Below are 72,089 nucleotides of genomic sequence, written 5' to 3' on the forward strand. Positions count from 1 at the left end.
CGAACCATGGGAAGAAAAAATCGAATGCTTCAAACGAAAACACTTCTCAGGCTGTATCTAATTCCGGAAATACTTTCGAGGTCAACGTCGTCCAGTCCACCACGATGGACAAGGTCTCGAAAAGAAAGAAGAAGGGGAAAGCAAAAGATAATTCTGAACAACCCAGACAGGACCCCCCTAAACCTCCACCCAAGGAAGGAGCCAAACGTAAACCAAAGTATCCTTGTCTTATCTGTGACAAGGATCACTATACCAAAGACTGCCCAAGGTGGTCTGAAGTTAGTCGATTGTTGAAAGGTGCTCCTGGGATTCCTGCGGTTCTGAAAGAACCTTTCCCCTCACAACAAACACAAATGGTGGCTGACCCATCCTCATCTTCTTCTCCCTTTGGTTCCCAAGTGTTCATGGCTGGAACGATTCCTGTTCATATTACGACTCAAGCAAAGGAATATCTGTCATCCACTGGGAAGGAGCCTGAGGTCCCCTCAAGCACTCCTTCGTCCAGTTCTGGTCTGCTCCATATCCAGAGACCTAACACTGAGACACCTATTCGACCCCCTCCTAAAGGTGTACTCTGGAGATCATCTTACAACCCTAATGCTTGTGTTGCCCAACACTACAACATCGTTGAGGACTTAGCTCAGGCTCCGTCAGCTATGTCCGCTTTAGAAGTTCTCCAGAACTGGCCCCCCCAGAGGAAGTCCTTGCTATCAGCCATCGATGGAATCGACTCGGCCGACTCGGATTTGATCACGTTTGATCTTGAGAGCCATGTACCGAGATTGCCTCACCAGATTGCCTTCCTCATTCAGGTCATCATCAATTCGAAAACGATTCATCGCACAGTAATTGATGAAGGCACATCAACTTGCATTATGTTTGTTTCTTGTTGGAAGGCTATTGGGTCTTCGACTTTGAGTCAGTCTCCAACGACACTGGAAGCCTTTGACAGGAGAGAATCTCGCCCTTACGGTATCCTCCAACGATTGCCGATTAGTTTGGAAGGGAAGACCGTTGAATTGGAAGTTGAAGTTTTCGATGCTAACCTTACTTACAACCTCCTTCTAGGCCAGAGCCAGACATATGCCATGTGTGCCGTGGCTTCCTCCCTCTTTCATGTCATTCATTTCCCTCATCAGGGGAAAATTATCACAGTAGACTAGCTCTCCTTCTTCGCTTCCTCTTCCAAAGGTAACGTGCCTTTTGTGGAGCATACCTCCATTCCCGTAGAGAGTGTGGGAGCTTGGCTCTTTAAAGACCCTACCCTCATGGGTGTCTTCTCACTCCCACCTCCAAATCTTGCCTCGATCGGTTTGATTTTCGCTCGTTCTGATTCCCCATTGCACACTGTCGCTACCCTCAGCCCCTTTGAAATGGGGGCATTGATTATCTAGCTGGTAACCCTCGCTCGGCGGGGGGCATGGGCAGATCATCGGTGTCGTTTATCATTTTACAAAACAGGCAGAGACGACGCCTACACTATCTAGGCCGGTCACACAACGATGCAATAGGGTAAGTCCTGAAATGGGCTTGACTTGAACAAGTATCATGCGTGCACTCTATTTTTGTACATACGTGTGCTTCTAGCAGGTGTGTTGTGTGTGTGTTCTTTTAAGCTTGCATAAAAATAAAATCCATTTCCAAGCATAGTTTGCATATGTGTTGTCATGTGTGCTTTTAAGCTTGCGTAAAAATAAAATATGTGACTAAATACATTTCGCATTGGATCGTTTGTTATGCAACTGATACATTAGATTATATTTGTGTTAGACATCTGCATAGCATATAAAAACATCATCACATGTAAAAGATCCATCCAAAATAGGCATATATATATATATATATATATGTGTGTGTGTGTGTGTGTGTCGAAATGTTTGCACAACGTGCATCACATAGCTCAAAAAATATACATGTTCGTCTTAATACATCCGGAGACGACATGTCTCTCAAAAAATATGCATGAAAATAAACCCTAGATGTCTAATCCGTGTGGTTCTCATGATAGCACGTCACCCCACGCACTAGGTGCTTCAAGAGATAGTGGATGCGAGTGGGCACTCCCACTATATATCTCTGGTATGCCGGTGGGACATCTGCCAGCCGGGTATAGTCTAGAATCCCCCGGGCAAGCCCCTCAAGGTTCTGGATCAACTCTCCTCCCTCGACACCCTCTAGCTGAGGGACGACTGTAGGCTGTTTTCTCCGCGCAATAGGAGACATGCCAGCTAGGCGTTCTGGGCCAACATCTGCATACACAAATAACCGTTGTTAGAATGAACATGTATTAACAAAAAAAAATCATAAAACACAAAATCAAAATGAGGTCATACCTATCTCCTCATCCCAGTCCTCTCCCTCTGGCAGTGGAAGGTCAGGGTCACTAATGAAGTTTGTCCCTGCATATGGCCAGTCCTCCACCATGATCAGTTGGTGGCGAAACCACACAAAAAACTCGGGTCTGAATGACATATATTGACCGACCCCCCTCTCGGCATCAGTGCCACCCAACGAGCCAACCTCGGCTCTCGAGGTGCCAGGTCAGGATCAAGGGTCCCTTGGCCCTAGAAGAGTGGCACACGTTCCAAGAAGAACGACACCAAGATGGAGTCATACCCGAACTGTTGCAGCTTGTCGCACTTGGCTTTGTTAGCTGCCTCTTCATATTGGTCGTCACAGCTGACGCCCAATTGAAGACCGTCGGACTAAGGCACTTTGTCGCCAAGATCAGGTGGTTCTTCATAGATTCGTGGGGCGCCTGTGCCCCCGCAGCTCATGTAATGGTGAATAGTAAAGCTCTGAGTGTCAGGTCCTCAACAGTGGGGATATCCACTTTCACGCTGCCCAACCCATATCTTGCATTTGGGCAAATTTGGGCCTTCACCTCTTCCATCTTCTCTCCAGATGGCCTGCTACCAGTCAATCAGGGCACCGGCCCTCGTCGCGACAATCCAGTAAGGAAGTATACATCAGATACATCTAATTCCAATGTTTGGTCCTGTATTCGGAACACCTATTCCTGTTCGTCCCATAAGTTAATCAAATACTGCAAGAGCTCTAGCTGAGCTCGTAAATAGGACAGTAGGAAAAATTTCTTGAGCCCACAAGCTCTAAGAGCTTCCATGCAGCCCTCATCTACTAAATCCAATTCGTCTACCCGGTCATGCTCCCTTTCCTTCCACTGGATTACCATTTTGATCGTTTCTCTGCATTCACAAGGTTAAAAGATTGAATTAGATCCTTGGAAAAATTAAAAATGCAGTGAAAAGTGCTTTAAATCATTAAAATTTGAGCAAAAAACCTGCGCGGCCATTTGCGCGACTGTTTCTAAAATAGTCGCGCCAATGGGCGCGTGCCTTTTAGGAAAGTTTCCCCATTGGCGCGGATCCGTGCCCAGAACCCGCGCTAATGGGCGCAACCCTCATTTTTTAAATCCATCCCATAAAGGATGAAAATGCAATTTAAAACAAATTTGAAATAGACAAAAATGGAGCAAAGGGAGAGACCTCTTACCTGTCACTGGCGGCGCTCCAAATGGTCAACTGGATCTGTCGCAATCAATGCTTGAAGATCGCACACTAAAAGCCCTAATGTTGCTCTCCAAAGGTAAAAGTGAAAAGTAATTTTTTGTTTTACCATTTTCACCCATTTTATAACTTTTTGACCCTCAAATAGGTTTTAAAAGTCATTTTATGAATATTTTAATATATATTTGTGTGGAAAATGGATTTTACACTGGTTTCTTGTGCAGCGACAGGTGTTTGTATGGCTTAGGCGATGAAACGAGTTGTATTTTATACTTTTTCGGACTCGGTAAATACACGAAAAAGTCACTTTGGAGTCACCTTTTTGCTCTTTTCTGACTCTCTAAACGTGAAAAGAATGTCGAGTTATTCCTCTCGACTCATTAAATGTGAATGAGAGGCGGTCGTCTTTAAACTCTTTTCCGATCGTGTAAAGACGAAAAGATCGTCGGACCCTTCAGGTTCGTTAATGGTTACAAAGCGACGTGGTTTCGATCGCTTTTTTGCTTTTTCAGGTCAAAATCACTACTCATGAAAAGTACCCCTCGATCGTAATGATCGGGCGATTCTTTCGAGCATTGTTTTATACTTTTTCAGGCTTCGAGAGACATAACTTTATGAAAAAGGACACCCCTGGAGTTTCCTTTTCAGCTGTCTTTTCAAACTCTCTAAACATGAAAAGACGTCGAGTTTTTCCTTTGTCAGACTTGTTAAAACTTGATGACATTGGATTCCGTTGAAATGACGCTTTACAAGCATATGCTATCCCCGTCAAGCTTGTTGATAAAAATAACTGGGGTACTCGCCAGAAATGGTGGGGAAAAAATGGAACCACAATTATTGTCGTGTCGGTAGTATGTCGCTCTTGAACATGGCACTTGTCTGCATTTGTGTATGGGTGGGGACATCTCATCTTGTTTTTAAACTTGCCTCTGTGGGTTTGGGTTATCCTGTTTGACTTCTCATCTGCTCATTGCTCTGTCACCATGACCCCTGATCATTTGATGTCAAATACTGCCAAGTCCACTATCGTGCCGCCAATATGTTCAAGAGAAGTTGACCTCTGCAAAATAATCAACCTCCCTCTGATACCTCACACAAAACATCTTATCCTTCTCTGTCTTGTGTCGATGATGTGGGAAACATTATGGCCCACCTTCGATCAAGGTCACTTCCTGTCAACTTCAGCTCATTATCCAAGAAGTTGACCTAGAGACTCTCTTCAAGTGCCTTGGAACCTGCATACCTAAATGGCAGGTTCTTCGTGTTCAACGCGAGGATTTCATCATTGGCCTCCGATCGAATGATTCTACGGGTGTTCGACGCCGGCTCACTGATTCGCACACCGTAGATTGTGCCTATATTACCCTGAGGACCATTGTCATTATTGGTGGTACCTCTCGCGTCTATTAACAGTTTTCATCATTGACTGGTAATCAGATGATGTTCTTGCATGTTCGACTTCGACTCCCATATTCGCATGCTTGAACTTGTACTTTGTTTGGGTCGAGATGAAGCGCAAGACCCTGGATTTTGTCTGTTGAGATCCAGGTTGCAATTTTGTGGATTATTATGATCATTACATGACTCATTCACTATATGGATGCGACCATGCCTGAGTCTACTTATCGATCTTTACTAGATGGCTGCGCCCATACCTTGGATCTAGATTTTTATGTACTCTACTATGGATGGTTGCGCCCATACCACATACGTCATGTACTTGAGATATCAGTTGTACTTCTTCATGCAGGTTCTCCAGCGGCAGTGTTTTCAGTTGGCCATGTTCTTGTAAATCATTTCACCCCTATCTCTCTCTCAGGCTTCATGCTTTAGGGGGCATCCGTTACACAGTAATTTGTCACCGTCCCTGTTACCCCTTCTCCCGTACATTGGAGGACTTATTCTGGGACCTGTGAGAAGTGACATAACCTGAAAAAACTTTCATTGTATCCCCTTGAGTATGTACTTCATATGCCCTGAAGAACCCTTCTGCAAAATACCCATAAAAATAGCCCTTTTTCCATTGGCGCGGTTCCACTATGTATCACTCGCGCCAATGGGGGAAATCCTCCAAAGAGGGCGCACCAGCTGGCGCTCTGTCTCAGAGTCGCACTCGCGCCAGCCCGATTGGGTAAAGTTTTTAACAAACCAGCTTACAAAGGTTCTTCCTAACCCACTCATGAACTGAATCTATATTGAATTGGGTCAATTTGGCTTCGAATCTCCATAGAAGGGAAGTAGTTCTCCACCTCTCATGGAAGCTTCTTAGTGATAAAGCCAATCCCATGAATCTTGTGGATGACCCTAACTCCTTCTCCTCTTTGACAAGTTAGAGTCTCCAAGTTCCAAATTCTAAGTCTCAAAGTCTGAGAATTGCCAAGCTCATGCTGCAAGGAGCCTTATTCATTCCCATGAGGCTAAATCTTAAGTGAGGAGATTCTTATCCAAGTGACCAAGGAGAGAGAGGCTTGTTCCCCATTCCCAACAAGCTTTGCAAGGCATGTGTTGCTGATCACCCAGCCAAAGGAGGATTTGACGTCAGAACTATGGTTGTATTCTTCTTTGTTTATCAATAATAGACGACTATCATTATGGTTCCAATCTTATTGTCTTTGTAATGATGATTGAGTTATATCCTTTCTAACTGATATATAGTTGTATCTATTGGATTTTATGCTTGTGTTTGTGTCGTTCTTTGCATGTGCAGGTGTCTGTTCATGAGGATCGTGGGGATTGTGACCAACCGTAGCAAAGGAACAGGAGAGACGACTCTTCTACAAGTACTAGCATTGGAATCCAGGTAGGCCCTCATCATCGGTCTTTGATTTGCAATTAGGAACCTGCGTGTTAGCTTTGTTTGATTGTTGCTAGACCCCATTTGGGCTAGTAGGGATTGCCTCTGTCCGCAGAGGGGATTTACCTCCACAACAGGGTTACAAAATTTCCTTATTTCCCAAAGTTAGAAAAATTAACTTTGGATATCACCATCACATCCATCTTGACAACATCTTTCTAGTGATATCAATTTCATCTCAATCTAACCGATAAATTGAAATTTTTTCTCTCTTGAAGATTGACTACTTACGTAATGCCATGTGGCACCCATGTAGCTAGTTGTTAAACACCTTGTAGCTCAGGGCCATGGAACTACTATTTAGATTTGATCAATGACCTATATTCATTGTGGTAAAGGTCTATAATTTTTCCCTTCTAGATTTAAAACCCTCCTAGTTTCCCCTATTTCGATCTACTCTACATGGCCTCCCCATTAGATGGACAACATGTTGTTGGGCTCCAAAAATGTCATACAAATATCACTCATTACCATACATTTTTCACCTATGCTTCCATTATATCACTCACTATTCACCACCTTGTCACTCCATCTTCCCTATTATTCACCATTAATGAGTCTCATTTATATTTTCCAAATATTATTTATTTTTAAGCATTTTTGAGAGAAATTCTTGATTAAATATTAGAAAATAATATATTTTACTTTATATATGGAAAGTGGGTTGTTTTTGTGACATGTGTAGGTGCCAAGGAAGCTTCCAGGACACCTTTATGTGGCCTTGAAGGATCAAATTCAAATTTGAAGAGATAGACCTCATGAAGAAGATGATGATCTCATGGAGAAGATCAAGGACAAAAGGGGGTTATGTGTCTAGATGGTTGAGAGATTTATGGAACTAAATGAGAGATTAGTGGATGATCATTATGAGTTTGTTACTCATCCCATTGTATAAATAGGAGTACAATCTCCTCCATTTGTAATCTTAGAATGTTGAAGTTTTGTAATCTTAGAATTTTGGAGTATGTAATCTTAGTAGAGTTGTAATCTTAGAGTTGGTCTGTAATGGAGATTTTGGAATAAAGGATCATACTTCAATTTTGATTCTACATTTGAGTCTCCATTGAAGTGGTGTGCTTGTGGAGTTATGGAGGGCCCCCATGGCCTCACTTGCATGCTTATTTGCTTATTTTAGGTATAATTTATTTTATGTTTTTGTTTGATTTCAGCTTTCAAGTTTTATTAAATGTTCTAATATTGGAAGGATCTTATTTGAAAGTGTTTTTGTAAAAGAACCATAAGATCTCCTACAATTATTAGATCTAGTTTTATTTCATTTCAGCTTTTAATTTCTTATTAGATGTTCTAATGTTGGAATAGATCTTGTAGAATATGTTCTTGTAAGAGAATCATAGATCTCAAACAATTGTTAGATCTAAGTTTGATTAGTTATTGAAAGAGATCTTAATGAATCTGTTCTTGTAAGGGGACTTTAAGATCTTGGACAAATTAGGAATCTTTCTAGATCTATATATTTTAGATAGGTACTTCTAAGTTTACCTTCCCGGGTTGACATTAAATTAAACTCTAATTTGCATCCGCATTTTAGACCAAACATTTTGGCGCCATTGCCGGGGAAGTGAAACTAGAAGGATTTAGTATTTATTTTATGCATTTGTTTTTATGGACTAATTTGTGGAACTTGGTGACAGCAGGTTCATAAAGGAGTTCAAAGTTTGGAGCATTTTTATTTTCACATCTAGTTAATTTAAATTCAGTTTTTATTTTAAACCACCCCATTTCTCACTAATCCATATACGGATGAGGGATTTAACAATGTTGAACAGGTACTTCTTAGAGAGCAAGGACAATCACCTTGAGCCAACTCCAAGACAGGATACTAACGTACTAGTAAAACATAACGTAGAATTTTTAAATCTTGATGTGAGCATGTTCAAACTTTTAATCCATAGATGGCTTCACTGGAAGCATGTTTTTACTTAGAAAATAAAACAACTTTCAAGTTAATGTAGAATATATTAAAAATAAAAATAAAACGAGATCTCGTAGAATTTTGTCATAGAATTTCATCATAGAATTTCATCGTAGAATTTCCTTGAAGAATTTTCTTTTAGTCTTGAATAAAAAGAGTTGCTTCATCTTTTCATTTCTATGTCTTGTTTCTGTATCACGAGTGAGCCAGGAGCCTGATTATCAGAAAGATTTGTCTTCCAAGAGTCTAAATGCCCCCGCGACATTGCAGAAAGAGTATAGATAATGCAAGGTTTTGTCGCAGATCTTAATTGTGTTTTATCCATCCATGCTAACCTGCATAAATAAAAATAAACCAAGAGATTAGTATGCTCTCTTCCTGCGCTTCGTACGATCAGGAAGATCAGAAAATCTATTGATTTATTCTCATAAAAATACTTTTTCTGGAAAATTGATCTGCATGAGCGAAAAATCATCTTAAATTTTTAGATTTTTGTTAAAAAAAAATCAAAAATAAAAAAAATTTCCACATAATAATAAAAACTGTATAATAACTGATACGACAAGTCCACCAATCTAACTACTCAAAAAAAAGAACTTCTAAATTCATAATAGATTTGTCAAAATCAGAGTGGGGTAGAAACTGCAACATCAATGCCTGTGCATGTCCCGCAGCATCACACGACCAGAGGGGCATTCGTATGAAACATGTCCACGACCACCACAGTTGTGGCAGATGAGAATTCCAGTGCACTCCCTACCGGTATGCCCTGGCTCGTTGCATGTCTTACAAATTATGTCATTAAATCTTCCACGCCTAACGTCAATAAATATTCCACCCCTATTACCATCAAAAATGAGAGCCTTGGGGCACTTCCTGGCCACATGACCATATATATTGCACAAATTACAAACTGGGTTGTTGGTGCAGTCATGAGCAAGATGCCCAGTCTTGCGACAGTTGTTGCATGCCTTCTCATTCGTACACTCGGCAACTATATGTCCTTGTTTGTAACAATTGTTGCAAAGCCTAATGTCTCCAGGGGGAAGCTCTAGAGCCATACAATCCCTGGAAAGATGACTAGATTTTCCGCATGTGTGACAAATGGGATCATTAGAACATTGACTTGCAACATGACCAGGCTCCCTGCAATTCCAACACAATGAATTTATGGTGCATTCCATAGCAATATGCCCAGGAAGCCCACAGTTGTTGCAAACTGCCACGTTTGGGCAAGCACGAGCAAAATGCCCAGGACGCTTGCAATTCTTGCAAGATTCATCCAACCTAGTGTGACGGAAATCCCTCATGTAGGGTGCGTTGTGGTAATATGACCAGTCGCTAACCACACCACTTCGGATGCGGCGGCTCCCCCTTTGTGGACTATCTCCATCCATACTGACTCCGCTTCAAAACCCTAAATCGCTTCAACCACACCAACAAAATGTAGGCCAACAAAACACACCCCTCCTCTTTCGATACTCCTTCCTCAGGTTTCAGACTCTCCTTTCTCCAGCATCAGACTCCAGGCCTCCGCGAACCCTAACAGAACTACTGATCTTCACGTCCCTCACTAGGGTTTTGAAGTTCAATTGCCACGAATATGCCTGTAGAAGAAAAAGAGGACATGCTGCCAGAGCACGTCAGAAAAATTCTCATGGCCTTGATGAAAGAAGAAAACGAAAGAAATCAGCTTGGAATATCCATGCAGATCTGATCCTCCTTGCAACACGTCAGTTCACTGAATATGCCTTAACGAAAAATCCTCCAAATATCCTACTATTTCACATTTTACATCTTGTTTTAAGTTTGTTTTGATTTGATTAGATTAGTTATGTTCTCATGTTTGTTATGTTTTTATTTGTATTAATATATATTAATGGTATTAATTGGATTAATATATTAATATATATTAATATGTTATCATTGTATTAATTGTAATTGGTTGTTATGTATTATATTGTAATTTGTTATATATATTATATATATATATATATAATGTAATTGTATATGATGTTTGTTATGTTAACTAATGTTTATTATATTTGTATTAATATATGTTATGATTGTATTAATATATTAATATGTTATAATTATATTAATATAGTTGTAAATTTTTTGTGATGATTGTTATGTTTGATATATTGTTTTATATTACATATGATTGTTATTGCTATATTAAGTTTGTTATCAAGTTTAAAAAATAAAAATAAAAATACAAACAAACAAACAAAAAATAATAGAAATAAAAAACATTGTTGTGTTTTGTGACAATTGTTGTCTTGAAGGATTTAAAAAGTGAACATTGGCATATGAAGGATATTGGCAATTTATAAAACAAAACTTTGGTGATATGAAAATTACAGGGACTGATTGAAAGTGCAAGAGTTGATACAAGTGCAAAAGTAAAAAAAATAAAAAAATCATGCAGGTTTGAAAATAAATAATGGAACACTTGGAAACAAATTTTGAGGATCAATTTATCAAACATTTGGAGGATTCTATAGATGATGATTATCTTGTTTCGATAGCTTCAAATTGGCATTAAACTCATAACATATTTATTTTGAATGCTTTTATATCACATACTAATATGCAGAACACAACAGATCTTTCTAATGCCAATCTTTTTTCCGAGCATATTTCATCTGACAAACAGGGAGTATTACTTTTCATGGTTATTTTTAAGAATGGATTAATTTTAATATCATGATTAAGTCAATTTCAACACTTTGATTTTCCTTAATATGTTTTATTTGGTATGAAATTTTTGCGTAAGAATCATGAAGGAACTGGCCATTTCTTCTAGAGCACACTTATGTTTTCTTTGTACCAAGTTTTTTACAGGTTACAGGATAATCAAGTATTCATTAAGGAGATTACATTGTGTGCACAATTGGTCTTCAAACGACTAAATTCATGAAAAAATTCTAAAGACAAATCCATGTCCACAACCATTACTTTGCAACGCCCTTCTTGCAAAAGATTTTGAATTCCACCAATTTTCCAACCATAAAGCATACCATTTCCATGTCCATTTTTCATAGCAAGATTTCTTTTCATTCACCATGCATTTCCTTTTATCTATTCCTAACCCATCAATAAAAGCCATTTTCCATTTCCATTTCCTTTTTCCTACCATTTTCCATTTCCAGCAATAAAACCCTACTTCTATATATCTCATTGAGTCAAATTCCTACAGTCTAATTATCTTTTTAAAAACTCCTAGAGGCTTGCATGCCTTAATGGCAAGTACTCTTGCTAATGAACAATGGGAGTACATTAATATCCCTTGTTCGTTGGATCTTGTAGGTGACTCAACTACAAAAAACTTATTCATACCTACAAAGATGTGTTAGGCATCTTGACTCCCATTGGAATCAATGGTGGGAGCTCTCGTGTTGGCTAGTGGCATCCATTAATGGCCACTAAGTCAACAACTTATTGCTATGTTCGACACCAACAAATTTAATCACATAGTAAGATTTGTGCCATCGATCGTTGAAGACTTGAAGACCCATATTTTGTAGCAGATGAAGCAGATTTCGTTTCATTGTTTTTCAGTTTGTCATGACTTGAGGACAAGTCAATAAATAAGGTTGGGGAGAGGAAGATGTAACTTTTATATTTTGTATAACTTCCAAGCCATATAGATTTTCAGCCATATTCAGCAGACTCATCAGATTCATCAGACTATCTAGTAGCAGATACGAAAATACAGATCCATCTTTCATCCACAACTTGCCTCAAATCATAATTGCAACAGCTGAACATGCATGATTCATCCACTTCTTTAGGTAAGTAAGGTATGATGTTTTCTAACCTTTAATCTTGAAATTCTTTTTAGATGCTAAAATTATGATATTCGGAAAATATTCCACTATTTAACTATTCCCTTTCTCATTAAAAATTGCCAAAAACCATCAGTTGGGGAGGGGGGATTTCACACTTCATTTTTTTTCCTCATTCATATTACATCTTAACCCACATAGTCTTCCCACAATAAAAACTACTACAAAATGATGAGAATATTAAATGACTTCTTAAAATGATTGATCTCAACAAAGTAAATAATGATTGTAAACATAAGAACCAATCATTAAAAAGAGATCTCAACAAAGTAAATAATGATTGTAACACAAGAACCAATCATTAAAATATGTAAACACTTTGCAAAAATAAAAAGTTATCCAAAGATGTGCAAATTTAAAAGGAAGTCCATGATTGAAAGATGGTTGTTACACAAGAACCAAACATCTTACAAAAGGAAGCTCATATAAGAATCAAATCAAACAAGTGATTGTAGTAGCTTGCATGAGGACATGCAAGAGCTTCAGTTGGGGAGTATGTTGGGCTCCAAAAATGTCATACAAATATCACTCATTACCATACATTTTTCACCTATGCTTCCATTATATCACTCACTATTCACCACCTTGTCACTCCATATTCCCTATTATTCACCATTAATGGGTCTCATTTATATTTTCCAAATATTATTTATTTTTAAGCATTTTTGAGAGAAATTCTTGATTAAATATTAGAAAATAATATATTTTACTTTATATATGGAAAGTGGGTTGTTTTTGTGACATGTGTAGGTGCCAAGGAAGCTTCCAAGACACCTTTATGTGGCCTTGAAGGATCAAATTCGAATTTGAAGAGATAGACCTCATGAAGAAGATGATGATCTCATGGAGAAGATCAAGCACAAAAGGGGGTTATGTGTCTATATGGTTGAGAGATTTATGGAACTAAATGAGAGATTAGCGGATGATCATTATGAGTTTGTTACTCATCCCATTGTATAAATAGGAGTACAATCTCCTCCATTTGTAATCTTAGAATGTTGAAGTTTTTGTAATCTTAGAATTTTGGAGTATGTAATCTTAGTAGAGTTGTAATCTTAGAGTTAGTTTGTAATGGAGATTTTGGAATAAAGGATCATACTTTAATTTTACTTCTACATTTGAGTCTCCATTGAAGCGGTGTGCTTGTGGAGTTACGGAGGGCCCCCATGGCCTCACTTGCATGCTTATTTTCTTATTTTAGGTATAATTTATTTTATGTTTTTGTTTGATTTCAGCTTTCAAGTTTTATTAAATGTTCTACTATTGGAAGGATCTTATTTGAAAGTGTTTTTGTAAAAGAACCATAAGATCTCCTACAATTATTAGATCTAGGTTTATTTCATTTCAGCTTTTAATTTCTTATTAGATGTTCTAATGTTGGAAGAGATATTGGAGAATATGTTCTTGTAAGAGAATCATAGATCTCAAACAATTGTTAGATCTAAGTTTGATTAGTTATTGAAAGAGATCTTAATGATCTGTTTTTGTAAGGGGACTTTAAGATCTTGGACAAATTAGGAATCTTTCTAGATCTATATATTTTAGATAGGCACTTCTAAGTTTACCTTCCTGGGTTGACATTAAATTAAACTCTAATTTGCATCCGCATTTTAGACCAAACATTTTGGCGTCGTTGCCGGGAAGTGCAACTAGAAGGATTTAGTATTTATTTTATGCATTTGTTTTTATGGAATAATTTGTGGAACTTGGTGACAGCAGGTTCGTAAAGGAGTTCAAAGTTTGGAGCATTTTTATTTTCACATCTAGTTAATTTAAATTCAGTTTTTATTTTAAACCCCCCCATTTCTCACTAATCCATCTACGGATGAGGGCTTTGACAATGTTGAACAGGTACTTCTTGAAGAGCAAGGACAATCACCTTGAGCCAACTCCAAGACAGGATACTCACATACTTGTAAAATATAACGTAGAATTTTTAAATCTTGATGTGAACATGTTCAAAATTTTAATCCGTAGATGGCTTCACTCGAAGCATGTTTTTACTTAGAAAATAAAACAGCTTTCAAGTTAATGTAGAATAGATTAAAAATAAAAATAAAACGAGATCATGTAGAATTTCGTCATAGAATTTCATCGTAGAATTTCATCATAGAATTTCCTTGAAGAATTTTCTTTTAGTCTTGAATAAAAAGAGCCGCTTCATCTTTGCATTTCTATGTCTTGTTTCTGTATCACGGGTGAGCTAGGAGCCTGATTATCGAAAAGATTTGTCTTCCGAGAGTCTAAATGCCCCTGCGACATTGCAGAAGGAGTATAGATAATGCAAGGTTTTGTCACAGATCTTAATTGTGTTTTATCCATCCATGCTAACCTGCATACATAAAAATAAATCAAGAGATTAGTATGCTCTCTTCCTACGCTTCGTGCGATCAAGAAGATCAGAAAATCTATTGATTTATTTCAATAAAAATACTTTTGCTGGAAAATTGATCTGCATGAGCGAAAAATCATCTTAAATTTTTAGATTTTTGTTTAAAAAAAAATCAAAAATAAAATTTTTTCCACATAATAATAAAAACTGTATAATAACTGATATGACAAGTCTACTAATCTAACTACTCAAAAAAAAAGAACTTCTAAATTCATAATAGATTTGTCAAAATTAGAGTGGGGTAGAAACTGCAACATCAATTCCTGCTCATGTCCTGCAACATCACACGACCAGAGGGGCATTCGTATGCAACATGTCCACGACCACCACAGTTGTGGCAGATGAGAATTCCAGTGCACTCCCTATCGGTATGCCCTGGCTCGTTGCATGTCCTACAAATTATGTCATTAAATCTTCCATGCCTAACGTCAATAAATATTCCACCCCTATTACCATCCAAAATGCGAGCCTTGGGGCACTCCCTGGCCACATGACCAGATATATTGCACAAATTACAAACTGGGTTGTTGGTGCAGTCACGAGCAAGATGCACAGTCTTGCGAGAGTTGTTGCATGCCTTCTCATTCGTACACTCGGCAGCTATATGTCCTTGTTTGTAACAATTGTTGCAAAGCCTAATGTCTCCAGGGGGAAGCTCTGGAGCCGTACAATCCCTGGAGAGGTGACCAGATTTGCCGCATGTGTGACAAATGGGATCATTAGAACATTGACTCGCAACATGACCAGGCTCCCTGCAATTCCAACACAGTGAATTTATGGTGCATTCCACAGCAATATGCCCAAGAAGCCCATAGTTGTTGCAAACTACCGCGTTTGGGCAAGCACGAGCAAAATGCCCAGACGCTCGAGCAATGATAGATGATCTCTGAGAAGCGATGTAGTGGATACATTCCTTTGAACTTTGTTACAATGAGGCTTAAGGGAATTTTTAGTATTAAACAACAAATCAAAACCCTAAACAACCAAAAACCTAACCTTAGGAGATGGAACACCAAGAGTTTGTGGGCTCCGTTGGGGTTAGTTGGGAAACCAACTTCCAGGGCTCATAACTTGGTCATATGATCTTTGTTTGGCACATACAATACCTCATTAGAAAGGTCTCTTTGAGTACTATAGGATTTGATATGTCCAAGAGCCAACTATAGACATAAAAAACATTATTTAGGGGTTCAAAAGAGCTCCAAAAATTCAGGACCCGAAAAAGTGATAAAAATAGTAAATACTGCTATAATCAAGGAAAATGATGAAACCAAATGGAGGTCTAGGTGGAATAGGTGGGTGTCCACAAATATCCACCTGGATCAGTCCTCCCCCTTAGGAATCAATGATCTCTATTGCATACAGAGCCTCCATGACATGAGTGTTGTGTGTGGAGCCTGATTATCTTCTTTATTCAGAGGTATCACCGCATTGGAAACTAGTTCGTAATGTGGCGGCAATGCCACCTGTAATATGAGCACCCACAAAGTTAAAATTAGATGTAAAATTTCCTTGTAAAATGTTGTAATTTCGTATCCAATCTGGGACGTTCATTAGGCGGAGATCTGACGGTAGAATTTATGTTTAATTTAGGGTCTTTTTCCCTAGAAGGAAACCCCTCACTATATAGGATGGAATTGTATTGCGTCTATGTAGATTTGTATTCTGAGTGAGAAAGGGAGAGGATATTGAGCGAGAGAGAAGAAGGAATTACAAAAGATCTGTTGTAGGTTGTATCTCTTCAGTTTGCTGGATAATATAAAAGGAAGGACAGGTTGTTTCTTTGTGGACATAGCCCAAATTGGGTGAACCACGTATATCTGTGTCTCTCTTGTTTTATGTGTTTTCTTTGTTTATATTTATGCAATATATTTTATGTGTTCCATTGCTCTATAATATATAATTTTCTAACAATGAGGAAATTTCTATTGAACTTGGTCCCTAATGAGTCACTTACCTGGTGAAGAAGTTTCCCTGCCTTGTCAACTTGATATAGTTGGATCCTTTGCTGGAAATAATTCTTGATCTGTTTGTCCATGATCCTATTAGTTGTGTCATGTTCGATAGAGCTTGGTTTAAGCTCTGTTGGTGTCAATTGCTCAAGAATGTCATATGTGTCCAACAATGGGAGAAAGTATGGCCGCAACCGATCCACATTGGATACTGGGTGTGGGTCAGGGAATGATGGAATGCTGATCTCGAAAGCATTGTCCCCTACAGCCTTAGTGATCATGTAAGGCCCATATCAAAGTGAACGAAGCTTGGGGTGGGCCCCAGTGAGGTGCTCCCTCTACAAATGTAACCAAAAATTTTCGCCCACCTAAAACTTGTGTGGCATCCAATGTTGATCATGACGCTATTTTTACTTAGCATTTTATTTTTTCAATATGTCATGGACCTACCAGAGGATGTTCTAAATGTGCTCAATGAAGCTATTAGCCTTGTCATCTTCGGACTGGACATGAGTCGAATCTACCTGAGTAGCTGAAAATGGTATTGAAACATCAATGAGACATAGTGGTTGGAATCCCAATCCCACCTAAAAGGGGTTGTGGCCAATTGAGTTGTTGAGAGCCTCGTTGTAGTTGTGTTGGACATAGGGGAGGCTCTCTTCCCATGTGCATGGGTGCTTCGAGTTGTACATGCACATGATGTGCATGATCATCCTGTTGATGACCTCTGTTTGACCATTAGTTTAGGGGTTGAAGGGCATGGACTTAGTGAGCTTGGTATCCAACAATGACCAGAGGCTTGACTAGAATGGACTTAGGAACCGATTGTCCTGATCTAAGATAATGGAATGTGGGATCCCAAAGTGTAACCATACTCTTTCAAAGAAGCATTTGGCACTGGCTTCTATTGCGATACTCTTGTTGTGGGTTTTCAGAATGGTCATCTTAGAGAATCTATTGATGACCATGAAAACATAGTCATTTACATGCTTGGTATAACGAAGGCTCGACATGTAATCCATGGACATGGATTCCTAGGGTTGGCTAGGAATCGGAAGAGGAGTATACAGGCCTTGCGTTTCTACTGTAGGTTTGGAAATGACTCAGGAAGTGTAGGATCTGATGTACTTCCAAACATCTCATTGAAGGCTTGGCCAATAAAAATACTTCTATAGCACTGCCACTGTCTTTTCTACCCCAAAATTCCCAGCGGCCCGACTGTAATGCGCCTCCAAAATCATCTTGGAACGCTTGCTTGAAGGAACACAGAGGTGTCCAAGGTGGCATAACATTGTCTCCTAGAGGTGAAAATATGGGACTTGCTTACCTTACAGGAGCATCTACTGTGTGGTGCTGAATTCTAGATCTCTCTTATAAATATGTATCCATTGCGAAGTCTCGTGTCCATAAGAGTCAAGCATAGTGGTCAGCGACATAACTGGTAATCAACTGAGGCAGTCTACAACATTATTGGAGTTTCCATTCTTATACTTAATGTTCAGATGGAATTGTTGCATATATGTGGACCATTTATAATGGTGATCATTCTGCACCTTTACTTGTGTTTTTATGAACGACGAGGGTCGGTGGTGTTGAAAATGCAACAAGAAATTCCTAATTTAAGTTTCCCTTGATTAAATTAGGAGAAATGTGAATTTCAATTTCAATAGAATAGTTGGAGGCAGTTAATTGAGGTGACATGGCTTTTCTCACTGAGTTAACTCAATAAATTCGAGTTGGATACACTTGAGTTCATTTTTACATGATTGATTGCTAATTTGTAGCAATTTGTTTCAGTTAATTTGAGTTATTATCAGTGTAACTAGTTCTCACTGTCAGTAGAACTAGTGGAGGTTCAGTCAAGAGTGTGTAACTTTTTTCACACTGAGTGATCATCGAGTTAACTAATCAATCAGCCCAAAATAGTTATTTCATGTAGAGAATTTGAGTTACCCAGTTGAGATTGGAGTTCAAGGGCAATGTACTATTAGTTGTAAACTAGTTCAAGTTGTATAGGTGGTGCATGGAGTCAAATAAGGGCCTAAAGGAATTGCGCAATTCTCAATGATAAATTTCCCTAATTAATAGGGGTTAATTCCTCATCAAATAGCACAAGGAAATAAGGGCTTGGAGGCTCAAAATTTTGGTTAAGTATTGGCTAAGGTCATTCAATTAAGTAGAGGATTGAAGATATATGTCCAGGTTGAGCTCAAGCTTGAGAAAAGCATATTGTATTCATCTAGATTCTTTGATTAATGCAATATAGATAGCAAGGGGTTTTGAGTAGTTTCTTTCCCCTAGACAAATATTTATATATGTGTGTTAAACCTCGATTCATGTTAATGATTTGTGTTCTCGATCATGACTTTACTTCCACAAATCAGTAGAGTAGCTTCTAGTCTTCTGATTTAGTAAATTTCATGAGAAATTTAGAATATACACATTAATTTCTACATGGTATTAGACCTAGATTTACAATAGAGAATATATTTCGAAGTTTTCATTACAAGAAGTTCAAATTTGAAGATCAGTGTTACAGGTTTTCTCCAAGAATGAGAAGTTGGATTTCAATGGACTTAGGCTTTAGTATGTTTTGGAAGGAAAAAAAACTTTTGTGGCATGGAAGATTCACATGGAGGCCGTATTGGATGGTCTTCTGATTTAGTAAATTTCATGAGCAACTTATAATATACACATTAATTTCTACATGGTATTAGACCTAGATTTACAATAGAGAATATATTTCGAAGTTTTCATTACAAGAGGTTCAAATTTGAAGATCAGTGTTACAGGTTTTCTCCAAGAATGAGAAGTTGGATTTCAATGGACTTAGGCTTTAGTATGTTTTGGAAGGAAAAAAAACTTTTGTGGCATGGAAGATTCACATGGAGGCCATATTGGATGGTAATGGGATACTAGAATACAACAAGAAAGATGTAGCAAAACCCCCAAAATCTCATGCCCAGGATCTTTCTTAGTGGAAGAAGGATGTGGCTAAAGCGAGGAGGATCATATTGGAGGGAGTTCAGGATAATATTGTCTCAAATATCCACAGGAAAAAGACTTTTTTCGTGATGTGGAAAAAATTGATTGAGTTGTTTGAGAATAATAGTGGCCATAGGAAGCTTGAAGTCAAGGACAAGCTTCGAAGTAGTAAGATGAAAAATAATGAAACAATTTCGCAGTTTCTGAGCAGGTTTACAAAGTGTCGTGATGAACTTGGCGGGGTTGGTGTTACTATCCCTTAACAAGATCTAGTAGCTCTATCCCTCTTTGGACTTCCTAAGATTTTGCATAGTCATCAAGATTTAGTAAATGGCAGATAGAAACTACCAAGCTGGGAGTTGTTTTGGTTTGTTCTAGTGCAGGAAGAAATAAGGTGGAGCAACATAGATGGGACCTCTTCCAAACAAGAGGAAGAGGACTTTGCATTAGTCAAAAAGGGAAAGAAGACTAAGGGGAATAAGTCCCAAGGTGAGGCTCATTCCAGCCAAGAGGGCAAGCAGAAAAACTTGTCGAAAATCAAGTGCTTTCATTGTCATGAATTCAGGAACTAGGCCACGAAGTGTCCACAAACGAAGGCAAACAAGAAGGATCTTGTAGTAGCAGCAGCAAGTGAATATTTTTCTTCACAGTTTTAGATTGACTTCACCCTCATCGCATGCATGGTGAGCACAACGATGGGGAGCATGTAGTACCTGGATAGTGGTGACTCTTTCCACATGATAGGGAACAAAGAATTTTTTAGTGACTTAGAGGAGAAATATCTCCATATGATCATTGATTTTGGAGATGATGAAAGATATACTGCGACTAGGATCGGTATTGTCACATTTCAGAGGGATTCATTCTCCCCTCTTAGGCTCAAGGATCTGATGTTTGTTCTGAGTCCAAAGAATAATCTTGTCTTCATAGTTGTGTTGGAGGACCATGGCTACAATGTGATATTCAGTAAAGGGAAGGCTTTCCTAAGACATATCGCCATGAGATAGGTGAAGCATATCAGTGTTTGAGTCAAGAACCTATATGCACTTGAGGTAGAAGATGCATGCAAATCCTTGAGGAAAAAGGTAGAGACTAGAGATTTGGTGGTTGAGAGGGAGCATGTTAGACATCTAAACATGTAGCCTCAAAAGAAGCCTCAAGAAGTTGTTGAGCAACCACAAATGGAGAAGTAGAGAGGAGGTAGAGTGGATACACCCACTCAAGCAATGACTTCCAGTAGGGGGAGAGTTCGAGCCAAGTGGTAAGAGGGAGAACATGTAGTTATACTTATAGGAGTGATGTGGAGTGATGTAGATCCTTAGTCCAAGAGTTGCAGAAATTTGGGTATGGTCCATTAATGAGACCACCTCATGGATCATTACCTTTCTAAAGGGGACCACATTATTCAATAACAGGAGGATCAGTTTCATTTAGATACTGAGGATTGCATAGAAGTGTTAAGAAAAAATGAGGTTCAGTAGCAGAGTCGACAACAACACAATTTTCCTAGTAGACAACTGCAGACACAGTTGATTCAGTTTATTATTTTTGGATGCTTCTTAGTTGTAGTTGTTGTGGTAGCAGCAGCAACAGAGAGAAGTGTTGCATGCAGTACATTCCAAAGGTTCTATATCGGGGTAGATGTGAATCCATTTCTTGCTGAGAGCGAGTTTTGAAAATGCAGCAAGAAATTTCTAATTTAATTTTCCCTTGATTAAATTAGGAGAAATTCGAATTTGAATTTTAGCAGAATACTTGGAGGCAGTTAACTGAGGTGACATGACTCTTGTCACTCCGTTAACTCAGCAAATTCGAGTTGGAGACACTTGAATTCAGTTCTACATGATTTATTGCTAATTTGTAGCAATATATTTCAGTTAATTTGAGTTATTGTCAGTGTAACTAGTTCTCACTATTAGTAGACCTAGTGGAGGTTCAATCAAGGGTGTGTAACTTTTTCCACACTAATTGATCATCCAATTAACTGATCAATCAACCAAAAAAAAATTGTTTCATGTAGATAATTTAAGTTACCCAGTTGAGATTGGAGTTCAAGCGCAGTGTACTATCAGTTTTAAACTAGTTCAAGTTGTACATGTGGTGCATGCAATCAAAGAAGGGCCTAGAGAAATTGCGTAATTCTCAATGATAAATTTCCCTGATTAATAGGTCTAATTCCTCATCAAGCAACACAAGGAAATATGGGCTTGGAGGCTCGAAATTTTGGCTAAGCATTGGCTATGGTCATTCCTTTAGGCAGAAGATTGATGATACAGGTCCATGTTGAGCTCAACCTTGAACAAGGCATGTTTTATTCATCTAGATTCTTTTATTAATGTAATATAGATAGTAAGGGGGTTTGAGCAGTTTCTTTCCCCTAGATAAATCTCTATGTATGTGTGTTAAATATTGATACATGTTAATGATTTTTTCTCGATCATGAATTTGCTTCAATGGATTAGTAGAATAGCTTCTAGTCTTGTGATTTAGTAAATTTCATAATCATTTTAGAATCTACACATTAATTATTTTTATAGCTGGTATGTGTGGATGATTGTTTCCTTACCCAGGAATGTAATGCTTCCATTGTTGGTAGGCCTGCACAATGGAATTTCCTTGTCATAGGTGGGACACTTTTAGACTGTATCTGTATGTATCTCACTATAATATTCCACCAGATGCCATGTTTGGAAAGAACTACAACAATAGCATAGTGAGAGTCATTTGTCTCAATTTCAAATGGTTGTTGCAGGTCTAGTAATGTGAGAATTAGTGTCGAGCAAAGGTGATGCTTCAACTTGGTAAATTCCTTCTAATGGGATTCATACCAAAAGAAATTTTATTTCACTCTAACCTTGGTGACTTGACTCAACAGAAAGGTGATATGAGAGAATCCCAACACGAACCTGCGATAGAAATTGGAAAGACCCGGAAATCTGTGGAGCTATGTTAGAGTGGTTGGGGCTGGATAATCCTGAATAACTTGTATCTTGGTTTGGTCCATAGGCACACATTTCTTATCAATGATGTACAATAGATATTGAACCTAGGTCATACCAAAAGTACATTTCTCCAAATTGGCACACAAATTATGTTGTCGCAGGGTTTCGAGGACCTATCAGATATGGTGTATGTGCCCTTCCCAAGTCTGTGAAGATCAGGATTTTTTCCAGGTACACTACCACGAACGAGTTGGTGAAGGGTCATAAGATGTCATCCATCAGTTGAATGAAGGTTGCGGGGGGATTCGTTAACCCAAAAGGCATCACCATCCATTTGATAAGGCCCTCCTTTGATCTGAATGAAGTCTTCCACATATCTACGAGTTCAATTGGTAACTGGTGATAAGCAGACTTCAAGTCAATCTTACTAAAATATTTTACCCCCTTGAGCTAGGCCACAAGGTCATCAATTCGTGGGATTGGATACCTATTCAAAAAAATGATCTTATTCAATTCTCGATAGTCAATACAGAGCCTCCAGTTTCTGTCCTTTTTATGTACCAACATGATCGAGCTCCCACAAGGTGATGAAATTTTCCTCATGTGCCCATTCTACAATAGCTCCTGAATCTTCCTCTTGATATCATTGTTCTCCATAACAAAGTGTCAATAGATTAGTCCATTGGGTAGCAGCGTGCCCAGGATCAAATCGATGGGGCGATTGACCTGACAGTGTAGGGGTACCCCTCTGCATGAGGTGAAGATGTCCCTATACTCCTACATGACCTTTTCCATCTATTTTTTCCGTGCGGAGGAGCCCTGTATGAAGGTTGTGGAGGTAGCCATGATATTCTTCTTGTTCTGAGGGCAAATCATAAGGAAGACAAATTTCCTGGTCTAGGAAATTATCTCACTGCATTTTTTAGCAGAGTTCAAAGAAAGGGAAATAGGCAGTGCTACCTTTAGTATCCTATACAATTTTTGACCCAAAGTAATAATAACATAATGAGATATAGATTCATTTACAACGCGATGCTTCCATAGGTATGACTGACCTAATAAAACAACACAGATTTCCATAGGGGTGACATCGCACAATACCTCATCTACAAAAGACTTGATGCTATAAGGTAGGTGACACTGTTGGCTAACACGAAGATCTCACCCTTGGTGGAGACACCAAATGGTGCACAGTTCTGGGTGCGACATTGTTGGTAGCTTCAATCTCTTAAAGACCTCAGATGATATTAGGTTCTTCTGGCTCCTATTGTGAATGATGAACTGCATCGGCGAACCCTTTACCCACATCTATGAGTGGAAGAGGCGTTCCCCATCCTCTCAATGCTCAGGATCCACGTTTTGGAGCTTATTGGTGGCTACCATCATAGTGGATTCAACATCGATGATCTTCTTTCCCTTGGCACTTCCCTTATTGATTTCTTGCTCAGAATCATAGCATGCATTCGTCTCCAATTCTTTCACCTCAACCACTAGCTCCTACTTTGTGCGACATTCATTTGTGCTATGAGTGGGTGTTTTATGGAACTCACACCACTTGTCGATGTCTTACTTCACCTTCCCATTATTCTTGGCTTTCAGCTTCGAGGATTTGTCCTAGCGGGTCACGACTTGACTCTGCCCTTTTTTCTGTAGCTTGGGAGTGCCTTTTCTCTTCTTTGGGTTAGCAAACCCAAAGTCTCACTTCTTTTGCTTGAATTTCTTCTCAATATTGATAGCATATTAGTATGTTGTACCAAGAGAGCAGATGTCCAGGAACTCCATTTCCTCAATATAATTTTTGCAAACAACTGCGGTACTTGAGCACCAAATGTTTCTCAGATTCTTTGATACCCAAATTTGTGTGCAGGGTATGGAAACAATTCATCATCTCATTCACATCTTGATCCCTTTGTTGTCATAGTGTAGTCCATTGTATGTACTTGTACTCATAGCTCCCCATGGGGTAATATCATTCCTTGATGGTGTCTCAGAAAGAATTCCAAGTGGGTGTGGTGGAAAACATTGAGGGTTCTATATCATTCCTATGTTCATAGTAAGTTTCCCACAAGTCCTTGACATGGGGGGTGGCTTTGAGGAGTGAAAAGGTAATATTTTCACTATTGGAAAAATCATGAACCAAAAAATATGCTTCTAATATATTTAACCATATATCTATTATGTCTACATCTATCTGGCATTCAAATATGAGAATGTCAAAGTTGACTTGTAGCTTGAAGAGAGTGCAGCCTCTAGAGTGGTTTTTAGATGAAGATGTGTCACATGTGGGCATCCACTGAAGGATATAGGAAAAGTTATCCATCATCGCATTCCTTTGTCACTCAAGGGCTTCTTCGAGCAATATTTTGAAGGGATCTCTTACTCCCTCATCTTTCTTTTCTTCCTCCATGAGAGATCGTCACGAATTACGTGGTTGGTCTTGCAAAGGTTCAACCAGTTCAAGCTTTTAACTCCTTATACCCCAACCTTGTTGGGGACATGCCAAGAAAAGCAGAGAAAGAGTAGACTGCTTTGATACCACTGATCTGGAATTATGTAGGAACACAAAAAGATATAGATATAAACATAAACACAGAGATGTGACAGGAACAAATCTTCATTTCATTAATATCAAAGAACTGTAATATGCTCACACATAGAATGGAAATAAATGAGCTTGGGCGATGGAAGCTTACCTCTGAGAAGAGATGTGGTGAATACATGCCTCTATTCTATGTTGCATTGAGTCTCAAGGGATTTTTTATTATTAAAAAATGAAGGGAAACCCTAACCCTAGGAGATGGAACGCCAAGTGTTTTTGGGCCCCATTGGGGTTAGTTAGGTAACCAACTTCCCAGGGTCATAACTTGGTCATATGATCTCCATTTGGTGCGTATGATACCTCATTAGAAATATCTCTCTAATTACTACAAACTAATTAAAAAAAAACATATCAAGGTATGTTTCGTATAAATTTTATGTTTTCTAGCTCACCATAATTTTGGAGATATAACCTATGGAATTTAGGGTTTGTGAATGGTCTTGAAATTAGTCTCAAAGGAGTGGTCATGGCATTTCTTCTATAATTTTTTATGGGACACTTAAATTTTTTTAATTTTTCATATATATAAGGGGACATACAAAATTAAAATCTCATAAGTGCTAATAATCTCATATATAGAGATCAAAAGGTTACCCATCATTAAAGTTTTAAAGGCATGAAAATTACAAGTGACATAACTTTTTATTAGAATATCACTGACTAAAATTCATAATAAATAGGAGTACTAATATGTTTCCAAAAAAAGGTCCAAAAGCTACTACATCAATTAAATCTCCTGAAGGCTCCTTTATGAATTTTGAAGAAAGTGAAGACTTAGAATTTAGGTTCTCCTAATTAGAGAAGAAATTTAATGAAATGGATGGTAGTATGTTCAAAAAAGTGGATTGATCATATTATCAAGAAAACCTTTCTTACGCAACTAGATCACAAAATAGAAGAAAAGATAGGTCAATGAATTGGAATTAGCCTCTTCAAGGGGGAAACCTCCTTTACATCACATAAATAAACAATTCTTGGATGATACAAATGACAAGACCTCCTTTCTATATATAGTCTAAGGGGTCACAATATAATCAAAGCCTAGATAACAATAATAATGTAAGGGAAGAACAATAACAATAAAGGGGCTACACTAGTATTATAGGGACCTAACATGACCCTCTCATTCAAAAAAAGTATTTTCCTCAATGCTTGAGTAGTTATGGATGCTTCTGTATAAAATTCTCATCCTCCCATGTGGAATATTCAACGAGTAAGTTCTTCCACTTAATGAGATACTCTGAAATTGATCGATTTCGTAGTTGTCGGGTTCTTATTTCTATGTCTGCTTTAGGATCCAATATGATTTTTCCTTATTTGTCAAGTTCTAACAATATTGTTTGAACTAAGAGCTTGTCACTGATAACCTTCTTTAAGCATCAAACATGGAAATCTGGGTGTACTCAAGAAGATGTAGGAAGCTCCAATTTGTATGCCATAGTATTAATGTTCTGCAACACCTTGTAAGGACCATAGTACTTGGGTTATAATTTATTATCCTTCTTATATTTCTTGAGGGACATTTGTTTGTATGGTTGTAGCTGTAAAAATACCCAATTGCCTATTTCAAAACTTCTTTCACTACATTGTTGATCTGCTTGTTGTTTTATTCGATTATGTGCCGGAGTAAGGTTATCCTTTAATAGTTGGATAATTTTTTGTTGACACTCTATGTGATATTCCACTACTTTAAACTTATAAGTTTCTCTTAAAGAAGATGTGATGGATGGTGGATGATATCCATAAAATGCCATAAATGGGGTCATTTTCCCTGTAGTATGGAAGGAAGTGTTATACCACCATTTAACCAGAGGTAAGCACTTGACTCATTATGTTTGTTTATTAGATACAAAGTAATGAATATATACTTCAAAAAAAAATCACTATCTCGGTTTTCCCCTCATATTGAGGATGATAAGATTATCTATGAGATAATTAAGTACCAAGACAAGAAAATAATTTTGACCAAACATTTCTAGTGAAAATGGGATCTCTATCACTTACAATAATCTTTGGGTTTCCATGTAGCTTTTGAATTGTTTCCATAAATGCAGTAGCAACTGTATTGGATTTAAAAGGATGAGATAATGCACAAAAGTGTGCATACTTGGTAAGCATATCCACTACCTCCATGATGACACTCTTTCCTTCGGAATTGAGTAAACCTATGATAAAATCTACTGATACCTCCTCCCAACACTGACTTGTAATGGCTAAAGATTGTAACAGACTCAGGGTGTTAATTGTCTCAACTTTATTTTTTTGGAAAACTAAACATTCTGCCACAAAATTATAAATATCAGATTTAAGGCCATCCCAAAAAAAAATCATTCTTGACCCTGCGCTAAGTTTTTAAAAATCCTAAGTCCCCTCCTAAAAGGGAGGTGTGTAATTCCAAAAGAATATTTTGTTTGAGCCGAGACTTATTACATATATATAAGCGATCTTTATACCATAATGAATCATTTTTCCATATAAATGTATTAGATGTACTAGGATATTGTTGCAACTTTTGAATGAGTGTCCACACCTCTTCATCATTCTTCCATTCATTCCTTGCTTCAGTTATCCAATCTGGTTGGATAATATAAATGGTATAGATAAATGTTTCCACATCCTCATCCTTTCTTAAGAGTGCATCTGTAACAACATTTTTCTTCCCTATTTTGTAGATGATTTCAAAGTCATAACCCAACATCTTTGTGACCCATTTTTGTTGCTCTTCTGAAGATAATATTTGTTCCAAAAATTATTTAAATCTATCATGATCTATTTCTACCTTGAAGTGTCTTCCCATTAAGTAAGGTTTCCATTTATTTAGTGTATGTATTATTGCCAACATTTCCTTCTCATAAATAGGTTTTTGTAAATAATTTCCCTTGATTGGACTACTTTAGAAAGCAATGGGTCTTCCTTATTGCATTAAAACAACACCAATTCTATTTCATGAGGCATCACATTCCACAATAACGGTTTTTGTGAAGTCTGGTGTAGCTAATATTGGTGCTTGGCACATTTCCTCTTTAAGATGTTCAAAGGCCTTAGTTATTTTGGAGTCCAATAAAATGCATCTTTCTTTGGTAATGTTGTCAGAGATGTTTCCATTCTCCCATAATTCTTAACAAACTTGGGATAATACCCTGTCAACTCTTGAAATCCTTGAATATTCTTTAGGGTTGTGGGGATTTTCCATTCCTTAATGGCTTTAATTTTGTTAGGGTCTACCTTAACACCCTCATGAAATACAATATAACCCAAATATCCCACCTCATGTACTCCAAAGAAACATATGGAGGTTTTTGCATATAATTGTTTCTCCTCCAGTAGTTTGAGCACCCTTTCAACATGTTGAGCATGATCCTTCCAAGACTTCTTGTAGATTAGTATATCATAAAAAAATACTAACCAAATTTTCTAAGCAAGGTTTTGAAAACGAAATTCATCAAACCTTGAAATGTGTAAGGTGCATTAGTAACGCCAAAAGGCATGACCAAAAATTCATAATGACCTTCATGAGTTCTGAATGTTGTTTTTGGAGTGTCTTCAGTATTCATTCTAATTTTATGATATCCTTAACGAAGATATAACATGGTGAAGTAAATTCCTCCATGTAATTCATCCAACAATTCATCAATGAAAGGAATGATAAATTTATCTTTAATAGTGTGCTTTTTGAGCTCTCTATAATCTATACACGTACACCATGATCCATCATTCTTGTGCACCAATACTACTTGGAGCGGAAAAAGAAATTTGGCTAGGTTGAATTATACTAGCCTCTAGCATTTTTGAAACCATACGTTCAATTTCACCCTTAAAAGAGAGATGATAGATGAAATGGAAAAGAATAAGAATGGAAACAAGGAAGAAGTATGAAAATCCATAAATCTCGTGCAAAATATTTTATTGGAGAGGATTCCTAAAAGGAAGTTTGAGATCCAAGGAAATCATGAAAATATGGAGAATAATTGTGTTGGAACTCAATTACTTATGGGTAGTATATCATTACAATTGAAGATAGCAAATATTGAATCATAGAACCATAATAATTAGTTTTCAATCCAAGATCCACATCATTGAGGCTTCAAATTAGCACCAAATAACTATACATTCCAAATATTGATGTAAGAAAGTTTTACGGTAATGATTCTATAACATGGAGATTATAAATGAAGCAATACTTTAATCTACACCTAGTGACAGTGTTTCAAAAGGTAAATATTGCAATCATGTTTTTAGAACAAGATAAACATGTGTGGTATCAATGGTATTGTAAAATGAAAAAATATTCTATTGTATTTTGGTCCATTTTTACAAAGAAAAGTGATATCACATTATGGGTATATCAAGAGCAATGTAGTCTTTATTTAATTGGTAAATATTTGAAAAAAAAGTCTATTTACATAGCACATTCAACAATTCAAAAAGTTGATTATTAGGGAAAAGAATATTTCAAAGGATAATATGTTAGACCTCTTTATGGAAGTTGTAATAGCCCTGGGTTAAAACTCCATGTAATAAATTTAATAAAGGAAAAAGAATAACCAAGGTCATGGGAAACTTATTCCAAGGTTAATGTTGGCAAAAACATCCTAGTGTGGGTGTTCATTTGCTTTATTATCGCCAAGGAAATTAGAAAATGAAATCTCAAATGCTTTGGAAAGGCAAGAGGCATTAATTGGAATTTTATTTATGAAAATAATGGAAATTAGAAGAAAAAGAAGGTGAAAGATCATAGGTTTCATGTGAGGAGTAAAACGAAGGAAAAATAATGGAAATTGAAGAACATAGAGTCCTCATTAATAAAAAGGCTTCATAGGATCATTTCACAACCATTTGTCAGTTTTATCTTGGAGCTCTCTATCTCTCTCTCATACTCTTGGACACTTTGAGAATTCTTCGAGCACTTTATAATCAGAGGAAGGAAGGAAAAGGAAGGACAAAGAAAGCAAAGGGAAGCCAAGATAAAAGCAAGGAAAAGTTGGATCAAGTGGCTATAGTGGGATTACTAGCAGGCATCGAGTTTCATGTATGATTTCCTTATTTTTGCATGCATGGTACATGCATGTGTGTATTTGGTTCTCTTGTTTTCATTGGCATGGGTCTTACCAGGTGTGACAATGGTTTTCATTTCTAAATAGTCATGGCGTGATGGGGTTTCTCTTACTCGGTTGAGTTGGATTTCCGAATGGTTTTGAAACTGATTGGGGTGGTCTCGGGGAGAAAAACAAGGCCTAGGAATCCCTGGAATGGTGAAGGTGAGATTGTGGTAAAGCCATATTATGTATGCCCTCACTAGGCCTAGGAATCCTCAACTAGTGAATGGCGGGATATACAGTAAATCCTAGAGGATGGAACCTCGTTAGGCCTAGGAATCCTTGACCAGTGAATGGTGGGATATACGGTAAAGCCTAGACGTGGAGACATACAAATTGCTCACGGTTTAGGTGGAGACATTTGGAGGCATCCATGCTTGTATAGTCCTAGTGATCCCTGGTCTGATATATGTTGCGATTGTTGTAAAGCCTGGTAGTGTATGTTTCTTATTTGGGCTTAGGAATCCCTTGGTGGGACTTCGGTAAATCCTGGTCGTATAGATGAGGACTTGGGCCTAAGAATCCCTTAGTATATTGCTATAAATATAGAGGAATCCCTCATTGTTTTATTGTAAGTCCCACATTCATGCTTGGAATATGGCATGGGGTTGATTGGCTGAAAGAAATATTGGTTTTAGGCAATCTATGGTTGGATGGTATGTGGAAGTCCCTGTCTTTGTTTCATTTTTCATATGTTAAGAGATCTTTTCCTCTTGTGCATTATGTGTAAATGTGTTTATTATTATGTGGTTATAATGGTTGTTCCATCATTATTATTCTGTTGATTATATGTTGGTTATAAGCATGGTTTTATGAAAAATATTAATCATGGATCTTATCATGTTTTGATTAGTAAATGAATGAATATTGAATGTATGACCTAATAGATGACAATGCAACTATTTTAAGAGGGCATCAATCCTTCTCAGTGAATCTCAAATAAGTATGATACCCCTATGTTCATATATGTTGTTATGAGCTGTAGATTACATGTTCATGATGTGTTTTACGGAATGTATGTCATGGCTAGGCCTTGTCAGATCAGGTCCTTATTTAAGTTTTGCATTAAAGGCCTTGTCATTTTTTTATTTATCATTTCTGGAAGTTTCATGAATATCTAGGAAGAGGACTATGTCCTAGCCCTAAAAAAATGGCTCAAAATGTAGGTTGCTAGCACAAAACTGCCTGAAAAGGGCCACAGTGGCATGGAGGCCTTATTGTGGGAGCAACTGGAGTGCCCCAGTCACATGGAAGGCTTTTCATGGGAGAGACTAGGGGTCTAGTTCAATCAAGAAGCAAGTTCTCTTAGGGGTTGGACACCTGGAGGGGTTGGTTAGCTCCTAATGGTTTTGTAGCTCCTAAGGAAGGTCAGTTTGGTTTTGGTGTATCGATTATACTTCCTTAATTGTACTTGGGGAGTTGAATCATACCATAGTAACTCTTCTTCACATGTTTACCCTGGTGGACCAGTTAGCTTCGATAAATGTCGGAGAAGGGTGTTACAAAGCGGTATCAGAGCATAGTTTACCCCTTAGAATGGATGGGCGAAATATATTTTTCATGCATGCATGTTGGTTTCATATGTTTTAATTATGCTTGTGGTCTATATGATTTTTATGTATGCATGGTTGTTTTCATTGTTGCAGTTGTGTCGCCATGTAGAGGATGATGGTGATTATTGTTGGATATGGTTGTCATGAGTAAATGTTGGTTACACATGTCAATGTCTATATGTTGTTATGCGTCCATTTTCATGGGTATGGTATAGTCATGCATGGTTTCTTGATAATGGTTTAAATGATGCCTATATACTGATATGATTATGTTTATATATATGTATTGCACTAATATGGTTTATCTTGCAGATGAGATATCCTCCCCTGAACTATACAAAGGTATGTTAGTTATGTTTATATTTTGGTTTAGCTGACATGGTATACTTGCATGAAGAATATCAAAGATGACTATCAAGATGGTAGACTATAGTTCACAAGAATCTCCCTATAGGTCAAATGAGCAACATGTTGATAGGTACTCTCCTTACATAGCAAACACATTCAGAAGTTTGAAGGTAGAAATAAGAAGTTGCAAAGAAGATAATGACAAAATCATTCATGCATAGGAGAAACAAGTAGATGTTAATGTAATCCTTCAGAGTTTGTCATATCTGCAAAGACAGGGACCACTTAGGATCAACTATGGATAGGAGGATAGGACTAATGGAGCATATAGAAATAGTTATCAAACTCTCATGGTGGACACAGGTCAGATGGAGATGAGACAATCATAGATGGAAGGTTCTTAGATACACTGGATAATAGAGGTGATGGACACAGTTCTATTCTAGTTCTGGTTCCAACAGGTACCATGGTCATCATTATCATCATTCTTATAGGAGGACTAGCAACGAATACTTGCCAGATGAGTTCAAGAAAGCCAAGCCACCTGCCTTTGATGGAGATTTGAAGAAACCAGAAGATACAGAGGCATGGTTACTCGGGATGAAGAATTTCTTTGAGATACATGATTACACAAAGAACATGAAGGCCATAATAGCTATATTCAACCTCAAAGGGAAAGAAGACATTTGATGCGAAGATGTGAAGCAGGTTAGACACATCAGGACAAAATAATTGAGTTGGCACGAATTCCAGAAACTTTTCAAGAAGAAATATTTGTCAGAGAGGTACTATGATATTAAATCTAAGGAGTCCTATGAGCTAAAGATGGGATTGATGATGGATGAAGAGTATACGACCAAGTTCTTGGATTTGTTGAGGTATGTACCATATCTTAAGGATGAGAAATTCAAAGTTCATAGATTTTTCATTGGATTACCATTAGCATTTAGAGATCAGATTGAATATGATGAGCCTCGATCACTTGAATACGTCATTGGTAATTTAAGTCATTTTTATGAGAAATCAAAGCACGAGACATAGTCTCAACAAGGGCTGAAAGGGAAAGACAAGGCTAAAGGTAAATGGAAGCTGAAAATAACAGGGCCCCAACATGTAGGTGAGAAAGACAATGTTGTACCTTACAAGATGTTTAATGGATCTCAACCTGGAAAACAACAGAATAATGATGGTAAGGGATAGTTGCAATGTTGGACATGTGGTAAGGAGCATCTCACGAGATATTTCCTACATAATCAAGGTGGTAGACCTCAGATATACAATGCACATGAAGCGCATATTGTTGGGGATGTTGGGAAGAGCATTCCTCGTATATATGCATCATTGGATAACAGGAAGGTAGATCACCAGGAATCTATAATTGAGATGGATGGTAAGCTTTGTGATCAAATTATTTCTATTTTAATTGACACTGTATCTAATTATAGTTATGTTAATACTGACCTAGTGGATAAGTGTTGTTTGAATAAAGAAGTGAATGTAAAATCTTGGTCAGTGCAATTATCTATAGGTACAAAGAAAAGGGTTCATCATTGGGTAAGAGCTTGTGCATTTTAGTTGAATGGTATGCCTACATCAACGCATTTCAATGTGCTTCCATTGGGATCATACAATATGTTGTTGGGTATGAACTAGTTGTATCTTCATTAGACCAAGGTGGATTGTTATGAAAAGGCTATTGAATTCTTGGAGGACAATGGAGAAAAAAGGATCTTGTAGGGTAACAAGAAGGCAACATTAGTTATAATGGTCACAACTATGTAGGAAAATCGTAGTTGCAGAAAAGGGTGTGTGTTATTTGAAGTACATATTTCGAGTGATAAAGGCAAGGATGATGAGGATGCAAAGTTATCGAGTGGATACCTAGTTTTACAATAGTTTCATGATGTATTTCTAACAGAGATTTCATATTTTACTGCCTCATAAGGAAGTCAACTTTTCCATTAAGTTGGTACCAAGGTAAGCAGTAGTGTCAAAGGAACCATACAGGATGACCAAACCAGAGTTAGTAGACATGAAGTTGTAGTTGAAATAAATGCTTGCCAAAGGATACATTAGGCCAAGTGTATTGCCTTGGGGCACACCAGTGTTGTTTGTGAAAAGGAAGTATGGTACACTCAGGTTATGCATTGACTATATTGTAACTTGGGAGACAATCTCTGGTTGAAAGGAGATCAGTGCCCAAGACAGTTATTTTGAACTGTAAAAGGATTAATTGATTGTCCCATCATCTCATAAAACCACAAAAATTTGATTAAAACCCTTTCACTTTCCATATGTGAACAATGTTTCCAAAGTGGCACTCTGATGTTGAATACAAATGAAGAAAGAGCAAAAATAAGTGATGGTGGAAATTTTTAGATAATAGGTTTCCTTGCACAAAATATTTTATCTTCAACTTTAGAAGAAATATGATTAGTGTTGGCTTTGTGGACCCTGACCCAGGTCCAACGTTAGTCATCCAAACCAATCCCTACACTAATGGCCCTTTCGGCATCAGTCTGCAGAGCGCGGACCGAAGTCTCACCCAAAGCAGTATGGGGGGATGCTAGAACCAAGTTTCCGCACCCTTAGATGGTTGTGATGTCGATTTATACCCCCTACCCTTGCCTTCACGCAAGTCGCCAAGCCTTAGGGCTCTATCAATCTACCCTTTATTCTGCCCTTCAGTACCTCTGCGAAGGTCTACGATTGATCTTCGCGTAGCCCTAAATCATGGTTCGGGTAGTTTCGTGCAGCTATGACAATGTATTGTATAGGTTCCCAAGTTATCTCAAGTGTTTTACTTATATTACCGATCAATTATAGTTAGTGTCGCATAAACTGATATCTTTACTTGCATTCAATTAACCGATATAATTCCATACATTTTCGCATCAACTAAACATTGTAAAATAAACCCAGAATGCAATATAATCAAATGCATTAACAAAGACTAAATACACAGTAATTGTAGAATACTTCTCTTTATTGATATCTTCCAGTTAATACAAACTCTATCCACCTTGCGCACACCACTGCAGGGGTTCGCGCACTCAGCTGCGGACTTCTACCCTAGGCCTCTGCGCACTCAATTGCAGAGCCTCTACCTACGCTAAGACCTGAAACACTTAGACTCCTCTACCAAAACTCCCAAAGATTAATTGATTCTAACTCTCCTCTTAGATCTTACTTACTTAGCTCCTTTTCATACAATCTCATGGTCCACGAACCATGGGTATATCTTTACAGCCGACTTGACACTTTACAAAATAAGGGTGAACAACCCTTTATGACTCTTGACACCTTCGCGCTCCGCGACCACAAAATGCGGAGACTTTACAAATTTATTACAAAATTGTCCCAAAACATGGGCTTTTAGCCCAAAAACTGCTCTTGGTGGAACCCGTTCCCAATAATTAGAATGTAATGAAATTTAGAAAAGAGGAGCACATCATTAAGGGTTTCTAACTTTAATTCATAGAAACTCAAACTCACAGCATTGTAAAATCAAAGCCCAACAACTTCATTACTCTTTTCTAAGAAGAAAAATTAACATAAGATGAAACAGGAAAGACTTATCGTACCCAACAAATTCTGGAATCACTGTGAAAACTTTATTCATCAACACATGAAAAGTGAAAGTACAATATTGTGTTTGCCTCTGAGGTCCAAAATTCCAGAACCCCTAAAATGCCTTAGAATGTTTTTTTTATACAAAATTTCAAAAAGGACGGTTATAAAACTATCAACCTTCTAAACTACTTCAGGACCAACTGTCCTCCTATTTGAATATTACATTTAGAAAATAAAATTACATTGAAATAAAACATTTCTACTAAGCATTATAAAACTGTCATTAAAAAACTCTTTGTCATTGGATGATTTGTGACTCAAGAACAGAAGAAGGTCTTGCTCCTACATCAGTTTCTTGGGGTGACATCCATTCTATGCAACTTTTCCAAATATCTAGTTTTGCATTTGAGCTGTTAATAAACTTGACATGGCCCATTTTGAATTCAACGATTTTTCTATACGTTGGCTGACAGTGGAAGACAATGCTGATGGGATGTTTGATGATGAATTCAGAGGCCACGACAGCAAGAGAAGTCAACAAAAGTACATGAAAATGAATTAAAATGGAGCTTTATAGGTTAAATGGAAGAGCAGGAGGGGGAAACAAAAATTTAATGCTTGTGTAGAATATTATTTTTTTTGTAGAGTGAAATTAAATGCATGAGTGACAGGTAGTGGAGGGAAAGGTTACGTGGTAGGATGAGTGGTAGAGGCGAGCTCGCTTGCTGACGACATCACACTTGCTTGTTGATGACACCGCAGGGGAAATCACTAGTACGGGACATCTTTGGAGGAGTGCCTTTGCAGTCAATCTGAGTCGTAGATCTAAAGTCAATAGGCTTGTTTGAAAATATTTGCGAAGGTAGACTTGTCATTAACCTTTGGGCAGTTCATGATGTCGGGTTTGCCCCATCGCATGGGCCATGTTGAACAAACTCGTCCCACTATTGTACATGCCTTTCCTTTAACTATTCGACCATTGGTACTGGAACCCACTGTCATGCTTTAGGAATGCGCTAATTATGATTAGCGCACTAAGCTTTTATTATTATTTTCAAAATAATTTCATTAATAATAAAAACCCCAAGCACTTTCTACCCATATCTTTTCTCTTTTTTCTTTGATATTTGATTTTTTTTTATTTTTTTACAAAAATATGCTCTAGACATCTTGATAGGAAAAAAAATTAAAATGATTTACAACAGACTACAAGCAGTTGAACAAGGTAACCATCAAGAGTAGGTATCTGTTTTTGAGGATTCATGACTTGTTTGATCAGTTCCAGGGAGAAGTAGTGTTCTCAAAGATTGATCTAAGATCAGGATACCATCAGGTACACATTAAAGAAGAGGATATTTACAAGATTGCTTTGCGAACCAGGTATGGACATTATGAGTTTGTTGTAGTTCCATTTGGTTTGACTAATGCTCTATCTAGTTTTATGTTGTTGATGAACAATGTGTTGTGTCCTTATCTTGACAATTTTTTTATTGTGTTCATTGATGATATGTTGATATATTCTAAGAATGAGGAAGAGCATGCCCAACACTTAGCAGTAGTGTTGATATTTCTAAGAGAGAATTAGTTATATTCTAATCTTAGCAAATGAAGTTTCTTTCAAACAGAGGTGCATTACTTGGGACATGTTGTTTCCAAGAAAGGCATAGCAGTGGATCTATAAAAGATAAGAGCTATCATGGAATGGGCAACTCCTAGGAATGTGGATGAGGTAAGGTCATTTATGGGGTTAGCAAGGTATTATAGGATGTTCTTCAAGAACTTGTCACATATTTCTTATCCCATCACATCATTGCAAAGGAAAGGTAAGAAATTTGAGAGCACAAAGGAATGTGCAACCAGTTTTGAACAATTGAAGAAATTATTGACAAATGCTCCAATTCTTAAGATTTCATATCTGAATAAAGAGTTTGTGGTGTCCACCAATTCTTACAAGAGAGGGCTTGGTGGAGTCCTTATGTAGGAGGGACAAGTGATATGTTAGAAATCAAGGAAATTGAATGAGCATGAGCAGAATTATGTGACACATGATCTTAAGTTAGTAGCAATCATCCTTTCTTTGAAGATGTGGAGGCACTATCTTCTTGGAAAGAGGTTTATACTAATGAGTGATCACAGTGGATTGAGATACTTATTTGACCAACCAAACCTAAATTCTAGGAAAGACAGATGGTTGGCCACGATCAGTGAGTTCAACTTTAAGATCAGGTACATTAAGGGAAAGGAAAACAAGGTTGCAAATCCTCTTAGAAGAAGAGTGGAAGTGAATCATATAACAACTATGAGCTCTTATGGGACAAATATACAATAGTAGATATTATAAGAAAGACAACATGATGACGAGTACATGGAGCTTATGCACAGGTTACAATAGGGTACAGGTGAATAGGATGTGGACTATCGCCTTATAGCAAATGGTTTGTTCAGATTTAGGGATAGGATCTATGTGTAAGAAAATAGTGAGCTCAAGAAGATTATATTGAGGAAATTTCATTCTAAACTGTATTCAAGTCACCCAGGATATCAGAATACATTGACAGTTGTGAATAAGTTCTACTACTAGACAAATTTGAGGAAAGAAGTGGCAGAGTTTGTGGCTAGATTTTTAGATTATCAAGAGGTAAAAGTAGAGCGTAAGCACCCAGGTGGATTAGTACAACCATTTTCAATTCCAGAGTGCAAATGGGAAGTCATTTCCATATATTTCATTACACGGTTTCCAAGGACATCTAGAGAGAATGATTTTGTTGTGGTGGACATGTTGACAAAGGTAGCACACTTCATTCTAGTGAAGCCTACTTATTCAGCTAGTGACGTAGCACATGTCTTCATCATAGATATAATGAGGTTGCATGGTGTTCCCATTGGTTTTAACCCCATATATAAATTACATGTATATGAATTATAAAAACAGAAAATAAGCAATGACGAGATCATAACACATAAAACAAATATACACGGAGATTTTCCCTTGGATCCAAAAACCGAGACTACCAGATTGATTTTTTATTATGTTCCTTTCAATGTTACAATACATATATATACATGCCAAAGCATCCATAAACCCCAATCCATTAACCCTGGATTAGAACATAACCATAGTTCCCTTGACCATATCTACAAAATACCATGGACTGAAAACCATCGTGCCCAACACCATGCCCAAAATCCATCCACAAAACCATAGATAGGTCCGCCCACCTAATATAGGGTCCAAAAAATATTCTCGAGGTGTTGCCCCCAAACCCGTGTAAGGGGGCTATCGCGCCCCTGTGACCCCTCAACAACGCCCGACACAACATACATGGGGGACTAGTCATGGAAGTAATATAACACAACCCAACATTCTCCCACATATTGTTTTCTTTACACAAGCGGCCATAGGAGAGCTTAGTCATTGATCCAACCCTGTGATGCCCATTGTTTCTCTACACCAAGAGAACTTCTCAGTGCTCACAAAATTTTTCAATGCATCTGCAATATTCTTCAAAGTGTCCACCTTTACCAACAACACCTTTTTGTCTTCTACCATATCCCTCACAAAGTGATACTGAACATCAATGTGCTTTGTCTTTGAATGATAAGCAGGGTTCTTTTCCAAGAAAATTGCACTTTGGTTGTCAAATTCTATCCTTATAGCTCATTCTACTAACCCCATACATGAACACAATATCTGCAACCAAACTAGTTCCTTGCTTGCATGAGTGGATGTTATGTATTCTGCCTCTGTAGTTGAAAGCTCCACTACAGATTGTCTCTTTCTCATCCAACTAATTGCACCTCCAAATAGGTTAAACACATGTCCACTTGTAGATCTTCTTTGATCTAGATCTCCAGCCCAGTCTGCATCAAGAAAACCACGGATGTCCAAAACTCTGTATAATCCTTGTCTTCCTTGGTAGCACAAACCATAATCACTAGTGCCACGTAAGTACCTGAAAACCCGTTGTCCAATGCTCCTTCCCTGGTTTTGACATAAACCTGCTCAATACTCCGATTACATGTACAATGTTTGGTCTAGTACAGACCATTGCATACATCAGGCAATCGACTTCACTTGTATATGGAACATGGGACATGTCCTCTTCCTCTTCTTGTGTCTTGGGACATTGTTCAACAAATAAATTTACACCTACAAGAATAAGAACCTTCACCGGTTTACTATCCTACATATTAAACCTCTGTAGTATTGTCTCGACACACTTCCTCTAGTTTAACCAAAGCTTCCTCTTTGCCCAATCTCGTTTAATTTCCATGCCCAAAATATAGTTTGCGGCACCAAGATCTTTCATGTCGAATTTGGAGGAAAATTTGGTTTTCAAATCCTGGATAATTTCTTTGTAATTTCCAACCAGCAACATATCGTTCACATACAAGATCAGATAAATAAAATGGTCACCAATTAATTTAAAATACACACAGTAATCTGCTTTGCTTCTGGTGAAGCCAAGTCCTTGTATAAATTTATCAAATTTCTGATACCACATCCTTGGTGACTACTTTAACCCATACAGAGATTTTTTTAACTTTCATACCAGTTCTTTCTTACACTTCACCACAAAGCCTTCAGGTTGCTTCATGTAGATCTCTTCTTCCAGATCCCTGTGAAGAAATGTTATCTTCACATCCATTTGTTCTACCTCAAAATAAAAATTAACAGCAACAAATAAAGTAATCTAATATAAGCTACCTTGGCAAAGGATAAAAAATATCATCAAAATCAATTCTTGGCACCTAGGAATAACCCTTTGCTACCAACCCAGCTTTGTATTTCTCCACCTTTCCTTTTGCATTCATCTTCTTCTTGAACACCCATTTGCTGCCAATGGGTTTCCTTCCATTTGGAAACTCCACCAAATCCCAAGCCTCATTTTTGTGCAAATATGCCATTTCATCAACCCTGGCCTCTTTCCAGAGTTTGCCATCCTTTGAATCTATTGCTTCCTTCACAGTTCTGGGATCATCATCAGTAATAGATAAAGCAAAATTTGAACAGAAAGAAAATGGACTATACCTTTATGGCTTCCTTCTTTCTCGAATTGATCTTCTCACAATAGGATTTTGTGGCTCTTCATCTTTTGATTCCTCTTCTGTTGTAGAGTATGATTCTTCCTCCTTTAGCTCAAACTTTATCTTCTCAAGTTCCTTTGGTAGGACTTCATGTTTAGTAACGTATTTCACCTCTATAAACACCACATCTCGATTGTACACAACCTTCCTTGTTACTGGGTTCCAAAGCTTATAACCTTTTAAACCATCCTTATACCCAATAAAGATGCACTTTTCATATTTACTATCCAACTTTATTCTTTTCTCCTTTGGAACATGTACATATGCATACATCCAAATACCCTCAGATGTGAAAGAGAAGGTTTCTTAACAGTCCATACCTATTGTGCAATCTTATCCTCCAACGCTAATGAAGGTGATATTTTGACCAGGTAACATGCAGTCTCCACCGCCTCTACCCAGAATTCCTGTCCTAACCCGGCACCACTAAGCATGCTTCTTTCCCTTTCCATCAACGTCTTGTTCATTCTTTCTACAAATCCATTTTTCTCAGGTGTTTGTGGAGTAGTCTTTTGTTGTGCTATACCACACTTCTTACAGAACTCTTCAAATTCCTTCTTTCAAAACTCTCCACTGTTATCTGTCCTCCACACCTTTATCTTCTTCTCTGTCTGGTTTTCCACCAGAGCCTTAAATTCTTTAAACCTGTCAAAGACTTCAAATTTCTTCTTGAGGAAATATATCCATGTATTCCTTGAGAATTCATCTATAAATGATACATAGTACACAGACTTAACCAGTGATGGAACTGACACAGGTCCAAATGCATCACTGTGCACAAGCTCTAATATTTGTTTCGCCCTCTTACCACCAGAGGGGAAACTCACCCGATTCTACTTCCCATATACACAATTTTTACAGAAATCAAAATCTAGAGATCTATTAGGCATACCTTCTACCATACTTTTACCATAAAGTATTTGAAGGCCCTTCTCTCTAATATGTCTAAGCATTTGATTCCATAGCATGGTCTTTTCTCCAAAGACCATTAGATTTTCTGCTCCACTTTCAGGAAACATAGAACTATTGCACCCATTAATAACAGTGCTACCTTGCTGCTTGTACAAAGTTCCAATCCTAACTCCCCACATCAATACCAATGTTCCTCAAACCATATTGCAAGTATCTTTCTAGAACACTGTTTTTACACCTGCATCAACCAGCTTGCTTATGGAAATCAAATTTCTGGCTAATGCAAGAATATGCAGAAACTTGTAAGTGTTCTAATCCTTCCACCTTGCAACTTCAACTTGAATTTTCCATAACCAATGATTCTAGCCTTCCTGTCATCCCCTAAGAAGACATCACCACCATAATATTTCTCATACTCGCAAAACCACTCTCTATGGGGAGTGAAGTGAAAGGATGCACCTGAGTCAATCAACCATACCTCATGATCTACATGTGTACTTGAAGAAGAAGCCAAGTACACATTACCACCTTCATCTAAGGTGGTTTTCACCTGCAGAAGGAGCATCATCAGATCCATTTCCTTTCTCAGTAGCTTTAGATTTACAGTCCCTTTTGTAGTGCCCTTGCTTTCCACATTTCCAGCACACCTTTACAAGTTTTCCTAGAGATTTAGATCTCCCACTCGAGGACTTATTTTTTTTTATACCCTGGGACTTTCCTCGTACAAACAAGGCATCACCATTCTGGCTCTCCATATTTTTCCATCTCATCTCCTCTGTCAACAAGGATGAGACTATTTCATCAAACTGCAAGGCAATTGCATTGCTACCTATTGCAACAACTAGACTATCCCACGAATCTAGTAGAGAACACAACAAAATGATGCACTTATCTCGATATGAAATTTTAATATCAATAGATAATCATTGTCTTACCATAGAATTAAATGCATTCAGATGCTCTGTCACTGAGTCTTCATCTTTCATCCTCAAGTTATACATCTTTTTCTATAGGAATAGTTTATTCACCAGAGACTTAGATTGGTACGAATTCCATAACTTGTCCCACAAAGCCTTTTCCATAGCTTCCATTGATACATTCAGCAATAATGAATCTAAGACACACAATTGTATTGCGCTTTTTTCCTTCTGATCCAACTTCTTCCTTTCTTCATCGGACGTTGTCGTTGGTTTAATACCTATATCTACAATGATCCACTAATATTTATCCACCAGCAGATCCTCCATCTTGAGTTTCCACAACTTAAAACTCTGACCATTAATTTTCTCGATCTCTATCTTTCCGCTACTCGCCATCTTCTTTCACCACAAGAATTGATCCCACAAATCTCCCACTGAACAGGGTCTACCACAAGCCCGACCAAAACCCCTCAGTAGCAAAGGTGTCCCCTTGAAGCCAAAACAACTCTGATACCAAATGTAGATTTTAACCCTGTACAAAAATTACCTACATATGAATTTTAAAGACATAAAATAAACAATCATGAGAGAATAACACATAAAACAAATATACACAGATATTTTCCCCTAGATCCCGAAACTAGGACTACTAGATTGATTTTTCATTATGTTCCTTTCAATGTTAAAATACATATATATACATGTTGAAACATTCATAAACCCCAATACATTAACTTTGTGTTAGAGCATAACCGTAGTTCCCTTGATCGGATCTATAAAATACCATGAACCGAAAACCATCGTGCCCAAAACCATGTGTGAAATCCATGCACAAAACCATAGGTAGGTCTTCCCACCTAATATAGGGTCCACGTGTGGGTTAGTCGCGGAAAGAATATAACACAACCCAACATTTCCAAAGAAGATTGTGTTAGATAGGGATGCCAAGTTCACTTCCAAGTTTTGGAAGGAGTTGTTTGCAAGTTTTGGGATAGAGTTTTCCTTCAGCACAACTTATCATCAACAGATAGATGGACATACAGAGAGGGTCAATAGGATCTTGGAGGACATGTTGAGGATGTATGTGATGCATCAACAGAGGATATGGGAGGAGTACCTTCCATTGGTTTAGTTTGATTACAACAATGGGTATTAGGAGTCACTGAGGATGAGTTCATTTGAGGCACTTTATGGGTGTATTTGTAATACTCCCATCAGTTGGAGTGATCCAGTGAACAAGGTGTTGATAGGACCAGACATGTTGGAAGAGATGGAAAAAGAAATGAAGATTATCAAGAAACATCTAAAGGCAATACAGTACAGACAGAAAAGTTATGCAGATCAGATCAGGTTGTTTAACGAGTTTCAGGTTAGGGAACATGTGTACTTGCACATCAAGCCAAAGAAGAGCTCTTTGAGGATCGGGTCATGTGCAAAGTTAGCACCTCAGTATTATGGTCCTTTTGAGATCCTTGAGAATATTGGACCAATGGCCTACGTACTTTCACTGCCTCCGACAGTGAAAGTCCCTGATGTTTTACATATTTCATTGCTTAAAAGATATGTAAAGGATGTTGATCATGTTGTTTATTGGTTTGTATTGTAGGTGGAGCCGGAAAGGATATTCCGGCTAGAACCTCAGTGAATTTTACATAGAAATATTCTCATGCTCTAGGATCGATCAATCGAGGATGTTAAAGTGAAGTGGAAGAACTTTGGGTCCAATGAAGCTGCATGGGAGATGGCGGATCAAACACGAGCTATATATCCTTCCTTGTTTTCCAGTTGAGGCAAAGAATTTTTTGTATATGTACATATTTATATATGTTTGTCATTGTAAGTACTACAATGAGTTGTGTTATAAAGCTCGAATAAGCAGTATGGGTGTCATATTGTTATGTTTGTAATGTTCATTTTCTTTTCAGCAAGTTGTTCATTGTAAATACTACGTTGAGATAAGTTATAAATATCCATGGGAAATGTGTTTTTCTATATCCAGTATTGATGGTTGTAGGTGCCATTGAACACCGAGGATGGTGTTCCCCGAAGGGGAAGGGGTTTGTAATAACCTTGGGTTAAAAATCCATGTAATAAAGTTAATAACAGAAAAATAATAACCAAGTTCATAGGACACTTATTCCAAGATGAACATTGGGAAAAACATCCGAGTGTGGGTGCTCATTTGGTTTATTATGGCTAAGGAAATTGGCAAAGCCAATGGAAAAGTCTTTGGAAAAGGCAAGAGTCATTAATCGGCATTTTATTTATGAAAATAATGGAAATTAGGATAAAATGAAGGTGAAAGTTCATAGGTTGCACATGAGGAGAAAAATGAAGGAAAAACAATGGAAATTGAAGAAATTAGAGGCATAATTAATAAAAAGGCTTCTGAGGATTAGTTCACAACCTTTTGTCAGTTTTAGCTTGGATCTCTCTCTCTCTCTCTCACATACTCTTGGAGCACTCTAGCGTTGGAGGAAGGAAGGCAAAGGAAGGACAAAGAAATCAAATGGAAGCCAAGATCAAGTAAGGAAAAGTTGGATCAAGCGACTACAGTGGGATTACTTGTAGGTATCGAGTTTCTTGTGTGATTTACTTACTAGTTTTGGCATGCATGGTACATGAATGTGTGTATTTGGTTCTCTTGCTATCATTGTAATGGGTCTTGCTAGGTGTGATAGTGTTTTTCATCCTCACCTTTCCATTTCTGGATAGTCATGGCATGATGGGGTTCTTCTTACTCAGTTGAGTTGGATTTTTGGATGGCTTCAAAACTGAGTGGGGTGGTCTTGGGGAGAAACACAAGGCCTAGGAATCCATGGACCGATGAAGGTAAAGTCAGATTTTGTATTCCCTCATTAGGCTTAGGAATCCTTGACTGGAGAATGGTGGGATATACAATAAATCTTAGAGGATGAAGTCTTGTTAGGCATAGGAATCCTCAACCGATGAATAGAGTGATATATGGTAAAGCTTAGAGGTGGAGACAGACAACTTCCTCATGGTTTAGGTGGAGAGATCCATAGACATCCATGCTTATATAGGCCTAGTGATCCCTTTACCAGTATATGGTGGGATTGCAGTAAATCTTGGTAGTGTATGTTTCTTGTTAGGGCCTAGGAATCCCTTGACGGGATTGCGGAAAACCGTGGTTGTATAGATGAGGGATTATGCCTAGGAATCTCTTGGTGGCTTTCTATAAAACTTGAGGAAGCCCTGGCTTTTTTATTGTAAGTCCCACATTCATGCTTGGAATATGGCTCAAGGGTGATTGGCCAAAAGAAATATTTGGTTCAGCCAATCTATGGTCGAGTGGTACATGATAGTCCCTGGCTTGGTTGCATTTTTCATATGTTAATAAGGGTTATTTTCCTCTTGTGTATTATGTGTAAATGTGTTTTTATTATGTGGTTATAATGGTTGTTATGTTATTTTTATTCTTCTCGTTATATTTTGGATATAAGTGTGGTTTAATGACAGATCTTAGTCATGGCTCTTGATGGGCCTCCAAATTAGACATAAATTAAGGCCCATATAACCATCCTTCAGCACATTAAACCTCTCGTTTTGCATTAGATGACATATTTTTAAATTTAATATGTTCATTAGGAAGGTTTATGGATAATTGCATATTTGTGCCTAATATTATTTATTTTTGTAGAATATTGTGAGAATATTGGGCAGATTATGAAGATTCGGAGGAGGAGATAATTAAGGGACTTGCTCCCTACTAAGGGAGGATCAATATTCAATAATAAATCAACAAGATATTATGAAATTATTGAACAAATTTTAGAGCTCCAATGATTGAGAAAATCTAGGAATGTGTTCCCTATCATTTAATGTAGATTCCTAGTGTTCGGAACCAGGTCCATTATTTAAGGGATTTTGGAGGGGAAAGCTTCCTCCTTGTAAGGAGAATTATTCCTCATAATTTTGTACAAGTACCAATTCGAATTTTCCTCTAGGGGTTGGTTTTTCTTAGTCTTCGTGTGGATAAAACGTGTATTTTTGTAGCTCTACATTCATTTCTTGCAGAGATGTAATTGTATTGATGGAAATAATGAAGTTTGGTGCCATTTTCAGCTTCTAAATATTGGTCTCCTTCATATAACTCTAATTTTCCTTGGGCTTGGCCATCGTAGGAGCCCCAGAGCCCTTTTGTATAATATATATTTTCTTCTTTTCACTTCTTATTCACATGCATCTCTTGTTCTTGTTTTTCCTATTTCTGCATTTAGTATTAATGATTTCTTGTTGTAGAATTGGGTTAAATGGTTTAATTAAGTTATTTTGCAAGATAAAAAGCATTATTTCATCCTTGGAACATATTTGTAAGGTCATACTAATCATTGAGCTACTTGGATTAGTTTTCTTATTCCCAAATCTAAATTTCTAGAAGTCCCTTGGGGAAAATAGTAGTAATTTTCTGTTATTTTTTAGAACATGCTAATGAGATTCAATTGAGTTGATTCCACTTGCATTAGATCATAAAAAAATTCAGGTTGATAAAAAATTTATCCCATTGTATTTGCACTTGATTAGGTTAGGCATTGGATAGATTAATTTGCTCATTAGTTCTCGAATTTATAGATTTTAGACTAGTAATTTTCTGCTATTTTTTAGCATCTATTAACAGAGGTCTTTTTCAGTGATTCCACTTGGAATGGAGACCCAATATATCATATTAAATAATAATAAAATTGTGCCATCCAATTTGGATTTTATTTTCTTCTTCATTCGGTGAATTATATCTTTCTATAGCAAATCCTGTAACTTCTTGTAGCAGTCAGTAACTTCCTGTAGAAACACCTGTAACTTCCTGTAGCTTTGCTCAGAAAGATTGGTTTTTGTCTCTTAGGGTTGAATCACGACCTCCAAGATCTATATCAATGGTTGAGGAAGAATAAACACCAATTAGGACATGCATTTTTACAATGTAGATTAGGGTTATTTATTTTAATTCATGCTATTAGGATTTAATTTACAATTTGTTGTTCTTGCCAAGGATTAATTTCTTTCAAAGTAACATTTCCATTTATGCAATTATTTTAGGATTTGATTTCATTACATTCACTCCATTACATCATGACAGTGAAATAATGACACATTTCATATTGCACATATAGTGTTGATACCTCTTAAGTTTGTACGAACCATGGGTTGATAGTTAAAGTTGGTAGCCTTCGGAGTTGCAACATTCTTGTTGCAATACCGAGGTTAATTCCTTTTTGTCACCGTTTCCGGGGAGGTTTCAAAGTATGCATTGTTTTCTTCCCTAGTTAATTCATTTCTTTTACTTTCTGCTAAAATACACAAAAATTGCATTAGGCATCTTTCATTTCAAAAACAGAAAATTGCATTGCATTATTGTTTACATTCAATCATAAAACCAAAAAAATTCTCCAACACCAACCCCCCCATTTGATCACGTAGTGCAGTAAGAGCCACATCACCATCAACTTTTGCAGGTAGAATAAATGGATGGACATGATCACAGTGAAGAAGATGCTCTTAGATTTCCCATTCAAGATACTGATGTCAGTGTGCATATGAATAACATCCCTCCATATTTCCTTCCCAAATTTCATGGTATGAGGTCGGAGGATCTAGAAACCTTTCTCGTTATTTCCAGCAACAATGAAGGATAGATCTCTTTAATGGTTCATGATTTTAAGGACTAATTCAATAAGATCATGGAATGATATGCAAATGATATTTCTAGAAAAATATAAAGATCATGATCTTAAAGAAGAAACAATTAAAATGAAGAAAAAAGAAGATGAGAGCCTTGAGGATCTAATAGATAGGTTCATGTATAATGCTAAGAGGGAAAAATTACATGATTTAATATCTGACACACTAAAAACCCTCTTACTTAGAACAATTAGGGATGAGTGGATTGATTTGCTTGATCTCATGAGTTGAGGTGATATATACCAATTATCATTTGAACAAATTTATGAAACATGCAAACACATATCAAGAGGAAGGGAAAGAGTAAGTAAATCAACATCAAGATCAGTAAGTCAAGCTAAAGTTGGGAATTTGTTTAATGACTTTAAAACATAAATTCTTAGCAATCTAAGCAAACAAGTAGAAATATTAAGAATTCAAGGTGAGGAAAAAGAATATGCTGATATTTTTGTTGTACATGCAAAATCACATGTTGTTAAATATTTCCCATCGTTACCAAGGTTGAAGGAATTTTACCAAGAGGACAATGGAGCACGTCAATCACCAAAAAAACTATGTTATGTATCTCCAAGAGGACCATGGCAGCCTAGTCAACCTAGTATGATGCAAGAGCCTAATTCAAAACTTCAAGCTTATGCACATCTATCTCAAAGTAATTGGAACACACCCTTTCCTTGGCAACATTGGCTATCTCAACCCCAAAACTAATCTTGGCAACAAGGTTGGCAAGGAACTAATGAGAGAAATCCACAATATCCTCAATATGTTCCTCAAAATCATACATAGAAAACTCCATGTTATCCCTACCACCAACATCCACCACAACCACAACCTCAACCACATCCATCTCAAATAGCCACTCCCACTCAACTACTTGTACCACCAATTCCAAACCCACACAAGGAAGTAGCTCAACCCACATACAATTTTCAGATAAAACACTTCCAATTATCTCCTATTGATCTAAATGGTATTCATATTATCTTAGGAAGAGTATTGCAAAAGATAAATTCTCTTGATGTCAATGAAGGATAACATTCAGAAAAAGAAGATTCAAATTAGAAGACCAAAGCATCATGAGTTGTACTTGATGGAGAAAAGACATTGGAATCGGAGATTGAGGAAGTTAAATCATGTTCACCATTAGATCCTCTATGTGTTCAAGAGAATAATCAACAAAAAGAATAAGATCTGAATTTCATGGAAGAATAAGACATACAAGATGATCAAAATTAGGAAGTGGACCAGGGGCATCACAACTATATTGAAATATGGTTCTAGACAATCATTAAGTTGCAACAACACACACTCCTTCAACAATTTCTAATCTCATATCAGTCAAAGAATTTGGTCTCTTACATTCAGGTACATGTCAAAGAATATATTTCAAGCCTATCAATTTATCTTTCATCTTAATGTGCACATGGCTCCATTGGAGGTATTCCTATACTTGAAAGAATTTTTGTTTTTTTTCAAGTAGTGTAGGATAGAAAAAAATAAAAAAATAAGAGGAAAAAATAAAATCTTTGGTGAAAACCTCCTTTGACACACCTGAGATTGACTCACTAATTGAAAACCTCCATGAGGTAGTCAATGGGTTGGAGAAAGAGAAAAAAAGAGAGAGAAAAAAAATTCCTAGGTGAAAACCTCCTTTGGGGTGCCTAGGCAAACCTACTAGTTGAAAACCTCATTGAGGCAGCTAGTAGGCCTAAAATGAAAAGAAATGAAAAAATGAAAAAAGAAAAATCCTTCGCTCCATGTATCTCTCTGATGAATGCAAGTGCTCTCCAACCACTGTGTTGATGGTGTTGGACCCACCAACATGTCAAGGGGATCTCCTCGATAAGAAGTCTCAATTATACCTGGGACCGTTTGGTGTAGGAGTCCCAGCAGTGGGTCATAAGGTAATGCCTTGATCACGATGTCGCACAAAGGCAAGTAAGAACCATTGTGTTAATGGTGTTGGACCTGCCAACATGTCAAGGGGATCTCCCCGGTAAGAAGTCTCAATTATACCTTAGACCGTTTGGTGTAGGAGTCCCAGCATTGGGTCGTAAGGTAACTCCTTGACCACAATGTCGCACAGAGGCAAGTAAGATAACTCTGTCAGTAGAAATGGCGAGACTGAGCCAGAGAGTCAAGGAATGTGTATGAGAGGTTCCAACACTTCGAAGGGAGAGGAGGGTGAAGGTGAGTTCCAGGTTGAAAGGGATTAGTCCCAACTCAGCTAGGAACACACCACACAAAGGACATGCACAACTTTTGATGGAGTAGTCCACTCGGATGCGGAAATCACAACATACAAGGTAAGATAACATGAAAAACACTCACGGATCAGTCTGAGACGAGTGTGATGGTTGATATAGCAAGGTTCATGAGAAAGGCATGTCTGATGTCCGACAGAGCAGTCGACACAGACGGTGACAACATTAATAACATATGCAACACATTAACAACAAGATTCATATAATTGAATGCAAATCAGTTCATACACAAGTACGTTAGTTAAACAACATATATCACTAAGGCAACCAGAACAATCCAACTACAATAACAACATATGCTCGAAAATGTATTGCCTCTTATTATATAAAGAAGTGTAAGTCACAATCATACAATACATCCATGTAAACTTGTTAGCCCCAACAGTGGAATGTTACAACCACATCTGCTTGCTCCTCCAAAGAAATGTACTAGCTTCGTGCAGTGGAGAAGCCAAGGCGCATTACAATACTATCCAAGCCTTCTTCAAGATAGTCTTAGTAGAAGCTTGGATGACCAAATGCCTATATAATGAGTTAAGAGGGACTATTTATAGCAAAGGGTGGGGCGACCCTTGACAGTCCCCTTTCTGACGATTCAACTACCCTCATGGATCTTCACCTACTGTATGACTGTTACATTCACTCTTGACGCTTGACTTACACTTGACATGACTAAACATTACAATGCACATTCACCCATGAGAAAAATAGCTTGGACAAGCTAGACTAGACATCATTCGGACTTAGACAACCATAGAAGTCCAACTGCTCAACATCCTCATGCTGATCAACAGTAACATATTGATGCCATGATTGGTAGTGCTTGAGAGTGTCTGCATGTTCTGGTGTGACATCTGTCTGAAACTTGAACCTTGCCTCCATAGCATCTGGGTATACTGCTCGGGCTCCTTTGTCCAACTCATCTTTGAGCATGCGCATAATTGTCTTTAGTGTGGTCAGACCAGCAATGTACTTGCGCATAATATCTACACTAATAGGAAAGTTTTGGCAAGTGGCAGTGCGCATCATCTCATCGACATACGATTCAAGCTCTGTTGGACCTGGTTCTTGGTCTTCACCTGAGTGACGGTCCCAAGTGATGGGATCGCATGAGTGTGCACTATAACCTCCATGCTTTTGAATACTCATGCATGGGAAGCCTGTATGATAGTGATGAGTTGCGGTAGGTATTCATAGTTCCAAATCTGTCTCTGGATACGTGCTTGCAGCTCGACCGCATTAGCCTTCATCATCTTTGGAAAATGAAGCGGGGCTCCCTTGTACTTCATCGTACATGCTTTCACGTTATCAACAATAGTATGTATCTTCCTCAAGATGTATACTCTTCTTGCACATCGTTGCTACCATCCGTGGAGATGAACGACTGCCTGATACATGGTACCAAACTTGGAGTACAATTCTCTCATAACTGTGTCCAAGGACAATACTTCATCTAGTATTTCCTTCTTCAATTTAGCTCATGCGGACATTGTCGCCAAGTCTCGTCCCTGCTTGGCCACTTGTAGTTCTTTTTCCATTCGCTCATTCTCAGCTATGAGAAAATGAAAACTTGAGCTAGTGGCTTTGACATACACTCTAGTTGCATCGACTAATGCAGCTGATACTTGTGCACATCAGTCACAATCGCTTGCACTTCAAATTAGGCAAGGGATGTTTGGTCTTCTAGAGTCGATACTCTCTGAGACTGCAAAACTCTGTGATGAGATTCTTCAAAGGATATTTTGTGCATCTCTGCTTCCAGTTGACCACCAAGGATCTCAGTGCCTCCTTGGTCATCTGAGACTTGCTCATTGTCTGGATGCATTGAAGCAGGTGAGTCGACCTCTCTTTGGTGAGGCATGAGGTCAGTGTCCTGTTCCAACTCCTGTTGCTCCATGTCTGCATCCAACTGTTCAAGAGCTTGTTCTATCTCATGAGAAAATTCTTTCCCTTGCGAGGGTTCACCCTATTTGCCTAATGCCAGTTATTCAGAAGAATCAACTACTTCTACGGGGGCTTCTTCATCTGTCTGTATGTGATGCGCCCCCTGTTGAATCTACTGCTACTGCGCTTCCTTCTCATGTTGGCGCAACTCTTGTTATTTCTGGAGTTTCTCCCTCAGCTCATGCAACTCCTTCTTTGATTCTTCCATTCTCTTCTTATCCCTCTGCCTTCACGCAATTCGCTTGTCACGTTGCTGCCTCTTCTGTTGAATAGCCATAGGTGCTTTTTATACAAGTGGATATGCTCCAAACTTGCAGCTTTGTTCCTCCTCCATGCAGTCGCCAATCTTTCTCTTCCCTTTGTCACACATAGGTATGCTTAGCTCTATTGTTTCTGTTGTTGCTGCTACTGCTAGTGTTCTCTGTAATGCTGCTTCATGCTATTGTGCTAACCACTCTATGGAAAAAATGACTTGTTCATTGGGTCTAGAGAAATTGAAGCAATACTTCCATGAGTCCTCCTCAAACCAATGACATGCCCCATGGATCCAATTGAGCTGAACTCTCATGTAGTGATCCTTCACAATGCAATGTGGGTCATACGGGTTGAAGCTTTGGAGGTCGAATGGGTACTTCTTCATTTGTTCAGCTTCAACATCTGCTTGCTTGATGCTCCGGATCTCATATAACCCAATCTGCGATGGAAGAGTGGACCAAGATGCCTTCTTCTTCCATTGCAGCCTAGTTGTCAATCCTGTTGAGATATGATACGCTACCTCCTGCATGACAATCACGTCCAAAGAAAACTTTAGCAGAACATGAAGAGGCTTCTCTGCACTGAACACTCGGATGAACATGCTAGACTGTGAGGCATACCAATCTGCAATGCCTAACAATTCCCTCATCGCTTCCTCTAACATGCAAGGTGGATCCTCTTCGAATATCAACATGTACACTGGGGTGAAAACATGGTCAGATATCTGTATGATCACTCCTCTGAAACTGCATTCGGAGAATAGCTTGAAATACATGTTCACAACAGTCTCCGTTGGTGACCATGCCCACTCTAAGCCCAGGAACTCATGTCAGGAAAAGACTGCATCTAGAATGTAGGTGAACATGTAAATTTATGCATGCATGCCTTCAGGCGATTGTCCAGCCTTTGTGACTTTCTCCTTTAGCTGATGAGCCAGTATGCCAAACTAGTTGCATGCTCTTCCTTCTCTAGCCAGTTGGTCTAGCGCAACCACCCAACTCTGAGGGAAGGTCTCAGTGCTTGCTTGGACACTCAGTCAACATGAGAATATGACCAAGTATTGGTATGCCTTCCTCAATATCTTCGTCTTATAGATCTGATTGGGTGTCATCCTGAAACGAGATGGATCCTTCACCCGATCCTTCATAATGTCTCTGGAGTGGCCTCTATTGTTGGGTAAGCTAAACAGAGGATCCATGATAGTCATGGGCTCATCCATTTGATACATCTCATCGTAATCTCGTGCCTAGAAGGTTGCAAACTTCTTCCCACTAACACAACTCAAGGTCATTGTCTCGGGGTCAGTGTGAGAGATGAACCAGTGAATCACGTCTGTGCATGGGAAAACGGGGTATCTACATGCAATCTGGTACAATATGGACTTATGAATATTCACATACACCTGACAATCTTCAAGGTCTTCCCCAAAAGTACATGTGAATGTTTCATTCACCTCTTGCCACTTTAGTTTGATGTCCTTTTCTAGATACAACTTTGTATCTTCATAGATCAGAAAACCAGAGGACACCTGCTCAACTACTGCTCCAGCTGCCATACCATCAGTGTCCTAAGATCCTGTTCTCGTGGAAGCCATTGAGATAGGTGAATACCTGAAAGATCTAGAAACAAGCAGCATGCATGGTAAGAAACATGTCAGTGAAAACAAAACAAATTCGAGGAAGGACACAGCACATACCTGGGAAACGAATGTGAAAGATTGTGCAAATTTCACTGGGAGACTGAGTGACCAGCCACCAGAACTGCGCAAAAGACAATCTGGACTGACTGGGAGGTTGGACTGGTTGCTGGATCTAAGAAATGTGAAATCTAGTTGGGCATTTTGCTGCTAGTATTATGTAATGTGCAATCCCAGTTACGAAGGACTGCTAACCCAGGGACAGATTTGCACAAATTATTGGGCCAAGAAGCCACTACCCTCTAGGAATGCGCAAAACAGTCCAGGAGGCCAGTGTTGGGACAATATGAGCAAATCTGGAAAGGTAAGTCTTCCTCCCCCAGATTGTGAAATGTAGCCTTGGTGAAGGCAGAGCTTGGGCCAAGGTTGGCCCAACTCGTCGATGGCCAACTAAAAGCAAGTAAGTCGATGAAATTCATGGTGACACTAAGTGATAGCAGAAGTGATAAACAATGCATGCAAAACATGAATGGAATATTCAACAAACAGATCAACATGATGTGGGTGAGGTAATTCATCAGTTGGGTGAACATCCATGAAAAATAGTTTCATGCATGTGGGTGAGGTCATTTGCCGGTTGGGCAAACGTCCGTGCAAAACAGTTTCATGCATGTGGGTGAGGTCGTTCGCCAGTTGGGAGAACGTCTGTGCAAAACAATTTCATGCATGCAATAGCAATGAGATAGTGATGAAAACTGAAACAGAGCTAGCACAAGCTAGAATACATGTAAACAACAACAGGCATTCAAATAAATCAAGCAAACAACACACACAAGAAAATACACAAAAAGTGACAGAAATGTTGAAAAAGACAAGTTGAGGCCACTTACCCATGAATAGCTAATCCTAATGTGTCAGAGAGTCTTGGATGTGTTGTGGGATGTCAAAGATCCAAGATCGATGTGAATGAATGAGCTATGATGCGTCGAATAAATAAGTTTGGTCTCAAGACGTTGTTGTACTATGAAATAACCCCCCCATTTATATATAGCAATAGTTGAGGTTAGACATATAAATGGAAATCCTTTTTACATTTTTGATCTTAGAAAAATAAAACCTAACTCTAAGAAATTGCCTTAAAAAACTCTTAAAACAACCCAAAGATAGGATTCTCATCGAAAACCACAAATCGCGTTTTTTCCATGTGATGAACATGAAACACCTTTAAAAAATTGCGATGTGCGATCAAACCTCCCACTGCGATATCTCAATTAAACAATTTGCGAACTCGCAATCGCATTTCGTAGAAATCGCAAGTAATTAAGCCTTGCCACTATGAACTTCATTAACGATTTGCGAAATGCGATATTGTGAATGTGCAAATAGAGAAAAAAGCATGTGAAATAATTGCGTTTGAATGTAATAATGAACAATTTGACACGGTAATAAATGTTTAGTGGCCCAAGGAGAGGTAATGATTTTCCAAGTTATGGGAAGTTAACGTTGGATATATCATCTAAACCTTTCCCATGATCCAAAGTCATTCCAGAAAATCTTTCAGTCTTAATTGCCCAATACCGTCTGCGTTGATATATCTCGTCCATTTTAGGCAAGCTACAAAAGACATGTCATTGAGGAAGGTGATGTAGAAACATAACAAACAAAGCATTACACAGTCCAAGTTTACAAAATGGATCCTATATTCTCTTATATGGTTTGCAGCACGGATGGGGGAGCAACAACTTGGGAGGTCATATACAACAGGCTTGAGGATGAGCGTCCCAAGGTTACTGCCACAAAAGCACTAATTGATTCAATAAAAACTTCAGGACTCCAATTCAAGGATGTTCCCTGTTCCTTCCTTCATAGGATAGGACCGAGAGCTAAAATCCTTCCATACAAAGATATGATCAGGTGGGTGGTGGAAACCTCACAATTGAAGATAGGCAATTCAGGAATTCGCAAATGGAACTCATGGGATCATTCAAAGCAGAGGACCTGAAGAAAATGTACCATATACCTGACCCTCAAGATATATATGATACCACATATGTGGCCAACTTTGCAAAGAAGAACCAAGAGCCCTTCAAGGTGATTCAAGGTTGGAGAGTGTTGGGGAACAAATTCAAATTCGAGAAATCAGGTATGTATGCTATAGCCTCTTTGCCAAACCTCTACAACTATGTAGCTGCTATGTTATGTAAACTATATTGGTTACCCAACAATGCTAAGTTTTCCATAGAATGGATTCCTCTGATTGATGCCTATGTTAATTCCCACATTATGAATTAGGCCACCATCCTATCTGATAACCTAGCTACCATCATCACTAATATTGACAAAAGAGATCGTCCTCTCCAAAGAACCTTCCCCCATTCTATTTCAGTGCCTACATTATGGATGCCATCTATTTTTGCACTAAGTTTCCAATCATGGGTTGGAAATGGACCTTACAAGACCCCTACCTTATCCATCTCAGTCATAAGAAAATGTGGGAATCCCATTACATATCCCATTTCTATAAAATATGTCATGTTGTTATTTTTTCTTTGCATCAATTAATTTTCAATAGGAAATCCCCCAAGTTTTCCCAAGAAACCGCTACAGAACTTCTGGTTGTCGGTAAATATTTTATTGAAGAATGGTTCACCTATGTTAGGGTTTTTGATAGCAAAACAAACCCACGTGTCCTCCCCTTGTATATTTCTGATAAATTGTTGGCAAGGGAAATCGCCCACCATACCATGGGAAAAGGCTTGACCAAAATTCTCAAAGAAAGCAAGAAATTGTTATGGCCATCTTTTCCTATCAACTGCAGTTCTTTTTCTTTTGCAAATTTTAATCATGCAATAAAGGAATCAGTAAGCATGGAAGGCCTTAGGCTTCATACTTTTCCGAAAAGGAAATTTGATCCAGACAAGATAGCATATAACATCACTATTGCGCTAAAGATCAAGCCATATAACCACAAGGCTAACGATTTTGAAGACTTGTTACAGTCGGCTGAATCCTTTGAACAATTGTTTGAATGGGCAAGGGAAAATTTGAGTCCTAGATATTTTGGAAACTTTCAGGAATTCAGAAATAGAAGGCTCGAAATAATCCTGATGCACTTGTTGAAAATTGAGGACAAACCCACACCCAGTGTGACTGTCAATAGCGAAGGACCTAGTTCTCGCATTGAATCTCAGGTAAATACTGAGAAAACACTGGATACAGGGAAGGCCCAAGACACCGATAACACAGTAGAATCCAGCAGGAAGTTAGCCGAGAAACAGGTTATGAGCACCCCACCTAAAGAGATCAGTTCAGAGGTCAAAAGCGATAGTTTGGAACAGGAGTGGGATCAGTTTAATAAGAAATTGCAAGACACTCCCAACACCACAGATACCCAAGAAACAATGGAGTGTCAAACTCCTCTGCATAATCAGGAAAATACAGAGTCCAAGCCAATAGATGAGCAAGCAACAATGTCTCAGCAGACTGAGATTATCCCTGCTCTGCCCACAACAGAGATTGTCTTGAAAGTGACTGAAATCCCTCCTCTAGATGTGTTCTACAGCTCGCTACACAAGGTTGTAGTAAGAAGATAGAGGAAAAGGAGAAGGGTAGAAACACCTAAGCTCCCACCTGGAAACGAGCCAATGGACATAGTCTGGAGGGACATTCCTTCCAACCCAACTAAGAACTTGACTAGATTTTCACAGTTTACGGGAGCATATGCAACAACCACCATGGAAAAAGCCATCGAAGTCTCTATTTTTTTGAGATAAAAGGAGGAGAAGATCGCATAGCTCAAGCAGCAGCTCGAAACAGAGATGGCAAGTGTGAACATGCAAGCCGCTGACCAACTTTCCGAATTGCAAGAGAGCATGGAGGTCCTAAAGATAAGCCATGAAGCCGATATATCGACCAAAAATATGCAACTCCAAGAATTGCAGCAAGCCATGGAAAGATATAAGGATACTCCTACTGTCAAGGAGTTCATTAAAGAGGCGCTGGAATTGAATTCCCTCCTAATGAAACAACAAGAACAATTCTGCCAAAAGATGTCACACATCGCTCCTTATCTGATCACTAGCAACCAGCTAATAGATAAAGTGATTGACCAGACAACTGAGTTTACTGATCTAAACACCAGAATCTTAGAGTTCATTGAATGGCAAGAAACAAAAGATGGGAAGAAATCCAATCTGTGTGAAATTGAGGAGACACACAAGGACATCCTTTTCACAGATTGGGACACAAGGATCAAGAAAGCTGAGCTATTAGTGGAAAGAGTCACTGGGGGGGGCGAAGAACATAATCAAGGTGGTAAACCACACTCTGTTTTCCACCAACCTGGTAAAAGAAGGAAATCCAAAAGAAATACCCGATTTAGGTGATTTACCTAAAAGCCGGCAAGAAAAAGCAGAAACTCAAAGGGAAGCAATCGCAAAATTGGAAAAGACCAACTGGAATTCATATTAGCAATACCTCGTCAAGCCGCACAGCCAAATCAAGACCCTTAACTACTCACTTCACTCGAATCAGCAGATGCTGCCACCTCTCACCGATGTGATCTTCACAAGACAGGTTAGAACACATTTTGGGGCACCTCCTCAAGTCAAACCGATGGTCGACATATGCATTTTGAAGGACAAGCTGGCAGACAACAAATCATCGTCTTAGCCTCTGCTCATCAAGACAATGTTTATTTTAAAGTAAGTTAACTAGTTAGGAGGAAGGTTGTTTGAAACCTCCTCAAATTTTTGTATAAAATATTTTTTCACATTAGTTAGAATAGTATTTATACCCTTCCCTTGCATTTAGAGAAGGGCCCAGAATTTTATCAAAAACATTTGTAAAGAATGCACTATTGTAAGTTTTTGAATGCTTTGGTGAAATTATGAAGCGTGATCATTTCTTTTAAATATCATACTACTTTCCTTTGTTGATGCATTATTGTATACTTGGGAGATAATTTGATCTGAAGAAAGGAATTGATCCATGTCATTAGTCAAATGAGCAGAAATTCACACATATGGTACTTTTATCTTGTATGATTGATTATGTTTCTATTTAATTAGTGACAACACTTTATTTTCATGAACTATGTATGGGATACATTCTTTCTATTAAGCGTTAATTGCACTATTGTATGATGCCTAGCTAAAATTGTCTACTTTCATATATAAATCATCATATATGTGATATAGTTTATACAATTTCTTTGACTAACTATTTAGTCAAAGAAATTATCTTTATACGTTATCATCTCTGTTTTATGCGTGATTGATCTTTATTATCACATGTCAAGAAAATATCTTTGTAGATCGCATATCACACAGAAATACCCAGGTTTATATTAGAATAAGTTAGTTAGATATTTTCATAATAGAATAGATCATTTAGATTATCATTATTCTATTGCAATCACTCGTGAACCACCCACTCTCATCTTAAAACCCACACTGGGAAACTGGTCCCATTATCCCCAGTCGGAGCCACCACTTTAAACGGAAAAGGAGTTGTCTTAAGGTCCAGACCGGGTGGTTATCCCCCATGTTTCGGCAGCAGAAATCTAAGGCCGCAACAGATGCGCATGCCAAAATCTAAGAAAAAATGACACTTGGATGGACACTTCTAAAACAACTTTTCATGTAACCCCCGACTGATAAAAATAGCTCCCTGAATAATTAGATCCTTTTGCATGTTGTCTCTTGCTATTCTGGAAAGATCAAGTCATGCATGCATGCAAGTCAATTTTCCTCAGTCTCGGGTGGAACTAGTCAACCGGACTATCCATGCATGCCAGTGCTCAACTGCTTGGGAAAAATGTGCATTCCTGACTATAAGTTGCACTAACTGCCCAAGGGGATTGTGTAATTTCTGGGCAGAGCAGTTGAATGCTACCCAAATTTGAACAAATCCTAGGCTAAATAGCCTACTATTGGGAAAAATTACGCAAATCCTACTGGGAGGGTTGGCTGGCAGGATTACTCAATCCTAGAGACCAGCAGGCTGTCATAGAGGATTGCACAATTCCTGGAGGGAAGGATGGTTTCCTTCTAGGAATGTGCAAGTTTCACGGGAAGCTACTCGGCTTATAGCTAGACCAAGTCTAGGTAAGTAGCCTATGAGCGGAATGAATCAATTGTGATGGACAGGTTTCCATTGTGAGAGAAAAACACTTAAGCTTGAGTACTTGATGAAGCAAGACAAAGTGTTGTGTAAGGTTGGTAAGGGAGGCTTCAAAACAGGCTAAGGAAAAATTTTGGAGGGTGGCTGTAGCCACTACAACATTTAGCGACACACTGGTAGAACTCCAGCTCTCTGAATGGACCTTATTCGTGAAAATCAAGTCTAACACCTCCGGAAGTATCATTTATTTCTTAGCTCATCTTGGTTTCACACTAACTTGATTGTGAGGTGTAGCATCTGCCAAAACCTTGGTCGATTGACACACATTCCAAGCCAAGGCAACATAGTTGTTTCGATTGGGTTTTAGGGGTACATAGGTGCACAAGCAATATAGTCGTTAGAGTCTTAGTTTCATCTCTGGTGTTGCTCCACTGCTAGCAGGCCTGGATAGTACCCTGGTGGAGTCACATAGGAACACAATCATGGCTCCGCTCCTAGTGAGCCTGGTCAGTACCCCAGCGAAGTTACTTGCATCACCTCCCTGCTAAGAAGCCTTTATCTTCTTTTGCCTTATTCATTTTTCATTTGAAATTTTTTGACTTTTCATTTTTTTCATTTTCATTGTGCATAGCACTTATTCATTTCAAAGGCAAAAGAGGGATCCCGACTTATTGGGAGTAGAGGAGGTTGTCCGAGCAGAGAAGTAGTTTATTATATCTATGACATGCCTATTAAGGTTTTCCCCCTCACCTTAGTCTACTTGACTAGCTAACAAGGGTTAACCCAAAAAAAATCGACTAGAGAAGGTAACACTGGTTAGCGCGCAAGCATTGTGTTTACACCAAGGTTCACTTCGAAGAGTACATATTTTCCTTCAACGTATCATGGACTAAGAGTAACAAGTTCATTATACAGAGGCAAGATGACATATAACCAAGTAGCAATAGATGTTGTACTTTACCGAACTCGTTTCATGAGTCACACATGGTTTCATGTGAACTAACCTACGAATGAAACAAACGAACGAACTAACAACAAAGCTAAGCAAAAGCAGAAGCAAAAATGAGAGTAAAGCAAGCAAACAAACAAGCAAGCAAACAATCAAGCAATCAAAGCATGTAAGCAAACAACTGAAAGAAAACATTACTCATACTCATACACTAACGGTGCATGGGCTTGATCACGTGAAGTGATACTTCCAATGCATCCACCGGCGCATTGGTAGACCCATGTGGGTGAAGGCTTGGTCCACGAGTAACCTAGTCATGCAGACCAGCATACAAGAAATATATAATAGTGAAGACAGCCACACTTCGTGTTTCAAAGTGGCCACGTGACATAAGTGAGTGCATGTGCATGATGGATAGTCTGTGGACTTATCATGGTGTTGTGTGACACTACATGCAACTTTAAGCACAAACACACTCTTGACTGAGACATGCAAGAAAATGAAAGAAACAAAGACAATTTGCGTCATTAATGAGTGCTTGTAATGTAATACTCCTCCAAAGCATGAGCAATGGGATCGTGTAGTTCGAGTGGAGGAAGTGTCATCAGTGAGAGATGGTTCTTCAATGCATATAGATGAGTGATGAAGAGTCTTGGGTGATTGAATAGTTTCATGATTGGAAGTGAGACTAACCCAAGAGAGCGAGGACCTGACATAACCATCAGCTCGGGATGAAATGCCTCGATAGTCTTAGATGTCTCAACTTCATCATCAGGTAGATTATCATACATGGTAGATTCGAAAAATCAACTGCGATAGATTCGTGATCGTGATCAAAATTGGAAGCAATTGGATCACGATCACCATGATTAGAAAAATCAATGAATTCTTCACCATCCTCATGATCAGATGAATCAAACAGAGTGGTAGATGAAAAGCGAACGAGCTCATCCTCTGTGTTTCTGGGAAAGACAGATGAAGGATCAAGTATATTTTCAAAGAATAACTTATCCTCTCCATTGTCAAATGATGGACTAATATCCGGTGAGTCCCGCGAGTGATCAACAATGCGTGCCCTCCATGGATGAAGACACACATGAAAAATCATGGATGGCAAGTTCACCAAAGAAGCTAGGAAAGAATGGAGGGGCCTCGGATGGAAGGGAGTCATCCTTCACCAAGTGTTGATGTTCAATCTCCCTCTCATAATATTCATGAATGACAGCGCAGGTTGGTTGTGCAACACCAACTCCATCAGTGGGTTGTTCCTCATTCACAACAAGTGAAGAGTCTGAAATGCACGAACACAAGACAACATCATCTAGAGGAACACATGAGTGCAAAGATGAAGGTCAAAGAAAAGAATGCATATGGGAACTCGAAGGACTCAGAACCAACACTGCGTGAAAATTGAGTGGAGTGATGTTGGGAAGGTGTGAAGGATGAACATATGTGTGAACATGATCCTCAACATCACTAGGCGATGGTGGAACTGTTGAATGAGAGGGAGGCAGACAGTCCACCGAGAGAGTGCCTGCTTCCACATGGGATTACACAGTTCCATCAACGAAGAAGGTTGAGTGAGACGTAACATAAATCTTCCTCTTGGGACGAGAATATTTCTTAAGATAATACTCAAACCGATCCCAAAGATAAGCGAACTTCATCTGGCTCCTTGAAGCCTGAAACTACAATTCACGGAAGCATTGCCAAAAATCAATAACGGATTCATGCGGAGCCCTCCATTTCTGTAAAAATTTCTAGTCAAGATGGACTGGATCAAAAATGATAGAACGTGTCTTCAATAAGATCATGGAAGTGCTCACATGAGTGCATGGTGTCAGCCGGTAGGCTAAGCACCCAACGAAATGGAGATTCGTGAAGTGTGTATGCAAGCAGCAACCCGACCTGTTTGTCAGTAAACTCATCTTCCTCATAAATCATGGAAAGAAAGTTATGTTAGTGCTCATGCCCAGCGACTTCACCTTCACCATCATACATGTGAGTGGATAAGAAATTGAAAAGCTTCCCTAAGATGGGGACATCTTCACGATTCAAAAAACACCTCGGGGGAAGAAGAATACAACACTCCATGAAAGATATGCAAAGGTTCAAAACTAGATGAGAGGACACTGCTTGTCATCAAGCCCTCCTTCTAGCGCCAAAAATGTTGACAGTGCTAGACCTGCCAATATGTCAAGGGGATCTCCCCAGTGAGAAGTCCCAATTAGACCTCAGACCATTTGGTGTAGGAGTCCTAGCAGTGGGTTGTAAGGTAATGCCTTGACCGAAATGTTGCATAGAGGAAAGTAAGATAACTCTATCAGTAGCAAGGGCGTGATTGATGCAGAGAGTCAAGGAATGTGTATGAGAGGTTACAACACTTTGAAGGGAGAGGAAGGTGAAGGTGAGTTCCAAGTTGAAAGGGAGCAGTCCCAACTCAACTAGGAATACACCACACAAAGGACATGCACAGCTTCCAACGGATCAGTCCACTCAGATGCGGCAGTCACAACATACAAGGTAAGATAACATGAACAACACTCACGCATTATTATGAGATGAGTGTGGCAGTTGATATAGCAAGGTTCACGAGAAAGGTCTGTCTGATGTCTAGTAGAGAATTCGACACGGACGATGACAACATTAATAACATATGCAACACATTAACAACAAGATTCATATAATTGCATACAAATCAGTTCATACACAAGTACATTAGTTAAACAACATATATCATTAAGGCAACCAGAACAATCCAACTACAATAACAACATATGCTTGAAAATGTATTGCCTCTTATTATATAAAGAAGTGTAAGTCACAATCATACAATACATCCATGTAAACCTGTTAACCCCAATAGTGGAACATTACAGCCACATCCGCCTGCTCCTCCAAAGATATGTACTAGCTCCATGCAGTGGAGAAGCCAAGGCGCATTACAATACTATCCAAGCCTTCTTCAAGATAATCTTAGTAGAAGCTTGGCTGACCAAATTCCTATACAATGATTTATGAGGGACTATTCATAGCAAAGGGTGGGGTGACCCTTGACATTGCCCTTTCTGACCATTCAACTACCCTCATGACTCTTCACCTACTCCTCACACTTGACTTACACTTGACATGACTCAGCATTATAATGCACATGTACCCATGTGAGCAATGGCTTGGACGAGCCAAACTAGACATCATTCAGAAATAGACAAACATAGAAGTCCAACTGCTCGACATCCTCATGCTGATCAAAAGTGACATATTCATGCCAAGATTGGTAGTCCTTGAGAGTGTCCATGTATTCTGTTATGACATCCATCTGAAACCTGAACCTTGACTCCATACCATCTAGGTACACAACTCGAGCTCCTCTGTCCAAATCATTTGTGAGCATGCACATCATTGTCCTTAGTGTGGCTGGACCAACAACTTACTTGTGCATAATGTTTGTACTAATAGGCAAGTCTAGGCTGGTGGTGATGCGCATCAGCGAGTCGAAGTATGAGTCAAGCTCCTGTTGGCCCTGCTTCTTGGTCTTCGCCTGAGTGAGGGTCCCAAGTGATGGGATCGCATGAGTGTGCACTATAACCTCCATGCTTTTGAATACTCGTACATGGGAAGCCTATATGATAGTGATGAGTTGCGGTAGGTGTTCATAGTTCCGGATCTGACTCTGGATATGTGTTTCCAGCTCGACCACATTGGCCTTCATCATCTTTGGAAAATTAAGCGGGGCTCCCTTGTACTTCATCATCCATGCTCGCATGTTATCAACAACAGTATGTATGTTCTTCAAGATGCGTACTCTTCTTGCACATCACTTCTTCCATCCGTGGAGATGAACGATTGTTTGATGCACGGTACCAAACTTGGAGTACAATGCTTGCATAACTATGTCCAAGGATAATACTTCATCTAGTATTTCCTTCTTCAATTCAGCTCGGGCGGACATCATCACCAAGTCTCCTCCCTGCTTGGCCACCTGTATTTCTTTCATCATTCGCTCATTCTCAGCATTGAGAAAACGAACACTTGAGCTAGTGGCTTCGACATACACTCTAGTTGCATAGGCCAACGCAGCTGGATGCTTGTGCACATCAGTAATGACCAATTGATCTTCAAATTATGCAGGGGACGTTCGGTCTTTCAGAGTCGGTACTCTCTAATACTGCACAATTCTATGATGAGATTCATCAAAGGGGATGTTTTTCATCTCTACTTCCGGTTGACCACCAATGATCTTAGTGCCTCCTTAGTCATCTAGGACTTGATCATCATTTGGATCCAATGAAGCAAGTGAGTTGAGCTCTCTTTGGTGAGGCATGAGGTCAATGTCCTGTTCCAATTCCTACTGCTCCATGTCTGCATCCAATTGTTCAAGAGCCTATTCTATCTCATGAGCAAAGTATTACGCCTCCGAGTGTTCACCCTATTCACCTAATGCTAGCTGTTTACAAGAATCAACTACTTGTACAGGCACTGCTTCGTCTATCTTTATGTGATGAACCCCCTGTTGAATCTTCTTCTATTGCACTTCCTTCTCATCTTGGCACGGCTCTTGTTATTTCCAGAGTTTCTCCCTCAGTTGATGCAACTCCTTCTCTACTTCTTCCATTCTCTTCTTATCCGTATGCCTTCGAGCGATTCGCTTGTCACGTTGCTGCCTCCTTTGTTGAATAGACATAGCTGCTTGTTCTACAAGTGGATCTGCTCGAAACTTGCAGCTTTATTCCTCCTCCATGCGGTCGGCAATCTTTATCTTCCCTTTTTCGCGCGCAGGTATGCTTGGCTCTGTTGTTTCTACTGCTACTACTATTGCTGGTCTTCTCCATGATGTTGCTTCACATTGTTGTGCTAACCAATCTACGGTGAAACTGACCTGTTCATTGGGTCTGGAGGAACTGAAGCAATACCTCCATGAGTCTTCCTCGACCCAATGACATGCCCCATGGATCTAATTGAACTTAACTCTCATGCAGTGATCCTTCACAATGCAATGTGGGTCATACGGGTTGAAGCTTCGGAGGTCAAATGGGTACTTCTTCATTTGTTCAACTTCGACATCTGCTTGCTTGATGCTCCAGATCTCATATAACCCAATCCACAATGAAAGAGTGGGCCAAGGTGCCTTCTTCTTCCGCTGCAGCCTAACTATGAATCCTGCTGAGATATGATATGCTACCTCCTGCATGAAAAGCATGTACAAAGAAAACTTTGGTAGAATATGTGGAGGCTTATCCACACTGAACACTCAGATGAACGTGTCAGATGGTGAGGCATACCAATCTGCAATGCTTAACAATGTCTTCATCGCTTCCTCTGACATGCAGGGTGGATCGTGTTTGAATATCAACCTGTACAATGGGGTGACAAGATGGTCGGCCAGCCATTTGATCACTCCTCCGAAACTACATTTGGAGAATAGCTTGAAATACATGTTCACAACAGTCTCTATTGTTGACCATGCCCACTCTAATCCCGGGAACTCATGTCGGGCACAGACTACATCTAGAAGGTAGACAGACATGTAAATTTCTATATGCATGCCTTCGGGCGACTATCTAGCCTTCACAACTTGCTCCTTCAGCTGATGAGCCAGTATGCCGGACCAGTTGCATAGTCTTCCTTCTCTAGCCAATTGGTTCAGCGCGACCACCCAACTCTAAGGGAAGGTCACAATGCTTGCTTTTTCAATCATTCGACATGCGAATATGACCAAGTATTGGTATGACTTCCTCAATATCTTCTTCTTATAGATCTGATTGGGTGTCATCCTGAAACGCGCTGGCTCCTTCACCCAATCCTTCAAAATGTCTCTGGAGTGGCCTCTGCAGTTGGGAAAGCTGAACAGAGGGGTCATGATAGTCATGGGCTCGTCCATTTGATACATTTCATTGTAATCTCGTGCCCATAAGGTTGCAAGCTTCTTCGCACTGACATTGCTCAAGGTCTTCGTCTCGGGGTCAGTGTGAGAGACGATCCAGTGAATCACGTCTGCGCATGGGAACAGAGGGTGTCTGCATGCAATCCAGTACAAGCCAAACTTATGAATGTTCACGTACACCTGACGCTCTTCAAGGTCTTCCCCAAAAGTACCTACGAATGTTTCATTCACCTCTTGCCACTTCAATTTGATGTCCTTGTCTAGATACAACTTCGTATCTTCATAGATCAGAAAATTAGAGGACATCTGCTTAGCTGCTGCTCCAACTACCATACCATCAGTGTCCTGAGATCCTATTCTCTTGGAAACCATTGAGACAGATGAACACCTGAAAGATCTGGAAACAAGCAGCATGCATGGCAAGAAACATGTCAATGAAAACAAAGCAAATCCGGGAAGGACACAACACATACCTAGGAAAGTGATGAGTAGATTTGCGCAAATTTCACTGGGAGGCTGAGTGATTGATTGCTAGAACTATGAAAAAGGCAGTCTGTACTGACTAGAATGTTGGATTGGCTATTGGATTTGTGAAATGCACAATCCAGCTGGGCCGTTGGCTGCTGGGATTGTGCAATGCGCAATCCTAGCTGGGAAGGACTGCTAGCCCAAGGAAAAATTTGCGGATATTCTTGGGCCAAGTAGCCACTTCCCTCTAGGAATGCACAAAATAGTCTAGGAGGCTAGTGCTGGGCCAAAATGCGCAAATCTGGAGAAGAAGGTAAGCTTTTCTCCCCCAGATTGCATAATGCAACCTTGGTGAATGCAAAGCATGGGCCAAGGTTGGCCCGACTCACCGACGGGCAACTGAAAGCAAGTATGTCGATGAAATGCATGGTGACACTAAGTGATAGCAAAAGTGATAAATAGTGCATGCAAAACATGAATGGAAGATTCAACAAACAAATCAACATGCATGTGGGTGAGGTCATTTTCCGGTTGGGCGAACGTCCGTGAAAAACAGTTTCATGCATGCGACAACAGTGAGATAGCGATGAAAACTGAAACAGAGAGAGGACAACCTAGAATACATGTAAATGACAACAGGCATTCAAAGAAATCAAGCAAACAACACTCACACAAGAAAATACACAAAAAAACGACAGAAATGTTGAAAAAGACAAGTTGAGGCTACTTACCCATGAATAGCTGAGTCGGATGTATTGAAGAGTCCTGGATGTGCTGTGGGATGTCAGAGCTCCAAGATTGAGCTCTAATGCATCAAATAAATAAGTTTGGTCTCAAGACGTGCATGCCACAAATCTAGGAAAAAGTGACACTTGGAGGGAAACTTCTAAAAAAACTTTGCATGTAACCCCCGGCTGCTAAAAATAGATCCCTAAATCATGGGATTCTTTTTGCATGCTATCTCTTGATATTCCAGGAAGATCAAGTCATGCATGCATGCATGTCAAGTTTCCTCAGTCTTGGGTGGAACTAGTGAAACGAACTGTCAATGCATGATAGTGCTCAACTGGTTGGGAAAAATGCGCATTCCTGACTGTAAGTTGGGCTCATTGCCCAAGGGGATTGTACAATTTCTAGGCAGAGCAGCTGACTGCTGCCCAGATTTGCGCAAATCCTAGGCTAAACAACCTGCTAATGGGAAAAATTGCGCAAATCCTGCTGGGAGGGTTGGATGGTAGGATTGTGCAATCCTGGAGACCAGCAGGCTGGTTACCCTCCAGGAATGTGCAATTTTAAAGGGGAAGTTACTCAGCCTGCAGCTAGACAAAGTCCAGGTAAGCAGCTTGTGAGGGGAATGGATCGACTGTGATTGAGAGGTTGCCTTTGTGCAAGGAAAACACTGAAGCTTGAGTACTTGATGAAGCAAGACAAAGTGTTGTGTAAGGTTGGTAGGGGAGGCTCCAAAATGGGCTAAGGAAAAATTTGGAGGTTCGTTGTAGCCACTACAACACTTTGCAAGCAACAAAAACAAGTTGGAACCAAAAGAAAAAATTGGTCAAAATTCTAGTCAAAGGAAGTCAAACTTGGACATTCTCCCCCTTTGCTCAGATGCTCTAGAAGGACCAAATCCATGCCAATTCATCACCCTCATCTCTTTCCACCATCCACCCATCATTACCAATATTTTTCCATTCGTTTTCCTTGTTGTCCTAAAATGCTACATGAAGGCTATGTATTGCTATAGGAAGTCAAAATACATAGAGCAAAAAATTGTTTTTATCATATCTTGAGTCTTGCATCCATTTTCCAAGTTGCTTCATGGGGAGATTCATATGGATGATGGTAACATGCCCAAGCAATTTCAGCCAATTCTGGTGCACACTTTTCAAGAAATTGACCTCCATCACCGAAAGCCATTTTCAAATTTCTCTATATTTGTTCATCCATTGGCCAAGATTTTTAATGAGAAGATTCATAGGGATGATGGAAACGTACTCACCAAATTTTAGGTCAACATAGTTTACCATTTGGAATATATGGAAAAAACAAGTTTGCTACAGGAGGTTGTCCTGAAATTCTATAGGAAGTTCTAAATTGCTACACGATGGTCGAGAAGAATCTACACGAGGCAATCCAATTGGAGAAAGGGGTCAAAAGGTAATTTTTTCTTTAGGGAAGGTTGAGATAAGTCCACCATAGCCTCATCATTCATTTTTCACACCACTTTACCTCTTCTCCACTCTCATTTTCATCCTTGTCCATAATTTTTTTTTTTTCACCCATTCTTCCATCCCTTCCACCACAAAAAAGGCCTTTGATCCTTGTCAAAAGATTACTAATGAATTATTAGTATTTTTAAAGGTATCACCTGAAGGAAATAATTATCCTAGGAGGGTTTATTTGATTGCTACAGGAAGACACGGTCTTGTAGTAGTCTACACAAGCCCTTTAGAACCATAATCAAAACCACTTAGAAGCACCAAAATGAAGAATTGACCAACATGAAGCATTGATGGATAATCTCCTCAATCTTGGGCATCCAAAAACTTCCATAGGGATATTATAGGGTCACTAATCATCTTAAACAACAGTAGCTTCATCCACCGTCAATAAGACCTACAGTGACGACTCTGATCAACCAAGCACATTTCAAGAGAAAATTTCATAGCAAAGCCAATGCATGGAGAAAAAAAACATAAGAAGATGACACCTGAAGATGCCAAAATATCAGCCATTACCTTTGTTTAGAAGTAGTAGGCAACCACTAAAGGATCATCACTAACATCTTTAGAACCATCAAAGGTAGCTTCATTAATTTTCCAATAGCCTCATGCAAGCATAGGATCAATCATCAACTACAACACTCACATCATGAGCATCTTAGCAGCATCATTTTAGCCAAGGATGTAAAGCAGCAACAAAAACAAGAAGCTATGAAGACCTGTGCAGAAGAAAGCAAAGAAAATTATCACCTCCAGAGAAGCATGGATCGATCATCAACTCAGCAATAGCACGCATGCCTCTCCTTCAACCCATCATGATATGAATCCCCACAACAACATGCATGCATCTACAACATCTCGACATCAGGTAGGTGTAGGTATGCAATATTCTTTACCTATTTTCTTGAGTGTATTATAGCTAGAAATGTTTTTTCAATGAATAAGAGATGAGGTTCTATAAGCTAAGGATGGGTCAACATTCTCAACCACCCTCAACTAGTTAATTGCAGCTAACTCCCTCACTCATTCAATGTGGAAAAGCCAAATTAGGATGGGTGATGATTGTGAGGAGTGGGGACAACAGTTAAAAGAGGAAATTTGTGCAAAGGCCAAGTCACCGAAGCACTTTGAGCCATTACCAAAAAAAAAAAGGCTCAGCTTCAGTTGTATTAATGCTCATTCCCAAAATAGTTAGAGAGGCTCATTGAGGCATCGAGGTTTGTGCTAGATGATACCAGGGGCTTCCTATGGTGCTATAGAACACATAAATAGTTGATTTGTAGGTGATATAGGATTGGGCATAGATACTACAGGAGAAACATAGTTTCTATAGGAAAGACAGATTATGTGCTATAGGAAAAACAAAGATGCTACAGGAAGGCAAAAATTGTTGCAAGGACCCCGATTTTGAGGAGTTTCACTCCAAAACCCCAAGATTCAAAGGAAAACACCCAAGTAAATGGTAAATACATATTTATCCTTGCCATATGTGAACAAGAAGACTGCAAAATTTTTCATTTTTTTAGTAGTGCATCCTATGGGAAGCTTTTGGTACATGTTTACAAAACAAAAAAATGAAATATGGATGTGTCCTTTGAATTGAGCCTGATAAGAAGGGGAATTGAACTTATTTTTGGGTGAGCATGAAATCATACTTCCTCCAAGAAATATGAGAAATTTTTTCTTTTTTCCTTTGTCATAAAACCCTCATTACACAGGAATATCTAAAACTTCTAGCAAAAATAGACAATTGCCTTGCCAAATTTCGAAAGTTGTATTGAAGGCTATGGGGGTTGGATCTAACCATAGAAAAACCAAAACCAATAAGAAGGAGAAGAATAATCTAATAAAGAAGAAGAAGAAGATGGGGAAGAGGGAAATTAGCCAAAAGAAAAATTCAAGGAGGAAGAAGGAAGAAAGGAACAAATTATGCTAAAAACCAAAATAGCAGTGCCTAAGAGAGACCTAATCAAAACAGAGAAATACAAAGCCCATTAGGAAATCATCTAGGAAATAAAAGAGAAGAAGAAGGCAACAAAAGTAAAGAATTCATTCACCATCAAAATAGAATTCAAACCACAGTGATGGAAAGAGGCTTTCCAAGAGGTCTCTAATCTTTTTC

The 72,089-nt window shown here is 38.7% G+C and overlaps 2 protein-coding genes across 2 annotated transcripts; both read right to left on the reverse strand.

The window, feature by feature from the left end:
* Positions 1–8,955: 8,955 nt before the first annotated feature.
* On the reverse strand, positions 8,956–9,711 carry LOC149237673 (uncharacterized). Its single transcript, XM_089366855.1, has one exon. The coding sequence runs from the start codon at positions 9,709–9,711 to the stop codon at positions 8,965–8,967; it is 747 nt and encodes a 248-aa protein (XP_089222981.1). The 3' UTR covers positions 8,956–8,964.
* A 5,102-nt stretch (positions 9,712–14,813) lies between these two features.
* LOC149237674 (uncharacterized) lies at positions 14,814–53,460 on the reverse strand. The gene is made up of 2 exons (XM_089369351.1): positions 53,206–53,460; positions 14,814–15,443 (listed from the first exon to the last, which is right to left on the reverse strand). The coding sequence occupies exons 1-2, from the start codon at positions 53,458–53,460 to the stop codon at positions 14,814–14,816; spliced, it is 885 nt and encodes a 294-aa protein (XP_089225477.1).
* Between the last annotated feature and the right edge of the window lie 18,629 nt (positions 53,461–72,089).

Source organism: Pinus tabuliformis, chromosome 8, assembly GCF_031772625.1.
Source record: "Pinus tabuliformis cultivar Carrire ecotype Pingquan chromosome 8, CPIR1, whole genome shotgun sequence".
Classification (NCBI taxonomy): domain Eukaryota; kingdom Viridiplantae; phylum Streptophyta; class Pinopsida; order Pinales; family Pinaceae; genus Pinus; species Pinus tabuliformis.

Bases quoted from the DNA above. Each gene is read 5' to 3' on its own strand.
- LOC149237673 (XM_089366855.1), bottom strand. From the start codon at position 9,711: ATGGATGGAGATAGTCCACAAAGGGGGAGCCGCCGCATCCGAAGTGGT.
- LOC149237674 (XM_089369351.1), bottom strand. From the start codon at position 53,460: ATGTATTTCAAGCTATTCTCCGAATGCAGTTTCAGAGGAGTGATCATA. The intron at 15,444-53,205 runs GTAGCGTATCAT...ATCGCTTCTCAG, and splicing joins ACGTGATTGTCATGCAGGAG to AGATCATCTATCATTGCTCG.